Below are 72,089 nucleotides of genomic sequence, written 5' to 3'. Positions count from 1 at the left end.
GTATTCCAGCGAGTATTTCATGTAGTTTTCAAGTATCGCCATTAAAAACAAAATGTGATATTTGCAAGATGTGAGAAGTCGGAGTTATTGAATTCTCCACAGTCCACACTAATTACTGCCACAAAGCTGACACAGAGAAGATAATAAAAATATACTCTTTTTTATTGTTTACTTTTAAATACCCTGGCATATTTAAGTAAATAGGGATAATTGGTAATAAAAATAAACAATTAACCTAGCCCTTTAAAGTTTCACAAATATATGAATTGTATATGATAAATGAATTAAATATTCTAGTCTTTTAATCATACGAAAAGTCCCATAAGTATATAAATAAACGATAAACGAATTTTTAATGTAAGATTTCCACATATCCAACAAGTATTTCATGTAGTTTTCAAGTATCGTCATTAAAAACAAAATGTGATATTTGCAAGATGTGAGAAGTCGGAGTTATTGAATCCTCCACAGTCCACACTAATTACTGCCACAAAGCTGACACAGAGAAGATAATAAAAGTATACTCTTTTTTATTGTTTACATTTAAATACCCTGGCATATTTAAGTAAATAGGGATAATTGGTAATAAAAATAAACAATTAATCTAGCCCTTTAAAGTTTCACAAATATATTAATTGTATATGATAAATGAATTAAATATTCTAGTCTTTTAATCATACGAAAAGTCCCATAAGTATATAAATATACGATAAACGAATTTTTAATGTAAGATTTACTATGTGGAATTCAAAGATGAATTATATACTTTTAAAATTTGGTACACAATATTTGATTAAATGTCTTAAGCTTTATTAAACTGTGAATGATCGTCTTAAAGTGGTATTGTGAATTATTTAAATAGGATTCATAAACTATTTTATTAAACTATGAATTAAAGTCTTAAAATATAAGTTATAAGTTGAGAATATGATTATGAATGCATAATTTACGTATATTAAATTATAAATTTATTATATTAAGTTGTGAATTTTGTGTATTAAACTGTGAATTGACTATATTAAAATGTAAATTTACTGTATTAAGTTATGCATTTTTTTTTATGAATTTTATGTTTTCTTCTGAAATATAAGTTGAAACAAGCATTATGCGCATATAGGATTTTCTATAATTTTGAATAAAAAGTATATAAAGTTTAAGCTATAATTTTTCTATTTAAATTGTGACCTAACTATATTAAGTTGTGATTTTGTGTATTAAATTGTGAATTTACTATACTAAGAGGTACACTTTTAATAAATTGTATTAAACTGTGAATTTTTTTGTTTAAAATGTGAATTGACTATATTAAATTGTGCATCTTGTGTATTAAATTGTGATTTTTGTGTTATAAACTGTAAATTGACTGCATTAAGCTATAAATTATCTGGTTAAACTGTGAATTGACTATGTTAAACTGTTGTTTTTAATGAGCTTTGTGTTAAATTTTGAATGATTTATATATGAATGTTTGTATTAATTTCTTGTGAAAATGCTTATTTTTTTGTTGAATAAATATGTAAAAATGCATTAGTTTTTATAATTATTTTGCATTAAACAATGAATAAATGAATTAATTGGTTTGTTAAATTGTGATTATAATATTTAAGTTGCCAGTCAATGATTTTATATACAAACTTTATTTGGAAGGAATGATAAATGCGACGGTAGCACATGTGGTTGGTGGTGACGTGTGTAGATATGTTCATGGTGGTGGTCGGAGAGTTTGAGTTGAACTTCTTTAAATATGTTATTAATATATAAAAAATTGTATTATGTTATGTTGTGAATTTTATGTATTGAACTAAAAATGACTGTATTAAGCTGTGAATTTTTTAGTATTTTTTTGTTTGCTTCTAAAATATAAGAAAAGAGAACCATTACACACACACACACACATATATATATATATATATATATATATATATATATATATATATATATATATGATATTGTCTGATTTTGAATGAAGTATGTAAAATTTAAATTATGAATATTTGTGTAAATAAACTTTGAAAGAAACATTAGCCTATAGATATGAAAGTATAAGTATAAAATTTAAGTAGAAAATAAAGTTGTGAATATATAATTTTTATGTATTCAATAGTGAATTTATTATATTAAACTATGAATTTTATATATTAAATTATGAAGTGCATGTATCAAGCTGTGAATTTATAATGAATTTTGTATAATATGTGTTTTTATGCATTAAATTGTGAATGTGTTTTTTTTATGCAGTAAGTTGTGAATTAGTGTATGAAATATTGAATTAAGTTTTGAATTAGTGTCTGAAATATTAAATTAAGTTGTGTATTAGTGTCTGAAATAATGAATTAAATTATGAATTTTGGTTTTTTTTAATCTTTATTTAATTTTTTAGGGAATGATGTTGGTGGTGTTGAAATTGATGCTTTGTGGTGACGATGGTTGATGGCAACATATGGTAGTTGGCAATGTTAATAGTGGTAGAGTAATGATATGTTCTATTCCTCACTCATCTTCTTCGCTGATTTCAGATAAGTTATCATCTTTTATGATTCACGTATATATTTTTGTTTTGATGTTTGTTTATGAACTATGAGATAACTTATGTATTTATTAAAATATAAATGAGTTTTTTATACACTGAAAGTAAATAAGTTGTGAATGTATTGTATTTGTAACGCCCGTAGGGCTAATCAATTTATAGACAATAAGCATCAAAAATGACTTTTTTATGGAAGATTATTTAGAAGGATTAATCTTAACCAACTTCTAGTATATGTCTCAAGGTTTCTGAAAATATAAAGAACGCCGAAATCCAAGTTATAACGAAGAAGTTATGATCTGTCGAAGTTTCGCGACAGAAGCAACACGTCACAGCGCGATGTAAATAGTGAATTTACGTTAGAGTGATATTTATCCAAAACAATCTAAATGAGAATTGAATATCTCATCGATAGTAGTGCAACGACGGAAAGACGGACGAAAACGGACGTCAGACGAAGGAGTTATGAGTTTATAACGGAGTTTTCCTGTCCCGGCCTACTAAAAATAATATATGAGTAATATAATTATAATATATTAAAAATAAAGTCAAAATTAGCCAATGGAGTCTAAACGAGAGTTGTAGACCATAATCTCACCTTCACGTCGATATAAAGAACGTCGAAAACGGAGTTTGTATGCAAAAGTTATGAATTTCTGAAGTTCGGGGCGCGAACCCCAAAGCTGAGTCAGAGACCACGACGTGGCAAGTCTCCTGACGCCTCCGGGAGTCCCCCAGATGCAACTTGAGATGACGCATGCAATGACGACCAAGCCCACGACGTGGCAAAAGGTTCCAAGACGTGGAAAGGGCCAGTTTTGCCCTATAACTAGGTTTGAAGGGCCAACCGAGTTTGGTTGCTCATTCTCTCATCTCTCTCCCATATTACATTGTTTTACATGCAATTTTAACCCCCCCGAAGCCCCAGTATCAGCCCCGAGACCCGAAGCAAGTCCCGAAGCCCGAAGATCCCGAGAAGAAAAGAGTTTTCGAGTCGAAGCTCTGTTCGTGAGAAACCCGGTGTGTGAAGATATCCCGGTTTCACCGAAGAATACTACTCTTAGAGTTGTAGTGTTGTCCGAGCATCGTCTAACCAGGTGAGTGTGTGGTTACTTTCTTCTAACGCATAAATACGAAGTATTTTATACGAAATATGTGTTATATGTATATTTTGTTGTTATATGCGTGAATGTATATTCACTTTCTTCTACCGCATAGATATGAAGTATTTGCTATGAAGTATGTGCTAGGTGTTTATACATTGTTTGTTTACTTGAGATAAATGTTGAAATAATGTGTTATACATGTTTTAAAAGATTTAAACTGTATATGTGTTTGCATCTACAAATATGTTGGGTAGAACATGGGTAGATGAAATAGTTGATGTGAGACGAAATAATAAGTATTTTTAAACTCTATGTGTTCACTTGGTGTTTGGACTCAATGTGTTCATTGGGTATTTTAGAACTCTATGTGTTCACTTGGTGTTTGGACTCAATGTGTTCATTAGGTATTTTAGAACTCTATGTGTTCACTTGGTATTTTTGGACTCAATGCGTTCATTAGGTATTTTAGAACTCTATGTGTTCACTTGGTATTTTTGGACTCAATGCGTTCATTAGGTATTTTAGAACTCTATGTGTTCACTTGGTATTTTTGGACTCAATGTGTTCATTAGGTATTTTAGAACTCTATGTGTTCACTTCGTATTGTTGAACTGAGTGTGCTCACTAAGTGTTTTAGAACTAAGTACTCACCAGATGTTTTGAATTAATTGTTCACTAGGAGTATTAGAACTAGGTGTTTGTTTTGAACTAAGTGTTTGTCAGTCGTAATTTGTGGACCTTGGTAGTGGTGGACTTTGTGTCAATTCCTTAGGTCAATTCCTTAGGAATAAATTGATAGAGGATAGTTGATTCTTAGGGTAAATCCTTAAGAAATAAAGGAGATAATGGGAATGAGTATTTGGGTTGATTGTTTGATAATTGAATATAATAAATGTATTATTGTGAGATGAAAACCCTATATGCTTACCAAGCTCCCAAGCCTGACCCACTTAGTTTTCTTTGCATTACAGGTAATGGCACAAGAGTATAAATTGGTGGACTTGATGAGAGATTTTGGATTATAGATCAGTAGTTACAAATAATTGTTGTAAGGTCTATTTTATATTGTTTATGCTTTTGGTCTGTATCGAATATGACATCCCGAGGTTTTATTATTTTAATAAAAATACATTCTCTTTTTATAATCTTTTTATAAGTTGAACCGTATATATTGTAGAATTATACATTAATGTTTTACATTTTAATTCCAAACAAAAGTTCAAAGTGAAAAGCTTCCTATACATTTTATAATTATACATTTATGTGAATTTAGTCAAACTACAGGTACCATATGTGTAATTTACTCTAAAAAATTTATTTTAAGATGCAAACGAATAAAAAAATAACAAATCTTTTTATATCCAAAATTTTAAAATGCCCGTTCTCTCTATATCGTGTGTTTATGTTCCAAAATCCAAACTTTTGAAGAGCCAAAACTGTAAAGTGGGAAAAGGAAACCTTAAGGGTGCGTTTAGTTGTGGAAAAATGAGCCGTTTTCCGGAAAATTTTTCTAAGAAAAAATGAGAATTTTGAAAACGCGTTTAGTTCGTCTATTTTTCTAAATTTTTCACGGAAAATGAAAATTTTCCGTTTTCTAAAATTACAAAGAAATTGCAAAATTTTGGAAAACTGATAATAATTGTTTTCCACATTTTTCTAATTCCAAAATTTTTCTAAAATATAAACACACACCCACTTCACCCCATCCACCTCTACCTACCCCCCCCCCCCCACACACACACACACATACATACCCACCCCCACGCACACCCACAAACACACACACATACATACATACCCACTCTCACACACACACATTAACCTACACACACAAACATACATACCCACCCACACACACACACCCACCCACCCACAAACACACACACACATACATACATACCCACACACACATCGACCCGCACACACCCCACCCACAAACACACACATACATACATACCCCCCCCCACACACACACACCAACCCACACACATACACATACACATACATACCCACCCACCCACAAACACACACACATACATACCCACACACACACACACCCGCACACACACATACCCACCGGCACACACACATACACATACATACCCATCCACACACACACACATACATACCCACCCCCACACACATCCACCCACACACATACATACACACACACACCAACCCACACATACACACATACATACCCACCCACCCACACACAAACCCACACCTACCCCCAACCCCACCCTTATAGACACACACACACACAAAACTACACCTACCCCCACAAACACACACTCGCACCCCCACGCACCCAACACCACCACGACAATCACCGACCTACCATCATCACCACCACCACCACCACTAACCCGTCACTAGCACCACAACCACCGCTGCCGCCACCATCACCACCACTGACACAATTGCCGCCGCCACCACCATCGCCTGTCATCACCAGCACCGCCGTCGACCCGCTACCGTCACCGCCCCCACCCACACCCTACCACCGCTACCGTTTTTTAAAAATAAAAACCGATAGAAAAGTACACAATTAAACACGTTTTCTAATTTTCTAAAACTGAAAATGAAAAATGAATAAGTTTAACTAAACGCGTTTTCTAAACTTTTCAATGAAAAATGAAAACGGAAAACGAAAATTGAAAAAGGAAAACAAAAAACGGAAAATGAAAATTGTTTTTCCGTAACTAAACGCAACCTAACGCAACCTAAGGTTACGTTTAGTTACGGAAAAACAGTTTTCATTTTCCATTTTTTGTTTTCCCTTTTCGATTTTCGTTTTCCGTTTTCATTTTTCATTGAAAAATTTAGAAAACGTGTTTAGTTAAACTTATTCATTTTTCATTTTCAGTTTTAGAAAATTAGAAAACGTGTTTAAATGTGTATTTTTCTATCGATTTTCATTTTTAAAAAACGGTAGCAATGATAAGGTGTGGGCGGGGGCGGTGACGGTAGTAGGTCGGCGGCGGTGGTGGTGATGACAGGCGATGGTGGTGGCGGTGGCAATTGTGTCAGTGGTGGTGATGACAGGCGGCAACGATGGTGGTGGTGCTAGTGACGGGTTAGTGGTGGTGGTGGTGGTGATGGTAGGTCGGTGATTGTCGTGATGGTGTTGGGTGGTTGGGGGTGCGAGTGTGTGTTTGTGGGGGTATGTGTGTATGTGTGTGTGTTTGTGGGTGGGTGTGGGTGAGTATGTATGTGTGTGGGTGGGTTGGTGTGTATGTGTGTGTGTATGGGTGGGTATGTATGTGTGTGTGCTTGTAGGTTGGTATGTGTGTGTGCGGGTGTGTGTGTGTGTGTTTGTGGGTGTGTGTGTGAGGATGGGTATGTATGTGTATGTGTGTGTGTTTGTGGGTGGGTGGGTGTGGGGGGGGGAGGTTGGTGTGTGTGTGCGGGTGAATGTGTGTGTATGTGGGGGTGGGTATGTATGTGTGTATGTGTTTGTGGGTGTGTGTGTGTGGGTGGGTGGGTACGTATGTGTATGTGTGTGGGTTGGTGTGTGTGTGTGTGCGGGTGTGTGTGTGTGTGTGCGGGTTGGGGTGTATGTGGGGGGGGTATGTATGTGTGTGTGTGTTTGTGGGTGGGTGTCTGTGGTTGGGTATGTATGTGTATGTGTGTATGTGTGAGTGGGTATGTATGTGCGTGTGTTTGTGGGTTGGTGTGTGTGTGTGTGTGCGGATGGGTGTGTGTGTGTGTGCGGGTGGGTGTGTGTGGGGGGTAGGTAGAGGTGGATGGAGTGGAGTGGGTGTGTGTTTATAGAAAAATTTTGGAATTAGAAAAATGTGGAAAACAATGATTATCAGTTTTCCAAAATTTTCCAACTTCTTTGTAATTTTAGAAAACGGAAAATTTTCATTTTCCGTGAAAAATTTAGAAAAATAGACGAACTAAACGCGTTTTCAAAATTCTCATTTTTCTTGGAAAAATTTTCCGGAAAACGGCCCATTTTTCCGCAACTAAACGCACCCTAAGTATTTTTGATAATCACAAAATTCAATTCCCGCTCTTCTCCTTGGTTGCGGCTGCTGCTAAATCGTCCTCTACTCTTCGCTCTTCCGCCCTTCTCCTTTGTCTACTATATTGGTAGGATTCTATGTCCCTACATCGGCTCTAACAGGTATGTGAAATGTTTTCTAGTCTTCCCTCGGTCCTCTATTCTCCCTTTCCAATTATTGGGTTCATAATTTTCATAATGCTTAAGGAAATTCTTGTCTGATATGGGAAAGTGGTGGGTATTGAGAAAGAAAATAAGAGGATTGGGGATGTTACACCTTGAGTCGGAAATTGCAATTGTTAAAAGACATTGATCTTCCCATTTGTTTAGTTTCTTTTTTATTTTTTCTTGGTTGTTTTATAAGCACCCTAGATGTAAATTAATTAATACCTCCTCTCTGTGAATCCACTATTTGAAAACCTAGAAAGCGATTTAGGGTTCTATCTCCCATTTTAGATATATCTTATGAAATTAACAATTTAGATTCCCTCAATTTCGATTTGATGTAGGTGATTCTATGCGACTAGATATTTGAAGTTATTTGTCTTTTATTGCCTTTCAATCGCTTGAAAAATACATTCTTTGATCTTCTTGTTCGTTGAAAATCGAGTATCTCTCTCTTCCTGTATGTACAAACACATATATCTTTTTATGATTTTTGATTTATCCACCTAATACATAGACGAACACCAAGTGACACAGGTGAGAGACGTTCTACATGCGGGACTTCAAATTTTAGACTACTTCTGATGGAAGGTACGACAAGTAACAACCATAAACTAATTAACATTCATGTATTTACTTATTCTTTTACTTAAAACTGAAGATTTGAAGTAATTTGTACTAATCAGCCCTGTTTCTTCTTCAACACGTTAGGTTTCACTAAACCTATGAATCATCAACAATGTCAAATCCAAAATGCCTCACCTGTTTTCTTTTTTCTTTTTGGTTAAAATTGTAGACTCAATTGGAACAATGGTTCAGAACTGGAGGAACATGTTATATCAAGTAAGTATAAACAAAGATTATGCAATATAACATATTTGATCATAGTCTCTTATATACATGCAAATCACAATTTCTACTATACACAAATCCCATTTCTGATGATAGAAAGCGAACAACATGCGGAGTTACCAACATGTAAAGATGTCAGTATTGATATTCAAAACAAGGTAAATCTGGTAATTTAGGTTTTGGAATAGATAGTCTTAAGATAGGGAACAATACCACTTTGCTCTTGCTCATATTTTGAACTTTACTTATTGAATGTATGGTTATAGAGGTTAATTACTAAATTCCTTCATGAATTACTACAAAAGTTAAATAAGAAAGATTTTTTGTAGTTGATTTCCATGCCCAACAGGTGTAAAAATAATTTTCTATATTTCTTATGACCAAAAATGTTTCAGATTTGGAGGAGAAGGTATAGAGTTGTTGTTACAAGTTCTTATATTTTTTCCGATAAAATGGTGTAGGTAAATGAATAATATTATTTTTTAGAAACGGTCTTGGTCCAAGAAAGAAGCCATCCTCCATGTTTCCGCCATCTCAGTCTCCGTGCATCTTCCTTCATCACTAACAATTGATGCCTTTATCCATAGGTGTTGCCTCAGGTCTTTTGTATCATCATGAGGGTTGTCAAGATATTAAGGCATCTAATAATTTGCTTTCAAAGGATTTTAAACCTAAGGTAATCAAACAAAATTAAGTAGGTTTAGACTATGCTTTCGGGCACCTTCCCTCACAATTGACGATTTCTCAGGTGGTAGTTATAGAAAAGTGAACAACAATGCCAGGTGAACCACACATCTAGTTGAGCACATTACCAGAAGATGATTGATTGGGTTTCGTGTTTCAACTAGTTCATTTGTGTTAGGTAAATGGGTCTAAACATGTCTTAATTGGATATGGTGTTTTGTTAGGGGGATTGATATGATGTGATGAAAAAGTTAATGTATTACATTTGTTTAGCATTGGAATAATTTTTTATATTTAACATACTATATGTTGTGAAATGGATTGTCGTTTTTTTGTATGATATGTTATTTTGTATCATGAGACATTAATAGCCATTTAACTTGAAAATTAATAAATCTATGAAAAGTATATATATATATATATATATATATATATATATATATATATATATATATATATATATATATATATATATATAACACTTAACATTAAGACACGTAAATTATGTGTCATTTTCTGTTAATAAATACTAATATGATTTAAGTGGGCCTCGAAGAAATGACTTTGGAGACTGAATATGATAGTATTAAAGACTGATATTTTGTCTTTGAAAGATAGTATCAGGGATTGATACGACATAAAATAAAGATTTGAGTGAAAGTATTGGAGACTGAATGATATAGCATGAAAGACTGATATTCCACCCCTAATAGTTAGTATTAGGGACTGATATGAAATAATAGTTGGGATTTAAATAAAACACATTAAAGACTGAATAAGATTGTTTCAAAGACTAATCTTTTGTCTTTGATACTTTGATGTTTTAAGGACTAAATTTTAGTCCCGGATACGTAAAAAAATCAACTATCTAGGACTAGGTTTCAGGGACTAGCTAAATCAGTTCCTGATTCTCATTAGAGACTGATTATTGATCATCAAAGACTAATTATGTTAGTCTCTGATACCCATTTTTCTTGTAGTGAATGCTATATGTTTGCTATATATGAAATTGTTTGTTTGGATCTATGGTTTGTTGCCAACCGGATCTGGAAACTTTATGTGTTTAGGATTCTAGGCGTATGTATACGATATTAGAACTAACATGTAAACTTTTCGGAGTGATAAGGATGATTTAGTTATCTATCATGCATGAAGATCTAATTTCACCTTATTCGGTGTATAGATTAAAATGGTAAGAACCAGGAGTGGCATTGGAAACGCGGATGAAAACAGGAATCGACCGCATGTGATTGAACAAGTAGCTGTTGAAGCTGCTGCACCAGAACAGATCACCATGGCTGGAGTACAAGCCATGATTCGGGCTATGTTAGCCGAACAAAGGGAAGAAATGCGACTGGTGTTACATGAAAATAGGGACGAACCAATCATACCCATTGGGGAACCCGATCTGATTCCCGAACAATCGGAGGAAGAAAACAATAGTCGCGTTGTGAGTCAAGTTAGGACTCAAGGAGAACGAAGGAACGACCCAGAAAGGGGAACAACAAGGATGGGCAAATGTACAAGAATTTCTTGGGAGCCAAGACACCAAGTCTTTCTGGGAGCCCAAAGCCTGTTGAGATTATGGATTGGATCTCCGAAATGGAGATGGTATTTGAAAGTTGCGATAGTAGCAACAAATAGAAGAATGTCTTTGCAGTTAGACAACTGAAGATTGGAGTCTTGAGCTGGTGGAAGTTGTTGGTAGATACAATGCCAAGAGGAGAAGCCATGCAAATGTCTTGGGAAGCATTCGTGGAGCAAATGAAAATGCAGTACTGCTCAGAGATAGATCTGATAGACCTAAACAACGAATTTCAGAACCTGAAGAAAGGAAAGATGAGTGTGGATGAGTATGTCACCGCGTTCACCGAGAGGATGAAGCTATTCCCCTACTTGGTGCCTACTTAACTCTCTAAGATCGATAGGTTTGCTAACGGACTGCCCACAGACTTTGGCCCAATAGTCAAAATGGCAACTACCTTGAAAACGGTCGTTAGAGCAGCCAGGAATGTTGAGACCCAGATAAGAGAGAAGGGTCTGGAGAGAGCTGAAGTTGGCGAGAAAAGGAAGCATGAAGGTTCTTCAAGGTCCGACGATAAGAGAAAATTCTCAAAGTCTGGTTCGAAAAAGTTCGAAGGAGGAGGGGATGAAGCGAGATGGTGTGATAAGTGCAAGAAGAAACACTTAGGAAAATGTGGCGAGGAGGTTACATGTTTCAAGTGTGGAAAGACTGGGCACTACGCCAATGAATGTGCATCTAGTAAGAGAGTGTGTTATGAGTGTAACGAAAAAGGGCATATTTCAATCAATTGCCCGAAGAAGAAAGAACTAGCAAAGCCAAAGGCATTCCACATGACCCTCGACGAGGCAAACGATAATGCGAGAAATCAGGGATAGGGATTTTTATATCCAAAGCGCAGGCTATGAGGTAGCAGTGGGAATAATAACTTGTCGTGTAGCCTATTAGAGGCATAGTATAGGGTTAACTTGAACCTTTGTGTAATCGTTTCAAGAAATAATATAAACCCTACTTTTGATATCTATGTGATATGTATGGTTTTGATATCTAGGTGGTATCTATAGTTTTAATATCCGATGTATTGGATGATTGTGTGATTTTGTGTAGTGACTTGGTTGACTGAGAGACAATACTTGGGACGAGTATGAGTAGGTGTGAATAGTAGTAGAGATCTATACTACTGGAAGCACATGATTCACGCTTAGATCAGGGAAAGTCACAAGGTTACCAAGAAGCTTGTAATTGAGTTCGTTTTTATTCAAGTATGTCATTACCATTGTTTCGGTAATGACTAGTAAGATGGTTGTTATTCCGACCCTAGTGGTCATATCAAATTGAGTCTGACTATGATGAGAGGTCGTTAGAACATAACCCATCGGTCTGTTACAATAGATAAATAAAAGAATTTATCCTGAGAAGAAGAAGGAGTCCACAATAAGGACTTATTTGGTAACTTGAAGGTTACGATTGAAAGTACAACATAGTACGATAAGCAGATGCAAGATTGGGCATCTTTTGCGGTCAAGAAAGCCATAGAGTTAAATACTCTATCGAGGAAACATAGAAGTTACGATTATTACCTAGGATGAATAGATAACGTGTGGAATCATTATGCAAGTCCTATTTCATTGATGATTCCGGGACGTAATCATCCTAAGGGGAGATAATTGTAACGCCCGTAGATCCGGGCTAGTCAATTTAGAGACAATAAGCATCAAAAATTACTTTTTTATGGAAGATTATTTAAAAGGATTAATCTTAACCAACTTGTAGTATATGTCTCAAGGTTTCTGAAAATATAAAGAACGCCGAAATCCGAGTTATAACGAAGAAGTTATGACCTATCGAAGTTTCGCGACAGAAGCAACACGTCACAGCGCGATGTAAATAGTGAATTTACGTTAGAGTGATATTTATCCAAAACAATCTAAATGAGAATTGAATATCTCATCGATAGTAGTACAACGACGGAAAGACGGAAGAAAACGGACGTCAAACGAAGGAGTTATGAGTTTATAACGGAGTTTTCCTGTCCCGACCTACTAAAAATAATATATAAGTAATATAATTATAATATATTAAAAATAAAGGCAAAATTAGCCAATGGAGTCTAAACGAGAGTTGTAGAGAATAATCTCACGTTCACATCGATATAAAGAACGTCGAAAACGAAGTTTGTATGCAAAAGTTATGAATTTCTGAAGTTCGGGGCGCGAACCCCAAAGCTAAGTCAGAGACCACGACGTGGCAAGTCTCCTGACACCTCCGGGTGTCCCCCAGATGCAACTTGAGATGACGCATGCAGTGACGGCCAAGCCCACGACGTGGCAAAAGGTTCCACGACGTGGAAAGGGCCAGTTTTGCTCTATAAATAGGTTTGAAGGGCCAGCCGAGTTTGGTTGCTCATTCTCTCATCTCTCTCCCATATTACATTGTTTTACGTGCAATTTTAACCCCCCTGAAGCCCCGGTATCAGCCCCGAGACCCAAAGCAAGTCCCGAAGCCCGAAGATCCCGAGAAGAAAAGAGTTTTCGAGTCGAAGCTCTGTTCGTGAGAAACCCGGTGTGTGAAGATATCCCGGTTTCACCGAAGAATACTACTCTTAGAGCTGTAGTGTTGTCCGAGCATCGTCTAACCAGGTGAGTGTGTGGTTACTTTCTTCTAACGCATAAATACGAAGTATTTTATACGAAATACGTGTTATGTGTATATTTTGTTGTTATATGCGTGAATGTATATTCACTTTCTTCTACCGCATAGATAAGAAGGATTTGCTATGAAGTATGTGCTAGGTGTTTATACATTGTTTGTTTACTTGAGATAAATGTTGAAATAATGTGTTATACATGTTTTAAAAGATTTAAACTGTATATGTGTTTGCATCTACAAATATGTTGGGTAGAACATGGGTAGATGAAATAGTTGATGTGAGACGAAATAATAAGTATTTTTAAACTCTATGTGTTCACTTGGTGTTTGGACTCAATGTGTTCATTGGGTATTTTAGAACTCTATGTGTTCACTTGGTGTTTGGACTCAATGTGTTCATTAGGTATTTTAGAACTCTATGTGTTTACTTGGTATTTTTGGACTCAATGCGTTCATTAGGTATTTTAGAACTCTATGTGTTCACTTGGTATTTTTGGACTCAATGTGTTCATTAGGTATTTTAGAACTCTATGTGTTCACTTCGTATTGTTGAACTGAGTGTGCTCACTAAGTGTTTTAGAACTAAGTACTCACCAGATGTTTTGAATTAATTGTTCACTAGGAGTATTAGAACTAGGTGTTTGTTTTGAACTAAGTGTTTTCCAGTCGTAATTTGTGGACCTTGGCAGTGGTGGACTTTGTGTCAATTCCTTAGGTCAATTCCTTAGGAATAAATTGATAGAGGATAGTTGATTCTTAAGGTAAATCTGTAAGAAATAAAGGAGATAATGGGAATGAGTATTTGGGTTGATTGTTTGATAATTGAATATAATAAATGTATTATTGTGGGATGAAAACCCTATATGCTCACCAGACTCTCAAGCCTGACCCACTCAGTTTTCTTTGCATTACAGGTAATGGCACAAGAGTATAAATTGGTGGACTTGATGAGAGATTTTGGATTATAGATCAGTAGTTACAAATAATTGTTGTAAGGTCTATTTTATATTGTTTATGCTTTTGGTCTGTATCGAACATGACATCCCGAGGTTTTATTATTTAATAAAAATACATTCTCTTTGAGAAACGTTTTGATAAATTCTATCATATTTTGTTTTGGGAACAAATTCCGCAACTCTTTTAATCAAAAGGATTTACTCTGATTTTATAAAACAAAGCATAAACAAATATGTCTTTTCTGACCGTGAAATTGGGGATGTCACAGTATTAAACTGTGAATTTGTTATGTTAAGCTGTAAATATGTTCATAACTTAGTATAATAAATTCACAATTTAATAGATAAAAATGCCTCTTCATAAAACATATAACTGTTAGTATTAAGTTAAAAAAAATAGAGTCGTGCATATATATTTTTTGTCTATTAAACTATGAATTACTGTATTAAGCTGTGAATTTTATGTATTAAACTGTGAAATGATTGTATTAAGCTGTGAATTGGCTGTATAAAGATTTGAAATTTTTATGAATTTTGTATTTGCTTATGAAATATGAGAATAAAGAATCATTATACATATATATATATGATTTTCTCTAATTTTAACAAAATTATATATAATTTAAATTGTGAATATTATGTAAATTATATTTTGAAAAAACACCAACTTTTAGATCTAAATGTATAAATTTATGTTTTAAGTAAAGAATATGATATTTTTATGTATTAAAGTTTTATTTTTTTATATATATTTAAATTTTATATATTAAACATTAATTGAGTAAATTAAATTATGAATTGACTACGTGTTGCTGTGATTTTTTTAATAATTTTTTTTAATCAAATATGAATGATTTATGTAAAAAAATTTGTATTAATTACTTATAAATATAGTTATTTTTAATGTTGTATAAGTATGTAAGAATGCCTTAGTTTTTATAATTATGTTTCATTAAATTCAAAATGGATGAATAAACCAGTTTATTAAACTATGGATATAGTATTTAACATGTTATTGTCTGATTTTATATACAGATCTCATTTTGAAGAAAGAATTGTTGCAATGTTGGCACAAATGGTTGGTGGAGCATTTGGTGGTGGTAAAGTTTGGGTTTGATTTCTTTGAATTTGAGAATTAATGTAAAATAAGTTTTGTTAAATTGTGAATTTTATGTATTGAACTGTAAATGGACTGTATAAAGTTGTATTTTATAAAAGTTTTGTGTTAAAATGTAAATCAATGCATGCACGAAAATATTAGACTAAAAAAATTACGATTTTTCAATTTTCTTACCAAAAAGACAAAAATTAGGATTTTAACATACTTGATAATATTCACAATGTATATTTAGTTATTAAATGAGTTTCTTAGGTTCTTAATCTTTTGTGGTTCTCATTTGAACCACTCTATATATATATATATATATATATATATATATATATATATATATATATATATATATATATGAAAAAAAACACCCAACCTAGCAAGGCCTTAGGTGGGACCAATAAATATATTAGATAACATATGATTTTGATGATTGAAATTTATTAGTCTCTCTATGTCATTGTATTCTATGGTCGTCCGGTATACACTACATGAACCCTCTTGTGGTCTACATTGCCATGGAATACGTCCGTGCACACTACCCCGACAACGCGTTGTTGGGCTTGTTCGTGGTGATTTGTGGTGGGCAGCACGAAGGACCACGACCTTCGTCTTTCTCAGAGCAGCCTTCTTCTTTCTCTCTTTTTTTCGTGGTCGTCAAGGGTTCACCAGGAATGGTTCGTGGTTGGTGATGGTCTCGTGGTTCCATTGTTCATGATATGTATAGCGAAAGGTCCAAAATTTGGTTTAAACAAATACACAAGTTTTTGCCAACTGTTTATTGGTTTTTTCAAAAATAGCTCGTAGCCTCGCACTACCTCAACTCCTCTTCTAATTTTTATCGATCTTTTTCTGTAAGGCTGCGTCTCACACAAAAAGAAAACCTATTTTTGTTGTGGTAAAGTCTTAGTAAGTTGCAACTTGAGAAATATATCATGAATTTGTAGATGATTCGATCAATATGTGCAACACAACATTATTTACATTTTACTAAGTCATCAATAAAGAGTATGATAGTTAAATTATACGAATTTTATGTACTTAATACATCATTGGTATTATGTAGTATATCATTATATATTATCAAGCAATTGTTAGTACGTCAGGATTCAGTCATTATTGCCAAAATTAAGACAACAAAAATTTGTTAGTACGTTAGATTCAGTAATTAAGAATTTTTTTCAAAAGGTTTTTCACCTCAAAAAACTTACGAAAATTGAAAAAGTTATTGAAGATCTTTAACCAATTTCAATTGTAAATAGAAAGCTTTTAAATGGATCCCAAAAAAATGAAAGGGCTATCCTATTACGAAGATAAAATAACCTTTTATCATATTAAGGTGCAGTTTGTTTTTTTGAAGTCAAAATATCTGCAGTCTGCGGACCACATCTGCAAGCCTCTGCGGCAGAAGAGGTGGACCAAATGTCTGCAGTCTGTAATAAGAAGACTGTTTGTTTTTAACGTCTGCAGCTGTTGAAATAAATTAATTTTTCAAACTTAATTTCATGTCATAAAGATTAAAAATGCATTTTCAACAAAAAGAGAAAGAAAAAAAAAACGGGTGGTCTTTTTTTTTTTGGTTAAAATGAGATCTGAAGATCTTTGAATACAGTGACTCATGTTTGCGCCAGGAAGAGCTCGCGCATACATTTTTTGGTCTGCGTACTTCCAAAAAACAAACACTCTTCGAGGGGATATGTCTGCTCGTTGTCTGCACGGTGCAGACAAAAGTGGTTGCGCAACTCTTCACAAAAAAAAAAAAACAAACAACCCCTAAGTTTTTTTTATGAAAAAAAAAAAAAAAAAAAACTCCAACAAAAAGCTCCTCTATTTAGAGAGAGTAAAGTTAAGAGAAAATTTGAAGTTGGAGTTTATCCAACATCATAGTATTTTGACTTTTTTATTTTTAAATTCCAATCATTTTATAACGTAATGTAATTATCAACCTATTTAATGTTTTATTAACAATTATCATGGTTAACCGAAGCCATGTATATGCACATTTTCAAATAATTTTGAAAAATATTCTTTGTGAATTCTTTAGTTATTTTGACATTTCAATTTAATCTAATAAAATAAATTTTTATAATTAATTAGGCGTGTTCGATATGGAGTGTTTGTAAACGTTTGAGAGCTTCTACCTTCTAACGTTTGACAAAATACTTCATTTTAAACATAAATTTTCGTTTGATACTAACAGCTTCTAAAATTTAATTTAAACAAAATGTTCCAAATTCAAATGCTACTTCACGTAGCGTTTACCAAAACACTATTGACTACAAGCTACCCGCTATCAGCTAGTTTTGTTGAATACACCCTTAATATAGAAATGTAATATTAGTTATTTAAGAGTAAGCATCAAAACTTGATATACGTGTCTAGAAAACTAGAACCAGTTCAAATTCAAAAACAAAAAATTCAATGCGAAAGTTTGACACACTATATTGGTTAAAATCAAGAGAACTTTTGATTCTCATTTTCCAATAACTCTTAGAGTTGATTGTATATTAAACATTTAAAATTTTCAAGAGAAGTTGTGTTAAAACGTTGCAATAATCTCTCAGAACTTGCAAGAGAAGTTTTTGGAACACACACTACAACAAAAAAGGGAATCAACGGCGACAAAAGTCGTCGCTAAAGTGTAACACTCCAAAAATCAAAGAAATTTAAAATTTTCAAAATCAACCGTTAACCAATATTGTTTACAAACAAGTCATTATTTCAAAACCATTATTACAAAATCAAAGTTTTCCCATGACTCTGTGACATAAAACAGGCAGTTGTGCACAATCACGCATTTGCTTTCCCACGATCCGTCGAAGTACCTGAAACCATAAACCAAAACTGTAAGTCAAATCTTAGTGAGTTTCCCCAAATACCAATCACACACATACATATAACAACATATATTGGGCCCACAGTTTAAAAAGATTATATTACCCTTGAGCCCATAGTATGAGTCTGGCATGCCAATCGGGCCCTCATCTCATATCTAGATTGCTCTCAAGCCCATAGCATAAGTCTGGCATGCACTCGAGGCTCACATCTTATGTCTGAATTGTAACATCCTGACTTCTAGGTATGATATTTATTTCTTAAAAGGTAATTTCCCGTTGGAACTCGTCGAGTATATGGCATTAACACGACGTGTTGAAGACTTTTGGGCCGCGCATATTTTTGGACCAACTCGATGAGTTGGTGAGGGAAAACTCGACGAATTGGTGGCTGATTAAGAAACCCTAATTTTTAGGGTGTTTCACCCTATTTAAATGCCTTATACCCTTTGGGTGGCCTCCTTATCCGTTTCATCTGTCTAGAAAACCCTAGTTTGTGTATCCTCTCCCATATTTATGTGTGTGACCTTGAAGAGTGATTTCTTGGTGTTCTTTTGAAGGAGCTTGAAATTTGAAGTGGCTTGATTGAAAGGAAGGCTTTAGATCCAGAATCTACTTTGTTGTTGCAGTCATTTAAGGTATAAAGTCGACACATTGCTCATTTATTGCTTAGATATCTTTTGTGGAAGTTTATTGTCATATTTAGCTCATTTTTTGGATTGTTCTGTAACGCCACGATTCCCAAGTATTAAATTATGGTTATAAATTCTCATGATTTCAAGGTCTACTTGACGAGTTGGTTGCCTGACTCGCCGAGTAGTAGCGGGTTGGCCCACGTGTTTAAGTGACCTACTCGCCGAGTCCAAGAAGGGACTCGACGAGTAGGAGTTGGAAGATGAAACCCTAATTTCGGGGTTTTGTACCCTATTTAAAGGTCCTTAACTTTCCTCCCCAACCTCCCTTATCACCTTCACATCTAGAGAAACCCTAATAGCTAGCTAGTCTCTATTCTTGAGTGTGTAAGACCAAAAGAGAGTGTAGTGGAGCATTTCTTGAGGAGTTAAGAGCTTGGAGCAAGGAAGAGCCTGTAGATCCAGACTTTCTAGTACTGCTCATGTTTTATTTTGATTTCAGATAGTTTGAGTGGAGCAGTGATTTGGGAGCAGTTGGATGCGTGTTTGGAGCTTAAAGTGGATCTTGGGACTTCTGGAGTATGTTGAGGAATGTTTGGTAGATGATTTGGTCAAGAAACATTCGATTGAAGCAGTGATTTGGGAGCAGTTGAATGCGTGTTTGGAGCTTAAAGTGGAGCTTAGGACTTCTGGAGTATGTTGAGGAATGTTTGGTAGATGATTTGGTCAAGAAACATTCGATTGAATTGATCATACGAAGATAGAATATACAATATCAAAGTTAAAGGATGTTGTTGACAGCTTTGACCCCCTGTCAGTATTTTGACCATATCTCGAGAACCGTAACTCCGATTGAGACGATTCAAAATGATCTGAAAAGTAGACAAAATTTCAGACGTCATAGGCATAACCTGCGATCGCAGGTTGTCTCCTTGCTATATCATGTGACCTTTTTGCGATCACAAGTTTGATCGCAGGTTGCCTTCGAGGTTCTTTTGTGCCCAAAATTCATCCATAAGTGAAAACTCAAAAACCTGCGATCGCAGGTTGTCTCCTTGCGATCACAGGCTGGCCAAAAAGTGTCAAAATAGCATCCTACTTCATTAAAATGACATCAGATGCATTTATTTCAAAACCTGCGATCGCAGGTTGTCCCTTTGCGATCGCAGGTGCGTCGTTTTTGCTGCTAGACATATAAAAAGACCCTGATAGCCTTCCAGTAACCTGAGTGGATGATTCCAGAGGTATCAGACGATGGAAATATGATTTTGGAGGCGTTTCTTCTCTGATTTCATCAATTTCTGAAGATTTGAAGACTATGGATCATCTCCTTCAAGTAGATTAGTAAGATGAGTTGTTTGATGTCTCTTTTATCTGTTTTGATCATATTTTAGCCATGTTTGGCTAAACCCTAGTTCAGTTCTGCAAAGACAAGTACTTTTCATGTGATTGATTATTAGATCTGGTTTTTGATTTGTGTTTCTATCTAGATTCTTCAGTTTTGTTCTTAATGAATGTTTGATTTTGATTCTTGTTAGTTTGATCTCGTAGTTAGGGTTTTATCATTCCAGTTAATCAGTTAATAGAATCCGTAATTGTTCTTGTGAACTGGTAAAAGTAACAAGTATCAGATTGGTTCCATTTTGGGATTTAACTCTGGTATAAACTGTAGAAATCATTTCTTTACGCTTCCGAGCCTGTGAGAAGTATTGGATATTGCTGGGAATTTTACATAGATTATAATGCAACTTTTCTGATTTAATTAAGAGCTTATTTAACCGAACAGTAAAAAGTTAGGGTTAATTAAAGAGTTTGTTTTGGTTAACTAAATATGGTAAAAGTGGAATTACTAGAGCTTGTTAGTTTTTCTCAGTACCAACTTAGATATAACGCATCTCAAATAACCAAGTGAATGTTGATTGCATGATTAGAAAAGTCGCAGCATAAATCGTTTTTATTATTGATTTTAGTTTAATTTAATATCACTACAATTCTAGTTTTTAGTTTAATTCAAAACCCCCTTTCTATATTATATGTTTCTTGACTAGATTGTGCCTGATGCAAAAAGGCATTGACCATTAGGTTGTGTCCCTGAGGATTCGACCCTGCTTCCCTGTGCTATATTTTTAGTGCAACCAGCAGTGATAATTTGTTTGCTTAATACGTGTGCGACAACGTGTTAACAGTTATCCTTTAAATTAAACAATTAATTTAACCTAATTCCTTAAATCCCCTAAAATTCGAAAATATGGGATTTAATAATTCAAAATCTTTAATTGTCATGTTTAAACAATTAAAAGATAAGGAATTATCCAAATCCTTAAAATTTAGGATCTAATATTGGGGAGGAGGCCAAAATTCGAAAACCTTAGGGTTGGCAAACACTAGAATTCGAAATCTTGGGGCAAAGGAAAGGGTTTCAGAAACCCTTATCAAATTTCGAAATTCAGGGTTCAAGAACCCTTAATTCGAAAACCATGCCTCCTAGGGTTAATTGGCCATAAACCCTAAAGTGTCAAATTCATACAATTATATAATGCTAATTGAAAACAAAACCAAAAGCTCTGATACCACTGATGAGTTTTATACAAACAATCCTATATGTGCATGCAACCCTAGATACAGATCTATGTTTTCACTATTAGATACACAACACTATGAACACATGAAGAACCCTAACATGCTCCTATATATTTCGAAATTCATGAAGTAGAAGGGATTACATACCTCTTGTTGTTATGTTGTAATAACAACCTAAGTCTTCAATCTTGTCTTTGAAAGCAAGTACCACAAGTATAGTACCTCTAATGGCTCACAAACACCAAGAGCAAATGGAGAGGCAAGAGAGAGAGAGGGGAGAGATAGAAAATCGGCTCTAGGAACTTCTAGGATCAAGTGGTAGATTTTCCCAAGCCAAGGGGTCCTTATATAGGTGTAGGGATTAGGGTTTCAGTCCTTATCATTTTCTGATTACTTGCCCACCAAGAAACCCATAAGATAAGTCCAAAAGCCTTATCATGGACGAATTCTAGGGCCTTGTCCCCTTGAATTCGTCCACCTTATCCCATAGGGCATCTGTCACACCCCCAAACCAAGGATGGCGGAAACGTCCGGGGGTGGATGACTTCATGTAGAGTATCACAACAATGAGTATAATAGTGCTCAAAGTAAATACAACCAACACAAATATAATTGAAAACGTTACATCAAAGCACATGTTTACATGATTCACCTCAATTACATTATAATACAAAATGAACTGTTTGACGATTTATCGTCCCATCCTCAAAACGTTGTTGATTTCCTGTTTTCACTAAATTCCTGAGAATACAAGTAGTTTTGAAAAGTGTCAACACAAAGGTTGGTGAGTTCATAAGAGATTTCGTTGGAAAAGTAAATCGTTTTCCTTGTAAAAGCGTTAGAATATGTATCCAGAAAATCCGATATTTTCTTTAAAATCTGCGTAATGTAGTCTTATGACTGAAGACCAAAATGTATAAGTAACCTTTCTTATTAATAGAAAATGTTATGTACTTAAATGGACATGGACGCGTTTGAATTAAATGAAATTTCTGTATGTCCTCATGTTCGTTAATACTTTATATATATGTAGTCCTAAATTAGAGGACCGAGAAATAACAAGTATTGACCATACTTAAAAGTATAAATGTGGTTTCAAATGATGTGTAGTCGTAACTACCAAAACCAAAAGTGTACAGTAATATCTGTACTCATAGAGATAAAAAGTGATTTTAAATCGACATAAAACTCATTTAGGTTTTAAAAATAAAATCCCGTAAACTTGTGGATTGTTATATCCCTATGTGAGTCGCTATAATCATACTATGACTATGTGAACCCGCCACGACGTTCTCAGGTGTCGCGAAAAAGTAAAATGACATTTGTCACCCGTAGACCTGCAGGTCCAACTGTAGCTAGCAGCAAGGTGTGGGGTATCAAACCCAATATAGATCTATATACAAGTATCATGTTCTCCCTCAAGGAGATTCTGATTATAACTACCAGGAATTATATCCCGCACTCGGACGTACGGGGAGAGAGAGAGAGAGAGAGAGTCTCACAATATACGTTAACAAGTTTACGTGAAATGTGTGTGAATATAAATATTTCTTGTATGAATGTACCCTTCTTGTACGAGTGTGTTGAGTGATGTATCATAAACTATACATATTATAGTTTATCTAAAATGTATGTAATATGCATGAACTCTTTTATGGAAATGTATTAGTATTATGAATTTATCAAACTATAGGTTAACAAATTTACGTGAAATGTGTGTGAATATAAATCTTTCTTGTATGAATGTACCCTTTTTGTACGAGTGTGTTGAGTGATGTATCATAAACTATACCTATTATAATTTATCTAAAATGTATGTAATATGTATGAACTCTTTTATGGAAATATATTAGTGTTATGAATTTATTAAACTATCATTTTTATAGTTTAATATACGTGTTCTAAAATGAATGAATAATATTTATTATGAATGACTTAGTTTCAGTTCATGATGATAAACTAACAAAGAAACACGTTCAATAATTAGAACTTATGATTATACACTTTGCTCAACATATTACAAAGTGTTATGATATTTACATGCTGTTGGCTAAATTTAGCCATTCTTCCCTGTTTTGGAAAAATCATAGAAAAATTATACGAAGTCGAAAACTAGATCCGTAAATTCTGAGAGTTCACAAAATGTGTCTAGTTTACTCATAATTTTTATCATGATTTTTAATGACCTCCATCTTGGGTGAATAAGTCCAAAATCACATACTTGTCCGGATTGTTGTTTGAAATGATAGGCAGTTTTGTAAAAATCACCATAAATTGTAGAAAAATCGTATGGAGATGTGCAAGTAGTCATTTTAAAGCTAAAAACTTGAACTATTTGCACCTTGTACAGTTTTGAAAATAAAAATGTTTAAGATGCCCAAAACAGTCCGTGAATGGAGTTGAACTTTTCTGATGAAGGCTGTTAGAAAATTTTAGTTAAGTTCTTAGTGTTTTAACTTGTATTCCCCCCCTGAAAACTTGAGAAAACATAAAAATGTAGGGGTATGAACTCACCTTGAGTGATTTCAGTAGATAAGTGTTGAAGAAGAGAAATGTTCAACCCAAGAACACTTGAAGAATCACTTGAAGATTCGAAGCTCTAACGCTAATATGATGGAGTTTGTGTAAGATATTCATGATTTGAGTAGAATGAAGTGAAATAATCATAAGGAGAATGGATTATGCTTACCAAATGTGGAAGAACACTTGATAATCAGCCTTGAATCTCGAAATTGGAGTGGGAAAAGTTTGAGAGAAAAGTGGTGTTTGATACTTAGTGAAATGAGGGCAAATGAAAGAAATAAGGAGAGAGGATGTTTGTTCCAGCTCTAAAAATGTAGGAATGAGTGTAAATTGAGTGTAAGGGACATTGAAGTGACCTAGGTAAGGTGGGGAGGTGTGGTTAGTCAAAGAGTGGGTGTGGGGTGGTTGCTTGTGACATTGGATAAGACAAAGTCAACACTCCACCTTTAATAATTCACCAACTTGATTTTTTTATTATTTAGATAATGATTTTCATAAAAATATGTTTAAATTATGAATATTTAGAGTTTATTATGTTAAAATATAATTTCTGGAGAAAATCCCGCTTTAAAATCACGAAAAACGGGCTTAAAATGTTAAAAATATCAAAAATGGGCTAAAAGTGACAAATTTCCGAATTCTGGCCGAGGTTCGGTCTTCTGATGCTGAACCGAGAGAGAGGGAGGCAGAAACTGAGAGGGAAGAAGAGGGAGAGTAGGAACCGAGAGTGGAGAAGAGAGAGGAGAGGAACTGAGAGGGAAGAAGAGACAGAGAGGCGGAGTAGGGACCGAGAGTAGGGAAGAGACAGAGAGGCGGGTAGAGACAGAGCGAGAGAAGGGAACAGAGAAGGCGAGAAGGAGCAGAGAGTGCAAGAAACGAACAGAGGTAGAGGCTCGGTCCTCGCGTGCCACAGCCAACAGAGGCTCGGTCCTCGCGTGCCACAACCAACAGAGGCTCGGTCCTCGCGCGTCTTAGCCAACAGAGGCTCGGTCCTCGTGCGTCTTAGCCAACAGAGGCTCGGTCCTCGCGCGTCTTAGCCAATAGAGGCTCGGTCCTCGTCTGGGGTACTTTCGGCCTTAAGGAGCTTCGGCTCCTTAAGAGGGGTTTCGGTTCCTAAGGCCTATTTTTCTCGTTTTCGCCCCGTTTTAAGCCGTTTTTGACCCGGTTAAGAGCCGGAATGACCCGAATGATTCCAAAAAGTTACGAGAAACTTTTGAGAGAGATTTGGGAGAGATTTCTCATACTTGGAGAGATTTGGGAGAGATTTGACATTCTTGGAGAGATTTCTCATACAAAGAGATATTTGAGAGAGGTTTCACATACTTGGAGAGATTTGGGAGGAGATTTGACATTCTTGGAGAGATTTCTCATACAAAGAGATATTTGAGAGAGGTTTCACATACTTGGAGAGATTTGGGAGAGATTTGACATTCTTGGAGAGATTTCTCATACAGAGAGATATTTGAGAGAGATTTGGGAGAGATTTCTCATACTTGGAGAGATTTGGGAGAGATTTGACATTCTTGGAGAGATTTCTCATACAGAGAGATATTTGAGAGAGGTTTCACATACTTGGAGAGATTTGGGAGAGATTTGACATTCTTGGAGAGATTTCTCATACAAAGAGATATTTGAGAGAGGTTTCACATACTTGGCGAGATTTCTCATACAGAGAGATATTTGAGAGAGATTTGGGAGAGATTTGACATAGAGAGAGATAGAGTGAAAACGGTTGAGAGAGGTTCCATGTGAGACAATTGTGAGTGTCCGGCATCGCAATGCATGGTTTGTAAACCCTGTTAAGCCTTGTTTAAGGATCTTACACACTCCCGATGAGTATGCAACATTGTTTTATCGGTTTGGGTCGCCACGTACTACAGCTTTTAGGTTAAAGAGATCTAGTTGCACGTACTTTTTGATTTATGTTTTCTTATCAAAATAGAAGTTATGTAGAAGTTTCATAGTGTGAATTTTAGTACTCATGGGCAAATTGAGTCAAACGGTTTGACTTGTTGACTTTAGTTGACTTTGACTTGATCGAAATTTGACGGTTGTCACAGCATCCACTGCCCTACTATGCAACTATCACATAATTACAATTCAGCCCCTAGGTTAGTTAACTTCTTTTAATCACAAAATTAATTCTTAATTAATTATTGACCTATGTTAACTAAATAAATATGATTTCTCTTTTAATATATTATTCTTATAATATATTAATAAACCATGATAACCTCTTTCTCTATCATTTCTCCAATCAAGTTGCTTTGGTAAAGGCAACCCAAAAGGACCATGCATAACCAGGTCAAGTACTTACCAAATATGGTTATGGGCTTAGACACTAATCCAACATATGATTACCTGTTATATACATGCTAGCGTAAGATATTTATGTGCACATGATTGTTTGATTGGTATGGGGGTTGGGTTGAGTCGGGTCCTGCTTCGTGTTGTAGGCCAACATACCTAGGGCGGACCGGATAGATTGCAGGCCGAGGAGGGCACATAGTCAGGCCGAAGGCCTAGCGAGTGGTCCGGATAGGCTGAAGGCCCTGAGAGGGAGGTCTAGAAGTGTCGAGGCTCGGAGAGTGGGCCATATAGACTGAAGGCCCGGTGCGGGCGGTCTAGTCATACTGTAGACTCAGAGGGTGGACCAGGTGAACTGAACGCCCGGTGAGAAAACCCCTTTCTTATTATTTAAATTTAGATAAAATTAGTTTTTAGTTTTAATTTACCGTTCCCTGTGTTCGATACCCCACTTATTTAGCTTTACCATAATTGATAGGTCTACTGCCTTTGTGTGTTTATTTTATAATTAAAAGTAGGTTTAAAACTAGTTCGTTTCACACACATCAAGTTTTTAAAAGTTTGGTTGGTATGGGGAATTATTGGTGATTTTATTAAATTAAGTTTGTTAAAGAACCTTATGCATTAACTACAACTATTTTCAGTTAATTGGAAGACAATTAAGCTGCATGAACATCTCTTAGTTGTTAACCTCATATGCTTATGTGACCACTCTATCATATGACTAGGAATAATGAACATGAAACTAGAATTAATAAGAGAATGGGTAAATTAATGTGTGAGCTTGTTTGAGAAACCAACAAACAAGAGGTTAGTTGAATCACCCACTTGATTAACCAATTACAAATCTTATTTAATCCAAATAATTGAACTATGGAATTAATTAGTTTAAACAATTGTCACTGCTTGAATTTATTAATTATCTAAAGGTTAGTATTAGTGAATATGAACCTAACCACTATAGTTGGTAACCAATAACAATTAATATATCACATTACTATAAAAATAACCACAGGAGTGAATTGGTTGGACCTAAACAGAAACTCTTTATCAAAATTTGGTGTTAACGAACCTTATGTGTGAATGATAACTACTTTTCTGTTAATAGGAAGATAATTAAGTTGCATGAACATCTCTTAAGTGCTACCTCATATAATTTATGTGACCACTTTATTATATGACTAGGATTAGCGACTGTGAAACTAGAATTAATAGAAAAATAGGTAAATTCATGTGTGAGCTTGTGTGATGACCATCAACAAGAGGTTAACTAAAAGACCAAATTAGTTAGATATTACAAGTCTAAATTACCCCGAATAAATAACCTAGTGAATCAAATTAAATTAGACAACTGGCTACTGTTTGAGTTAGTTTGTTCTCTAAGAATTAATGCAGCGAATGTGAATCTAATTACTTAAATCAACTCGTCGAGTAGCTCACACATGAATTTACCTATTTTCTATTAATTCTAGTTTCACATTCGCTAATCCTAGTCATATAATAAAGTGGTCACATAAATTATATTAGGTAGCAATTAAGAGATGTTCATGCAACTTAATTATCTTCCTATTAACATAAAAGTAGTTATCATTCACACATAAGGTTCGTTAACAAGCTAGAATCAACAAAATCACTAATATTAAATCAATCCTACCATATATAATCAATCCATAATATCAATTTTGTCTCCCCGAACAGAAGTTTAAAGGTTTTAGCTCATGATTGAGGTGATTAACATCATAAAAACGAAATCTAAAAGTCTAAACATAATGAAGAACAATAGATTAAAGTAAGAATAATGTAGATTTGCCTCAAATCTTCTTCAAGATTGGTTTTAGGGTTGTATCTTCGTTCTCCAGATCTCTCCTGACTTCAATTTGCAACTTGCTTCTCCCCAAGGGTTCCAAAATTCTTTATGTCGATCTGGAAAGTTGTATTTATAGATTCGAACTGACTCGTCGAGTCCATGACCGACTCGTCATGTCTATCGCTTAATTCCCGTGCACGGTAAGTCTTAGAGTCCTTATCTTCTCGATCCTTCGATGCGACTCGCCAACCGACCCGTCGAGTCCATCGCTTAATTCCACTGCCTTTGTGTGTTTATTTTATAATTAAAAGTAGGTTTAAAACTAGTTCGCCGAGTAACTCTTTATCAAAATTTGGTGAATTTTTACTTGTTAGCTTTTAGTTAAATCCTGTGTTAAGTGGTTTGTTTTAGTTTCTAGTCTTGTAAAACTCGAGATGCATGGTTGTTCTGTTGTTTATATGTTTATATGATATGGTTATCTGTATGGCGTTGGTATTTTGGGGGTAACTCACTAAGATTTCGAGCTTACAGTTTCAGTTTATTGTTTCAGGTTCAACGGATGGTCACGGGAAGGCGAAGGTGTGACCGTACACTTCCTTGATCGATGATTATGATTTCTGGGAACTATGATGTTTAAACTATTTTAAAAACTAGTTGTAATAATTGAATGGTTTTAAATGATTTTAAAAGTTTTAAATTGGCTCGATTTTTATGGGTGTTACAAGTTCATTGCTTAGATATCTGAGTCCCTTCTAACTCCTTCGGTATCTTTCAACCGATACAGGTATGTTTCACCCCTACAACTAAGCATACAGTCATACTAGCAAGAGTTACAAAGACAACAAACACATACAAACATGTCGGTAAAGATTAGTGTTATTCTACAACATAATCCAATGGGCCGAAATTGGTGCCTTCGACCCACAAGTATAGTAAGGAAACTCACCTTAATCTGAAGATAGACAAATCACACTCTCGGGCTGTTGCTACCACGACTCCTCACACTGAACATATCCATATTAACCCTAATAAATAATCAGGGTAATAACCCATAAAAAATAGCCCAGATTATCATCTTCATGCTAAGGGTAAAAGACCATTTTACCCTTTCCTTAATGGGCCCTCAAACCATGGCCCAATCCCAAAAGACGTAAAGCCCAACAATGACCCAAAAGACTCGAGGCCCAAGAAATGGCCTAAAACCTAATGCCCAATAAATGGCCCAAAAGTCTTCTGGATGGTACGCTAAGCGTACCATCTTATTACACCCAACGTAGAAGCTTATACAACGAGGAAAACGGGGACTGAATATATTACTTTGAGCGTACGTATACGTACTCCCATTGTACTCTCCTGATGGACAAACTCACGTTAAGCACTTAGTAGCTTAAGTCCAAATGTCCAAATCACAGATCTTACTTAAAGGAAAATGTCTTAAATGATAAAGTCATTAACTTGATGCCTTTGCATGGCTCAACAAGGCCCAACATCATTTCTAACACTCTAACCTCATAGAGTGACCATCAACTCTTACATGGTTGAGTTAAATCAATCAATATGCCATTTTTATGAACAAGGGATCTCAAAAACATCAAAATCTACTATCTAAAGCTTCTAGAGTAACTGATACTCACATTGATCAACTCATGGGACCAAAATATGCCAAAAACCCTAACTAGCTTAGATATAAACAAAAAATACCAGGATTAAGACTTTATACCTTCTGGAAGATGACGAAGGTGAATATAATCTGGATCCACAAGCTTCAAATCAGCAAGAGCTTCTCCAAAGGGGTTATTTTTCCTTCAAAATGCACTAAACACACACCAAAACACGTATAAGGCTCAATCTTCTTTAAAAAAGGATCAAGGTTTCGTGGGAACTATTTTGGGACGAAGGAGGCTGATGATAAAAGATGTCTTGAGGTTATAAAGTGCTTAAATAGGGTTAAAACCCTAAATTTTAAGGTTTTCCCATGACTCGAGTATGCCCAACGTACGCTAGGTACACCCAGCGTACCAGGGGAAAACCCAATGTCCATGATTCGCTAAGGTACACCCAATGTACCTTGATTACACCCAACATACTAGACTAATTTGCAAAATAAATAAACACTTTAGAATTTAAGAATTTTACTTGAAAACCGGGCGTTACACACTATCATCATCTTGACCATCTTCTAAATTTAACTTATTCTGATTAACCATTAAATAAGCTCCCATCATATTGATCACGGTACATTGTTGTGTTTTTTTCAATATCATACAAGCCATAAAATGAATCATAGTCTTCAGATACTGGTACTTGGAGACTAATCTCATCTCCATGTTTATTCAAGAATTTAGGAACATCTATTGCTACATACCCTGTCTCTGCATCAATCTCATGTTCTTCTAGTATTTCCTTCTCCTAATTATCCCATGTTTCACTTGTTGGTACTTTCTTCTCTTCATTATCCCCTGTTTCACTTGTTGGTACTTCTTCCTCTTTTATTATCCCATGTTTTAATGTCCATGTTTAACCTTGTAAAACATGACCCAATACCCTAGCTTGGTTTCCAATTTCTTGTTCTTCTTATTCATGGTGAAAGTGATTTTGATGCACCTTCATTAACCACAACTGGTAATGATGAACTACCAAGTGACAATGATGAACTGCTATTTTCATGTTAAGGTTCATCAAGTAATTTTTGTTTTCCTTGTTTTGGTTCAATTCCAACTTTATTTTCTTCATTAGCTCCTGAATAATGACATCATTCCTTTGATTCGGTGACATGAAGTATGTAACCAAGTTGGTTGTGCCATGCTTAATATACACATGGATCACCTTATTAGATCCAGTGTATTTAGCCAAGTTACATACATATTGATCATTACTAAGAGCCCTAAGCCCAAAAGCAAGTCTTGGCTGGTAATTATGAAATGATAGTATATTACCCCCGAGCGCGCGCGGGGTGGGGTGGGGGCATATATCCTAGTTTTAGCATCATAACATTGAGCTCATGCACTGGAAACTCATCTATATCAACTAAATCAATATATCTAACCTCCGAGTGCACATATCTTATATTTGGAAAATGTGTGAACTTCTCACCATGGTGAAGTTCAATCGTGAACAAAGTGGGATGATCTATCTTTCCCAAACAAAATAATACAAAATATAGTTAGCATATTGTTGAAAATTCAAAAAAACTTAAGTTTCAAAAGCTATAGTAATACTCACCATACAAAAGCTAGTACATTAAACTCCATGGTTGTAGGTCGTATCGTCCATAGTGAAAGCACCATTTTTTCTTCTTCAAGCCATCTAACAACTCAAATCAGGAAAGGATTTGGGTCGAAATCATTGATTTAGGGTTAGCATTGTAATGACAGTTGAATGAGGAAGAAGGTGAAAAGTGTCTGATTATTTAGACATCGTTATATACACAATAATAGATAAGCATTGGCCCCATAAATGAAAAGATTGAAAATATCCTCGTATGCAGGACACGTGGGGAAGAACACGACATGCCTCTAGCTACAGTTAGAAACTGGGACCAAATCCACAGCTTAAACGTTTTTGGACCTAACCCAAAAAAATCGATAAACCAAGGGGTATTTATGTAGTTTTGTCTAAAAGAAAATCATACTATGTCAATTGAAGTTTTATAAAAAAAATTAGTATCTTTATGCAATTTGCCATCAACATAGATAAATCAATAACTTCATTTCCACCTTTTTGTTAACTGGTGCCTTCGTTTTTAGTAAAACTTGATCCACCATCGACAACAAGATCTCAGAGCGCGAGAGTTTGATCTCTCTCACTCGTGAACTCAATCAACTAAAATTCAACTCATTTACTCTTCTGTTCCAACTCAACACCGAGATCTCTGGCTTAACCTCGATCAAACAAGAAGATCGATTGAGAATTGGAATCAAAAGAAATTTAAATCGAAGATGGCCGGAGGTGCTGCTGGAGGTTTTGTTACTCGAGCATTGGAATCCATGCTCAAAGAGTGTTCTGGGAAGAAGTATACCTCTCTGCAGACTGCAATCCAATCTTATCTAGGTTTGATATTTGATCTCTCTGGTTTCCTTCAAATCCCAGATCTTCAGTTTGAATTTCAATGTGTGTTTACATATCTATATGTTGAAGTACTTAATAATTTTTGCCTGTTGTTGAGTCAATTGATTTCCTCTTTCAATCACCAATTTCTGTATCGGTTCCGCAAGAAAAGGATCTGCCCAAGATTTTTGACATGGACCCTAGTATTTCTCTGATGCAAAGGGGTGTGTGTGTTTTGGGGATAGGCAACACAGTACATCCTTTAATGCATAAAGTACAAGCGAACCTGAATTGCTATATTTATCGGAGTGAGAAAAGTATACCAATCCTAATACCCGAGGGAATGGAAGTGTGGCAAAAACGCAATTTCCCGGAAGCAGTGGCCGGATTGTTCATTTAACATCAACATTTTTCTAATTTCGTGTGTACTAATTTGGCATCAACATTGTTCTATTTGTTAGTTTCAGTTATTGTGTTATACGTGAAGTTCAATTCATTTTTTGGGAATGAAGGGATAGTTTTGGTTGTCTTGCCATTACATATGTAGTTAGTTGAGTATATGTTATTTTAGTTCATCTTGGGCCATTCAGAATTTGAGGCTTTACATAACTGTTCTTTCTGTAATCCTTGTAACTATAGGATTTTGATACTCTTCCATGCTTTGTTTCTTTATATGGTTGATGATTTCAGCATTCACTAATTCCCAGTTCGTCTTGCATTTCCAGAAAATTCCAAAGATATCAATAAAGAGGTGAAATCAAGTGATGCCAGCAAAGTGACATCTTCAGAGGGAGGAGATACAAGGTGCTTACAATATATATTGTTATAAGAGGATGCATGTGCCATTATCATTTGCAACTTTTTAGTTGCCAAAATTCTGCTACAATTGCTTTCTTCAGTTCTTCTGATCATTTTCTCTCTTTACTTCATTTCTTTCTTGCTAACCATGTTTTCACTTCATTGTCTGTGCGTGTATATAAGATTCAAACTTTAGATGTAATTCGAATATGCGTCTGGAAAGAGTAACACAGAATCAAACCAGTGGATGTATCAGTAAAAGAGAAAGAGAAATGTAGATAAATGCATCATATGATTTCAGATAAAGAAACAATAGAGAAATGCCTCTACACAAAACTCGATGCTAGCAATATAAATCGAGTGTATTGGAAATTGGAAAAAGATGTATACATGAGTTAGGATTTATGATATACTCCTTCCTTTCCCAAATAGACAGATCTCTTGAACATAAAACTCGAGGGCATTAGTATTGTTATGAATATTGTGAATCCAGTGTTTGCATGTTCTCTGAAGGTTTACAACATATCTCATATCTAGTTTTTAACTGCCTAAGCTGCGAGAGAGTAGAAATATGCAATAGTTCATTTTGTAACATGATATAATGACTATTTTAAGATAATGTAATTTAAGTGGATCAGGATGCAAACTCAACCAGTGATTTGTGATTATTCAATTAGGGACACAGTTTTTCCATACGGTTATACCAATACTTACACTCTGGATCATTTTTAACATTGTTGTTGCAGTGTGCCTGAAACCGATAATGGAACCACAAGAACTGAAGCGGAGGGTGATGTGGCACCTTCAGCGTCAAATGATGCTGAGGTGGCAGAAAACGTGGCATCAGGTGGAAGTGTGAAGACAACCTTGGCTAGTGCTGGGCATAGTTTGGAAGGAGCTGAGTCGGAACTTGTTCTTAATCCATTGCGCCTTGCATTTGAGACCAAGAGTCCCAAAATCATTGAGCTTGCATTGGATTGTCTTCATGTATGTCAATTAGAATTATACTTTGTTTGTAGTGGCTTTATGTTTATAACATTATTCATGTTTAAAACTTTGTAAGTGCAGAAACTCATTGCATATGATCATTTAGAGGGTGACCCTGGTCTAGAAAATGGCAAAAATGGTCCTCTGTTTACAGACATTCTGAATATGGTCTGCAGCTGTGTGGATAATTCCTCACCAGATAGGTACATATATGTTTCATATTATTATTATTATTATTTTTTTTTTCTCTCCAAAAATGTCATTTTTATGATAATGGAAATTCATGCAGTACTACTCTTCAAGTCTTGAAAGTTCTACTCACTGCTGTTGCATCCGCCAAGTTTAGAGGTAATCTTAATGCTTTTAAGGGATATTTGATATTTCTTCTTGTTATGTAAAATGCTGACATTGTGCTTTCTTATATGCAGTTCATGGGGAAGCATTACTAGGGGTAATCAGAGTGTGTTACAACATTGCTCTTAATAGGTAACTCTTAGTTTTTATTCTTTAGTTTATTTTTGCTTTTCGTGAAGTGAATTCATCAACCAAAATCTCTTTTGAATGCTCAGTAAGAGTCCTATCAACCAAGCTACATCCAAGGCTATGTTAACCCAAATGATCAGCATAGTCTTCAGGCGAATGGAAACAGATCTGGTTTGTAATCTACAACTATTCATTCATATTATTGTTCTTATACTCTTCTAAATTTTGATTTTGGCTCTCTTGCATTGCAATTCAGGCGTCTTCACATAAAAAAAGTGGTTCATCCACAAAGGTTGAAGAAAGTTTTTCAGGTGATGAAAATGGTCAAAAGTCAACTCCTAGTGAATCTCTTGATGAGCTTCATAATCTTGCTGGTGGGACTGACATTAAGGTATAATCAATTTCATTTTCCTATATGCTTCTGTCATTTGTAATGGTAATATATCAGTCAAGATTAAGATGTTTGACCTTTTATTATACAGGGTCTGGAGGCAGTTCTTGACAAGGCTGTGAAACTTGAAGATGGTGGGAAGACCCCTCGGTATATAACTATATATAGTCTTCCATAAAAAAAGCTGGCTTGAAATTTATTGTATAATTTATGCTGATAATTTGTCTTTTATATTGTTTTTAAGTGGGATTGATCAGGAGAACATGAGCATTGGACAACGTGATGCTTTGCTTCTTTTCCGCACCCTTTGCAAGGTTCACATTTTTTTTTTCAGTTTTGACTTTTGACTACAAAAAGTTTGGAACTTTTGGTTTAATTTTAGGTAATTGCAGATGGGTATGAAGGAAGATAATGATGAAGTTACTACAAAGACTCGTATTCTGTCTCTTGAACTTCTTCAGGGGTTGTTGGAAGGGGTTAGTCACTCCTTCACTAAGAACTTCACTATCATTGACTCAGTCAAAGCTTACCTATCATACGTGTTATTACGGGCATCAGTTTCACAATCCCCAGCTATTTTTCAAGTAAGTTGGATGCTTTCATTAATGTTTTTTTGTTCCTTTTTGTAATTGATTTATAATATTATTTTGCTTTATTTTGCAGTATGCAACTGGAATTTTTTCTGTGCTATTGTTGCGGTTTAGGGAAAGCCTTAAGGTACCCACAAGTTTGTATAGTGCCTTTCTATTTGTTTGTGTAAATGTGATATACTTAAAATTCATTTTTTTTTTTTATCAGGTTGAAATTGGTATCTTTTTCCCCCTGATTGTTTTGAGATCTTTGGAAGGGTCAGAGTACCCACTCAACCTGAAATTAAGTGTTCTCCGGATGCTGGAGAAAGTTTGCAAGGATCCACAAATGCTTGTTGATCTATACGTGAACTATGATTGTGATCTTGATGCTCCAAATTCGTTTGAAAGAATGGTAATTTGTCATTTATGCCCATGGACTTTACCATATATTTTCTTAGTTCTTAAACAGGTACATGATTGATGATTCTGGTAATTTTCTTGACATATAGGTGACAACCCTATCAAGAATTGCTCAAGGGACTCAAAGTGTGGATCCTAACTCAGTCAATGCCACTCAGATTGGATCAATCAAAGGGTCTTCACTTCAGGTTTTTTTTTTTTTTTTTTTTTTTAATTTCCTTGTAGAAAGATTCTTTTTTTTTAGGGCAGTGATAATATTTTGTCTTTCATGTTTCAGTGTCTTGTGAGTGTGTTGAAATCCCTAGTTGACTGGGAGAAGTTGCGAAGAGAGTCAAAGCAAAGTGAAGACCAAAAATCTATTGAAGAAGATTCTTCAGCTGCAGATGCTCAGGTCAATAGTGACGTGGCAAATAACTTTGAGAAAGTCAAAGCTCATAAATCCACCATGGAAGCTGCAATATCTGAGGTAAATATGGTTTGACCGTTTGACTTCCAAGGTCAAAGGACTTGTTTTTTACTTCAAAAGTGATTTCAATTATCAATGAATTGCAGTTCAACCGTCATCCTGTAAAGGGCATTGAGTTTCTGAAATCAAATAGTTTGGTGGAGAATACACCAGTTTCAATTGCTCAGTTTCTCAGAAACACCCCTAGCTTAGACAAGGTACAATATTTGATCTACAATAGTTTAAAGCCTTTCCAAAATTACCCTTTATTCACCATCTTGTGTCTGGACTTTCAGGCAATGATCGGTGACTACTTAGGTCAACATGAGGAGTTTCCTCTTGCTGTAATGCATGCTTATGTTGACTCTATGAGCTTCTCTGAAATGAAATTTCATACTGCAATCCGTGAATTTCTTAGAGGTTTTCGTCTTCCTGGTGAAGCACAAAAGATAGATCGTATAATGGAAAAATTTGCAGAACGGTATGCATTCATTTAGCCCCAAAAAGAAACTACCAACAGTCACTTTTATGCTTAAACCTGACTCTTATTTCTTTGTATGTTTTATTGTCTTTGCAGTTACTGTGCAGATAATCCAGGTCTTTTCAAGAATGCAGACACTGCTTACATTCTTGCATATGCAGTTATAATGTTAAACACTGATGCTCATAATCCAATGGTGTTTCCTAAAATGACAAAAGCCGAGTTTGTGCGAATGAATGCCACAAATGACCCTGAAGAATCTGCACCAACAGATGTTCTGGAAGAAATTTATGATTCCATTGTTCAAGAAGAAATAAAAATGAAAGCTGATAACATCGGGAAAAGCAGCAGAAAGCCAGAAGCTGAGGAAAGAGGGGGCATAATCGGTATTCTGAATTTGGCTCTCCCAAAACAGAAAAATCAAAGCGACACACAGTCTGAAAGTGAAGCCATAATCAGACAAACACAAGCAATTTTTAGGAACCAAGGGGCAAAAAGGGGAACATTTTATACATCATATAAAATCAAGCTTGTGAGACCAATGGTTGAAACTGTTGGATGGCCACTTCTTGCTACATTTGCAGTAAGTATGGAAGAGAAAGAAAACAAAGGCAGAGTGTTTTTATGTATGGAAGGGTTCAAAGCAGGAATTCACATTACTCATGTGCTTGGTATGGATACCATGCGTTATGCTTTTCTGACATCACTCATCAGATATACTTTCTTACATGCACCAAAAGACATGAGAAGTAAGAACGTTGAAGCATTAAGGACATTGTTGGATATAAGTGGCACAGAGCCTGATGCACTTCAGGACACTTGGAATGCAGTTTTGGAGTGTACTTCTCGTCTGGAATATACCGTTTCTACCCCTGCCATGGCTGCTACAGTCATGTTTGGATCCAACCAGATTTCAAAAGATGCAGTTCTTCAATCTCTTAGGGAATTAGCAGGAAAACCATCTGAGCAAGTTTTTGTGAACAGTGTTAAACTCCCAAGTGAGTCAGTGGTGGAGTTTTTTACTGCTTTATGTAATGTCTCAGCTGAAGAATTGAAGCAGAATCCAGCTCGTGTTTATAGCTTGCAGAAGCTTGTTGAGATCAGTTACTACAACATGGCCCGTATTCGTATGGTAAATAGTAAAAATACTTCATCTATTCAAATTTTGGATTTTATTTTCAGTTTTTAATGATTGGAAAATATTACTGTATGTTTTTTCAGGTATGGGCAAGAATATGGTCTGTTTTGGCTAATCATTTTATTGCTGCTGGAAGTCATCATGATGAGAAGATAGCAATGTATGCTATAGATTCTCTAAGGCAACTTGGGATGAAGTATCTGGAACGTGCAGAGCTTGCTAATTTCACATTCCAGAATGACATCTTGAAACCGTTTGTTGTTTTGATGCGAAATAGCCGCAGTGAAATAATCCGAAGATTAATCGTGGATTGCATCGTTCAGATGATTAAATCAAAAGTTGGAAGCATTAAATCTGGTTGGAGAAGTGTTTTCATGATTTTCACAGCTGCTGCAGATGATGACCTGGAACCAATTGTCGAAAGTGCTTTCGAGAATGTAGAACAAGGTATATGAAAACATATTGTTTTTAAAAAAAAAAAAAAAAAAAAAGGTCAGTTTTCACATATCTAACAGAAAAAATAAACAAATTTGCAGTTATACTGGAACACTTTGATCAAGTTGTTGGTGACTGTTTTATGGATTGTGTCAATTGTCTAATTGGTTTTGCCAATAATAAAACTTCTCATCGCATCAGTTTGAAAGCCATTGCACTTCTCCGCATATGTGAAGATCGACTTGCAGAGGTTTGTTTTTTTGTTATTTGCTTTTGAATTATTTTAATCATCCACTAACTGAAATTATTGTTTAGGGTCTGGTGCCAGGTGGCAGCTTGAAACCGATTGATGATAATGCAGATGCAACAAGTGATATAACTGAGCATTATTGGTTCCCAATGTTGGCTGGTTTGTCTGATTTGACATCTGATCCGAGAGCTGAAGTTAGTAACTGTGCACTAGAGGTGTTGTTTGACTTGTTGAATGAAAGAGGAAGTAAATTTTCAGCTAATTTTTGGGAAAGTATTTTCCATCGCGTTTTATTTCCTATTTTTGATCACGTGCGCCATGCTGGAAAAGAGACTACATTGTATGGAGATGAGTGGGTCCGTGAAACTAGCGTTCATTCATTGCAGTTGTTATGCAACCTTTTCAATACTTTTTACAAGGTATGTCATGTTTTTTTTTATTTAATTTCATAAAACTTTATACTTTATTTATTTATTTATAAAATATGTGTGTTGCTGTTTCAGGAGGTATGTTTTATGCTGCCCCCACTGTTAAATCTGCTGTTAGATTGTGCGAAGAAGACAGATCAGTCAGTGGCCTCAATCTCCCTTGCTGCATTGGTCCATCTTATAGAAGTTGGAGGGCATCAGTTTAGTGATAGTGATTGGGATACCTTGTTGAAAAGCATAAGGTGGGTGTGTGTGTGTGGATCCCACCTCTGTTACTTTATACTTTTATTGTATATTCATGTATGTCTTAGTTTATCTTTGTGGGTTTGCAGAGATGCTTCATACACCACTCAACCCCTTGAGCTACTGAATGCTTTGGGTATTGAAAGTGGTAAGACTAAGAGTCGGTCAGTTGTGGCTAGAGATTTAGAGGTTCACATAAATGATAATGGTAAGAAGCCACTTTATTGTCATAATTTATGTATTTGATTTGCTCCATAGAAAGATGTATTAATTTTTGTGTGATAGGTCAAGTGCAAGAGAATCAAGAAGGAAGACCATCAATGGATCTGCATGAATCTGAAGGTTATGGCCTACCCTACAAGTTATTTCTATATTGAGTAGAAACATTCTTGATATCGTATATTATATATATATATATATATATATATATATATATATATATATATATATATATATATATATATATATATATATATATATATATATATATTGTATAAGGTTCTGACACTTTAAAAAAATAGTTTCACCAGGCAAGGTCCAGAATGGTTCTGAAGGTGCAGCAGATTTGCAAAGAAGTCAAACGATTGGTCAACGGCTGATGGACAACATCTTCATGAGAAGTTTCACTTCAAAGCCCAAGAATCCAGCTTTAGATATCGTGGTACAAGCTACTCCATCCCAGGTATAGTGTTGTTGATTCTGATCTTTTTAATTATTAAACAGATTAAAATCTGTAAAAAAAAAAATTTGATCTTTTGATTTTTGATGATGTAAAAAAAGACTCTGGATGTTGTGGGGGGGCATGAGAGTGAAGATTTGAGTGAGAGTCCATTCATGGGAACTGTAAGGGGCAAATGCATAACACAGTTGCTACTATTGGGAGCCCTTGATAGCATCCAGGTATGTTGCTGCTTTTCTTTAAAAATATGGGAAATTTTCCTTTTTTAAAAGAATTGGTGAAAAACAATAGCATACGGATGCAGAAAAAATACTGGAGCAAGCTGAAGGCGTATCAAAAGATGACAATATTGGAGATCTTATTCTCCATGTTAGAGTTTGCTGCATCATATAACTCTTACACAAACCTCAGACTACGCATGCAACACATTCCTTCCGAAAGGTGAGTTTAGTTTCACACTTGTTTTTTTTTTTTTTTCCTGACACGTGGCAAACTGTGATTGGTCGGTCAGGCCGCCATTGAACCTTCTACGGCAGGAGTTAGCGGGCACATGTATTTATTTGGATGCGTTACAGAAGACGACTTGTGGGGTTGAGAAGGGAGAGGTTGATGATGATGTGGCAGTGAAGAGTGATGCTGAAGAGAAGCTTGTGTCATTTTGTGGACAGGTGCTGAAGGAAGCATCTGATTTCCAATCAAGTATCGGAGAAGGTACAAACAACACCATGGAGGTTCATCAGGTTCTTGGATTACGTTCCCCCATCATCGTTAAGGTAAGGGCGTTTTAGACATTTGATAAAAAAGAATACTTGAAAACATATTTTCCTAAATGTTGTTGTCTTGTTGATTCATGTTTACAGGTTCTCAAGGGGATGTGTGTGATGGACAACCAGATATTCAAAAAACACTTGAGAAGCTTCTACCCTTTAATCACCAAGCTTGTATGCTGTGAGCAGGTAAATCTTATTATTATTATTTTTTAATTTTAATTTTGTGTCTATTTTTAAATCTGAATATGAAATTTTGTGGCTGTGGCTCAGATGGACATTCGTGGTGCACTTGCGGAGCTTTTCAGTATGCAACTAAATGGACTTTTGCAATAGGAATGTTTGAATGAATTATGAGCGCTTTAGAAGCAAGAACACGGCCTGTGAAACATCATTTTTGTGTCCGTATTTTGTCTAGTAGTAAACTATTCTTTTCAATGCTGACAAGTTGTTGTTTCGTTGTATATTTTTGCATAGATAGATACACCAAATTGCATCAACTTTATTTTTCTTTTAATTGCTTCTTGTACAACATGTTTGTCTAACCATTAGCCGATTCAATGCCTTAAAAGATTCAGATACTATCTTGCATTGCAAATCACAATTCTCTATAAAAACATAAACTACATTACATGTTTTTATTTATTTACGTTTTATAGCAATGTGTGACACGAATGATAGGCACCTACTAAACTAGGTGTGTGATTCTGGATGGGATGGACATATTAAATTAAGCATGTCGTGTCGTGGCAATGGTATCTAATGAAGTAATGATGTAGTTAGGTTCAAACAAAATAGTTGATTAAACTAAAGTTATGCCGAGTTGATTATTATTATTATTTTTTTGTATTTCTAATTTGGCTGTTTTTATCTTCAAAAGATTTTTCCATAAGCAAGGTCCATGGCCATGGTTTACCCTCCACACACAATTCAACTCATAATTTTCATAGTGTTGGAACAAAGAATAGTTTGAAAGTTATGTGTAAGAATTAAAATCTCAAATAAACATTTTGGATAATTGTTTGTTATGAAATCTTATTATATTGATGACAAGTTAATAGTGTCTACGCCGATGTATATAATGATATCCGATATATTTGGACGATTCTTGGTTAATGGTTGATTTTGTGATCTCTAGCAAAGTTCAATTCGTTGATTTCTTAATATTACTTAAAAAAATAAAATTGGTCAACCATCAATTACTCGATTTTAATTTATAGAACTTTTCCAACCATTTTTTTCAAACCATTAGAGCAACCAAACATGATTCTAAATGTATTTTAATCATATTACATAATATCAATTTTGACCATCAACTAAGTTATCCGGATAGTCCATTTTACTATTTATACTTCCAACCATCAATACTTTCCAATTATGATATGAATATTAAAAAAAAACTTTTATTATTATAGTACGGAATATACATTTGAGTTGCAGTTGCAAACTTAATGTATTATTGGTTTTAGTTTCAATTCGAACAACTATTTAAATTTACTAAGAGATATTTTAGATATATGATAAACAAAATATTTTTATTAAACTATGTATTTAGCTTAAACTACGGATCAAATATGTAAACATATTTGATTTGGAGGCGTTTTTGAAAATTTTAAGTTCAGAGTGATGTAAACTATGCAAAGCAAAAGACAAAGGGCTTCACGTTAATATTTTTCAAACTTCATTTGAAGTGTAGGGATGTAATGTTCTTTCTCTGAGAAACTCCACAGCAGGCAAAAGCCGAAGCACGCCGCTTATAGAAACACCGCCACCACTTTCATCTGCCGATATTCATCTCCGGTGACGCATATTTCTTTGTAGGTGGGCATTCTATGTATTTTTCCTGATCCCATTAACTCCTATTTTTGTGTATCAATCTGATTGTTAGATTTATGTTTAGAGACATTATATGATATAATCACTGAATCAGAATAGCAGTAGCTTTCCTTGTACGTGCTTAGCGAAACTTAAGTAGAAGTATGTCTGACAGAAAATGTGGTGGGGCTGAGAGTTTTAGGTAAATTTTGTGACGACGCAAGTGCATATGAAGTGTTTGATGAAATGCCTGACCTAGATATTTGCGGTTTACCATTCTGAGTGTAGTGATTTCTGACATTTTTGTAAATAGGTCACTGAAAACTTCGAAATACTATGAAGACCGCGGTTAGTGATTGTTGAGTTGTTTCTGAAACTTCCAATTTCATTTTCCTCACACCAATCAAGTATATGTGTCTACATGAACGGATGACTTGTTTTTGGCATAGGGTGTAGTAGATTAGTAGTTGCAATCTTCTAACCCATTTGTGTATGAGTTCCATACAAGGTGAGGAGGTGGAGTTTTGCTATGCTTATGTATCAAGAAGCTATCTTTGCTATGGAAAGAAGATTATAAAAGTAGGATACACAGTTTGTTCTTTTAAGATAAACACAGATGGATATCAACTTGTCAATTATCATGCATATGTTTTTTTAGCTATCTCCCTTGCTTATATACACCTTTATATACTAACATATGAAAAATGATATCTGATCTTTTATTCTATGGTACATAAGTCCAAAGCTTCTTTTCACATTCCAACTTTTGTATAGGTTGTACTGTGATATTATGACAAGGTTTCATATTTCTGGATATTTGTGCTGTTTATCATTTATCTAAGATCTAAGATGTTGTCCCTATTCCACATTAGCATATGTTCTTTTTGTTTCTTTTACAAATAGCTCATATAAAATCATATTTTTCTGGGAACTTTCAGTGAAGACTGCCTTTAAGAATAAGTCATGGTGGGCTGGCATCGACATGTTCATTCTTTGTTCCAAAAGGTTGGGAAAAGAGTGGAAAGCAGCTATCACACCTATGCAAACTTTTCTGTTTCTCCATTGAAGTTATCTCAAATTCAAGGTTAAAACATTATACAATATCTTTTAGATGGGAAGCTTGGTAATACGAACCTGTGAAGAAAAACATGATTTCCTCATCTTAACATTATTGTTTTTTTCAGGTGTGCCACCTCATATGCAGCTCCTTCGAGTTCCACCTTCAATAAACATGTCAAGACCTCTATATCACTATTTGCACCAGTTGGTAATGCTTTGGAGTTCATTTGAATCAGTTTATTTCTCATCTTTGTTTAAATTGCAAGTTATTATTTATAGGTTTTGTTTTTGCGTTTTTTTTTTTTTTTTTTTTTTTTTTCCATGTATTGTAGGGATTTACTAGTACAAGAAGATTACTTTCATCTGAAGCAACCCCTGGTCCTTCTCCTCTAATACCAACACTGGCTATAGGCAGTGGGAAAGCTGAACCTGAGAAAGCTGTCTCCAAACCTTCAAAAGTCCAAGCAGTTCTCAAAGACATAAAACAGGTTCATCTTTTTCATTCATTATTAAGCACAACCTTATTCTAAAACATAAAGATGCTAGTTTCCTATTATTTAATTTTAATATTTGTTAATGGTTTCAGAGCCCAAAGAAGGTGAACTTGGTTGCTGCATTGGTTCGTGGGATGCGTGTTGAGGATGCTCTATTACAGTTACAGTTGACAGTAAAACGTGCTTCAAAAACTGTCTACCAGGTCACAACACTCTCTAATACATGCAAATAAAGAAAAATGTTAACTTTGTAAATTGCAATAAAAAAGAAACACAACCACTAAATATATATGTGTTCAGGTGATCCACTCAGCCAGAGCTAATGCCACACACAATCATGCATTCGATGCAGATCGCCTTATCGTTGGTAATAATAATAATAATGATAATGATAATAATAGTTTATTCAATTCAATGATAATTTTATAAATGTTGTATAAACAGCGGAAGCATTTGTTGGGAAGGGATTTTTCAAGAAAAGGGTGTCGTATCATGCGAAAGGTAGAAGTGGAGTAAGAGTGAGACCCGAGTGTAGACTAACAGTTGTTCTAAGGGAAATAACCCCTGAAGAAGAAGCCGAAATCGCAAGGCTAAAAGTCCACAATTTCACAAAACTCACAAAGCGGGAGAGGCGACTCGTGCCACATAAGCTTATTGAGACAACCCCAATTTGGAATCGAAAAGGTAACCCTAGAAATCACCAAGAACAACCTCCTGCCATGGCTGCATGAAATTCTTGCACTTCTTTACTTCTGTTTTCATGGACATTGTAAAAACATAATGTTGTTTGTGGTCAAACCGAGACACTTTCACAACTATGGGGTTGATTTTGAATAATTAGGAATCTTGAGACTGCTTTTTTTTTTTTTTTTTTAAGTAGTTGAAATATTATATTATTTATTCAGTAATCTTGCTTTATACATTGAGTGTGTTTTACACCAACTTCGATACATGATCACCAATCACCATACTCAAATTTCACATGACATCCAAATAACTTTTTTGCATTACCAAAAAGAAAAAAGAAAAAGAACAAGACCCTACCTTAAAAGTCAAAAGGAAAAGAATGAATAAAACATAAAAGATACTTTAGTTTCGGGGAATCATCATTATATTTATGAACAAACAAGCATTCCCAATTGGATAATCATAAAGCTAGGAAAGATGAGTTGTGATGATTTTCAGAATTTGTAACTTGTTTTATAAAAATCTTTTCATAGTACAAGACATCCTAGACGTCGTTTCTTTTGTTTGCTTGGTTTTGAAGGTTGAAGGACTGCCTTGATTGCCACGTCAAATACTGTCTTCACACTCTGCATGCATCACGCATCACACATGACATCAGCACTACTACTTGTAAATGCATATTTTCATAATATAAAAAACATTAAATAGCTAGTAACATGTATTAGATATTAATATGAATATGATGGTTGGAACAAAGTCACAACCTGTTGTGTCTTGGAGCTGCATTCCACATAGCCCACTGCCCCTATTTGCTTCTTTAGTTCTTCACCCTGGATTCGAATTAAGTATTAAAAAAGGAAATCTTCAAATTATGATTCTTGAGGGACTAAAACTTATATTACCAACAGTTTGTGATTCTCAGAATCCCTTTACTTTTCCAGTTTTACATTTATAGTCCCTGATGTCATGCAAACTCCTTAAAAACCACAAATAAGTTGTACCTGTGATGTGGATATAGTAGAAGCCCCTGGATAGTCCATTAGAAACTTCTTGTCTTCTCTCAAATCTGTTTATCCAACAATGATTTACTTACACAAGTATGAAACAAACTAAAGGAGGAGATGTAAATATGTAATCATGTAAAGTTTAAGAAAGTGGCTTCCATAATGCTTATGCTTATAACTAAGGGTGCAAATTGTAAGTATTTAGTCTATAAAGTCGTTTTCTCATCTTTATGCGTAAATATTAATAACGAGAAAAAGAAAAAAAAAAAAAAAACCAACCTAGCTTTGTCCCCACAAGAACAATAGGCACCGAGGGTGCGTAATGCCGCAGCTCTGGGATCCACTTTTTTATTTCAACCAAAACAAAAGAAATCACTATTGTTAATGCTGCACATCATCTCAATCAATCGCATACACAAATAAAGTAGCATATTTTCATAATACATATATGGCAAAAAACTAGGACAAAATTTCATGTATCATATATGAGAATTGAGAAGAAAAGATTGATGTGATAATACACATACAAGTCTATTCTATTAAATATGATAAGAGAAAGAATATGATATAATTGAACATACATACCTTTTTGGAAATGTTCTCGAAGCTAGGTCTACTTATCAAAGAAAAAGCAAGGATGAAAACATCAGCTCCTCTGTAGCTCAGTGGCCTTAACCTATTGTAGTCTTCTTGACCTGTTTACAATTTTTACATTTTTTTTTTGTTTTCAATATAATATATTCAACGTAATTAATTGTATGTAACAATCGTCAATCAAGGATCGTTGTTCTACTTGTACGAACACATTATTAAACTCCAACTAATTTATCACCCGACAATATCAAATACTATATGATATTGGAATTACATATCACATTGGAGGCAATGTCACATGATTACTTATTTGTTATAATTATAACACCAAGGCAAGGCAAGCCTCCAAAAAGTACTTTTTATCCCTACGCAAAATTTGAGCCAATTTCATATTGGGGTTTTCATCCCAATCATTATCGTTTGGTCCACTATTTAACATAATGCTCTTTGTACTATATGATTTTATATAACAAATTATAATAGATTCCAATTAATAACTAAGGGAGGGTGTTTTTCTTTTTATCATTCACTAAATAAGAAAGCATAGATATAGTACAATAGTGGATTTACTAAATGAATGTTGTCTATTTGCACATCGTTTTTTTTTTTTTTTTTTTTTTTTTTTTTTTTTTTTCCTTATTGTAGCATAAAGTAAGGATTTTACTATGTTAATTTATATATATATAAATAGTAAAAAGCATAAAGAAATAAAACAGTATTTTGGTTTATTATGTTAATTTGGAGAGGACAAAGAACGGCATTTTCACAATAATTTATACCTACTTGATAATAACTATATAACATGACATAGAGAATACCACCCTTCGTATGCAATGTACGTTGTCCAATGCTTTAACTTCATTATCTATATATTGATTTTGTTTTTGCTGTTTATTCAGCATTGAAAATAATCTAAATTTGTATTCTTAGATATTTAAGATTATTAGTAATTATTGTACGTATGTGAGTAATACTAATACACCATGCAAATATCAAGGATATAGATCCACAGCAGCCTAATGCATCAGATCCACAGCAGCCCAATGCATATGCATCATTATACTGTTTGCAAAGTATGCTTTACAACAAGTAAATTAATTTGGTGAATATAACTAAAATTCATATACTTCTGTTTTAATTAAACTATATTTTATAGAAGTGATGAACATTTTGTAAGTAACAAAGGTGAAAACTTTTGAAAATATTAATCATACTACACGCACACATACATTTAAAAATACATATCTTATTGATTTTAATTATAATACACACACATTCAAACAAAAAAGTTTCTAATTTTCATGATGATATGAATCAAAAAGACGAAAAATGCATATAAAATGTAAAAAAGGGGTGTACCAGCAGTATCCCACAGACCCAAATTCACAACTTGGCCATCAACAGTAACACTTGCACTAAAATTATCAAAAACCGTTGGAACATAATCCTGAAAAAACAAAAATATATATGTTTGACGAAGAACATTAATTTCCAAGAAAAGTCAAAAGTCAAACCTTCAACAAAATCACACACACACATAGTGAGTAGAAGAACAGAAGAAGAGACTTACAGTGGGGAAAGTGTTGCTGGTGTAGGAAATAAGAAGACAAGTCTTTCCAACTGCTCCATCTCCAACTGTAACACATTTTATAAACTTTGTGGTTGTACTCATTTTGACTTTGACTTTCTTGATTTTGACCTTGAAGAATTTGTAGGAATTTAAACCCTGGTTGATTGAGGAAAGACTTTGGTTATGAAGAAGATGGAGGAGAATTTATCAAGAGAAAATGATGGGTTTTCTTGGGGGAAAAGTGAGGTGCCTAAAAAGAGGAAAGATGAGAGAAAAGGAAAAGTGAAAAGTCAAATTTGTAATCTTGACTTTTTGTAATGTGGGAAGTCAAAGTCCAGTACCATAGGGCCTGGCCCAAAATGGAAACTAAAGTTTAGTTAATGGAAATACTACAATATGGGCTTGGAGTTGTTGACTCTTGAGCCTAGGAAAGTCACTAGTATACATGGGTTTTAGCTCATTAGTAACGAGGGAATTTGGTTGACTTGACTCCATGAATGTACTATTATTATAGTATTATTTATAACTTACAACTTGCAACATACCAAGGATAAGATAAGAAGTAATGTAGAGGTGGGTATTATGTCAATATATTGTACAATATTAACCTAATATCTTAAATAACCTCCACATAAGTAAACAAAATATATAAAAATGGTTTTGCGAATAGTTATATCTGTAAACACATAGAAAAATAGCTGAGTGGCTATTTAGATATATTGTCTAATTGACCCAACACGTTAAATAATCCATGTATCATTTCAAAAAACATGAAGATAAAATATCACGAAATGTATTTAAGGTTTCAAGAATAAATATACGAATAAAAAGAAAAAAGTGAAAAAAGCTAACATAGTTAGATATACTAACACATTGATCCGAGGTCTTGATAGCGCTGATTTGGGGAAAAATCGTCAAAAATTATAAATTGTTGCATTTATATCATTTTTTTCGAAGTGTTTCTACGATGACTCGCGATTAATAAAGAATCACCGATTACGTTTGATTAAATATATCATGTTGATCATTAGTTTTTTTTTTTTTTTTTTTTTTTTTTTTTTTATTAAAGTTATATAATAATTGTTATTGAATTATCGCATAATGGACAGATTATGTCGATAAAATTCTTTCAAGTATTTAAGAAAAATATGTTTAAGCAAATACATTTATGGGAATAAAAAATTTATTTTCCCACTAAAAAATCAAGAATAGGAAACGAAGAAAGAGGAGAGAGAGAAAATAAGAGCTTTAGCTCTCTCTTCCGATGTTCACGAACCCTAATTTTTCCCATCTCCCTTTGTTCAATCTTCGTGGATGCACCCCTTTTCGTCCCTCAGAACCTTGATCTTCTTTTCTTTATTTTTCTTTCTTTTATTCAATTAGGTTAAACGAAATCTCGAATCAGATCTATAGTTTCTTCGGAAACTTAGAGAGATATCTACATATACGTACGAATATACCAATATTTATGTACAGGGATCGAGGTGGATCTTCGGCGAAGTCGGAAATGGTTGGAGGAGGAGGTGGTGGACCGTTGGATCGGAAACGAATCAATGATGCCTTGGACAAGCACTTAGAAAAGACGTCATCTTCGACCTCCAGGGTTTTGAATAATAATAGCAAGGAGAAAGAAAAATTGTCTATGCCGTCAACTTCTGCAGCAGGTGGCGGTGGAAAATCCCATCACATGGACCACCATCGTGACAACCGTTCCTCCTCTACTCTTGCCAACCCCAAAAACAAGGGCTCCGATGGTTTGTTTTCTTCTGAAAAATTTGTACTTTCCGAACGCCATGGTAGGCTGATAGAAGAATAATTGTGGATGAGCTCTTTGCATTACTTAAATCTGTTAGATTCAATCGTCTATTGCATATATTCGTGTGAAAAAGATATCGCTTGGGATTATGCATATCTACACCGTATCATTACCTGACTTTTTTTATTGCTATGAATATGTTCGTAAGAGTCTTTGTTATGAGGCAAATTTAATCATACACACACTACATTCATATTTTCAAGAATATTGGAAATGATATTCTATTAGATTTAATCTCCCTTTCTGGTATTAGACATTCTCAATAACTTGAAACGAATGCTTATCTTGCATGAATGGATGCTGGTTACAGTTTTGTTGAATTCTCTCTCTATGGTTTAAATAGATGAATTACCCATTCAATTGCATGTTTCAATGCATAACAAGAAGGGATGCACATTGTGCTACAACCTAACATTGGGGTATTAACTCTTACAATACAGAATAACAATTTATTTTCAATTGTAAACTTGTAATTGCAGATGAATCTGAAACAGACAGCGAGGAGTCTGATGTTAGTGGTTCAGATGAGGATGATACATCCTGGATTTCATGGTTTTGCAATTTGCGAGGAAATGAATTCTTCTGTGAAGTTGATGATGAGTACATTCAAGATGATTTCAACCTCTGTGGGTTAAGCAGTCAAGTTCCTTATTTTGATTATGCACTCGATCTAATCTTAGATGCAGAATCTTCTCATGGTAACCTCTACACCCTCCCTATGTGGGATTGAAGTTTCATCCATGTGGCATCATTTTGTTATTTGTTATGTAAATAAGCAGGGGATATGTTCACTGAAGAACAGAATGAACTGGTTGAGTCAGCAGCTGAGATGCTGTATGGCCTGATTCACGTGCGCTACATATTAACCACCCGTGGAATGTCTGCAATGGTACAGCTCTATTCTCTTTTTCATGTTTGTTCATATATAATTTTATAAAACATACATATTGAGATTTCTAGTGTTTTAAAACATTATAGTTGGAAAAGTACAAAAATTACGACTTTGGAAGGTGCCCAAGAGTTTACTGCTGTGGACAACCCTGTCTTCCTGTTGGCCAATCCGACATACCCCGATCCAGCACTGTGAAAATTTACTGTCCTAAATGTGAAGATATCTACTACCCTCGATCCAAATACCAAGGCAGTATCCTTTATTAAAATCTAAAAAAAAAATCTTTTTTTTTAAAAATTTTTTTTTTGTATGTTTGTGTTCCTTGACTTTGGTTGCGTAATAGATATTGATGGTGCTTATTTTGGAACGACATTCCCTCACTTGTTCTTGATGAGTTATGGTCATCTGAAGCCACAAAAGGCCATACAAAGCTACACCCCAAGAGTATTCGGCTTCAAGCTCCACAAACCATGACTTATTTTCACATACAATGCTTAACCTTATCTGAAAAAAATTATCATGGTCTTAAGATTATTAATATCAAACGAAAGAAAAAAAAAAAAAATTAAATTAGTAGATGTTTCAATGTGGCTGTTGCAAGTCTGTTCTGTGTTTTTTTTATTTTATGAGGTCTAAGAAGTTATATGGAGACTGTGTTGGTAGAATTAATGTAATGTGATGTTCTGGTCTGGTCTGTACAAGCCAAGGTAGTTTCTCACTGTTTTGTTTTGAATTTTGATTGTTGTATACTTGTTTTTGTTTCCTGCACATGTACTAAGAATATAAGAGTAAACAAAATGGTACAAAAAATATTCTTAGGCGAACACCGAAGATTTAATGACCAAAATGGAACGTAAGAATATAAGAGTAAACATAATTAGATGTGTTGGAATGTGTAGCTTTAATATGACAATGCGTGGGAGTTGAGGCATTCGATTCAACTGCAATTAGATTTCTGAATTAAATCATGTATAAAAATCATGAATAGAAACTATGTTATTGAGTTTACAAACGAATTGATATCCTCATATAGAAGATACAATCTATTTATAGAAAGTAGATGTGAAGTGGAGGTTACTCCACTTTACCGATTTACAATCTAGAGTCACTGTCATGTGGTAGAACTTAAACCTTAGATGCAATAATCCCTCAAGAATCTCTCTATCTAGTTAGAAAAGGAGACGGTGGAGTGTGGACTGCACTTAGAAAAGTAGTCTTTTAACTAGAATCACAAGGTGCACTTTCTCAATTTTTGGTTCCACAAAAGGCATAACGATGCTAACCAAAAACCATAAAAAAACAAATAATAATAAATAAATAAATAACAAAAGGCAATACTTTATAAAATGACCAAAATTTGTTTTTCCTGATTCCTTCTTTGTAGCAAGGATTTTCTATTGATATATTACAGTCAATATTTGGACACTGGAAAATCCTTCAAAAGCTCCAAATTAGGCCTCTCGGGCTGTTCAGAAATTTCCAAGACTGAGAATTTTTTCTTATTTTTTCACAGTTTATGGAAAAAAAATTTCTAACTTCAAACTCCTACAACTTTTTCCTATAAACTCACATTTAGTAGAATCTTTTAACTATAGATTTCTTATCACGTCGACTACAGTTTTCATTTATAACACTATTAGTCCTATCACATATAGGCTTTAGACCTCAAGTTATAAAGCTCCAAATTAGGCTACTTAATGATTTTTGAACTTTTCCAAAATTCATTCTTTTTCATATAAGCTTCAAGGAAACCTTTTCATTCGTTCCAACAACACTCCTATTAATAACTTATGGAACTTAATCCATTCATTGCTTTTTGAATTTAAGCTCTTAAACTCATGAATGAGTTTAAAAGCTTAAATTCAAAAAGAAATGCATTGATTAAAATTCAAATATGAGTAAAATATTTCTTGCAAAATACAAGTGAAACCGTAGTAAAATAAATATGTCGTGCTTTCCATGGTTTGGTCATACCAAATATGTGGGAGTGCAACCGATTTAAAATAGTTCAACCACGCCACCATCACATATAATCATGCGTTGAATCTTGTTTTATTATCAATAATTTTTTTTATCTAGTCAAAACGATACTACTTCTAGATTACACATATATTCATTGAATCATTGCTTAGAAATATATGACTCTAAACTTTTGTTAAAGATAAATATTCCTTGCAAACATCACACACTATATCTTCATCTACATGGAACTATCATGTGATAGCACCTTTATAAGTTCAAGGGCTTGGGTTATCTTGTAAACTAGTTAGTTAGAAACAATAAATACAATAGGTTATTATCATCAACTAATTGGTTATGATTTTAGGCGATTCTTAAGTCGTTTAATTAATAATTTTGCATTGGAAGTTTGGTAAGTTGCTCAACCAAGGTCGTCATGACAAAAAGAACGAACATAGAAAAACAAAGAACATTTACCTAAGCCACTTCGTTAGAGTTCACATCATGAAACAAAGTTGTATACAAAGGGGCAATTGCATCGATAAAAAAATAAAATAAAATAATGGTCTTTTTGGATAAACCAAGAAAAAACACTATTTTTGATTTTATAGCGATACAATCATTTTTTTGTCGGTTAACAGTAGTACAATAGTAGTAATAATCTTACGTGTTTGTTTTTTCAAAAAGAGCTTCTTGACTACTTTTGTGTACATCATGTAAACGATGAGCAAACCTTTTACCTTAAATATCATTTGTTTTTTAGAAAACCACATACCTAAAAAAAGGTATGCTCGTCCTCTACTAGGGGCAATGCGGGTTTATGTCTACCCGTGTATGTGCGTCATTTGCACATGTGATTTAAAAAACATCTTTTTTTTACACTTTTCCATCGACAACACCAACCAACGACAACCCATTAATCATCTTTGTGCATTGCGATTATTGTAAAATTTTGATGTTCTTGTTTTCTGTGTGAAAGATTAATAAATTTATGGCGAGATTTGTTGGTTTTCTGCATTGTTTTGTTTGATCCATCATACTTTTTGGTAAAGTTTGTTGGTTTTGTGTATTTTTTTCTTATGCGTTAAGTACCAAATGTTACATTTCAAGTGCTTGATAAAATTGCTAAGGATAAGGTGGTGACTCTTGATGCTTTTTTGATATCGTTCTTGTAATCTAAAAGTGTTGCTATAATAATTGATGGTTTCTTGTGCCTTGTATTGCGTTGATATCCATGGTGACAATGATTTAAAAAAATAATATATTTTTCGATTTGTATATATTTGGTAACCGAGTTTTTTCGTTCACATTTACCCATTCAACTTGTTAAACCGTACAAATTCAGTCATTATGATTGATTACTCTAAGTTAGCCGGGAAAAATTACTTAATAGAGTAATATATTTCTAATTTTGTACACATTTAGTTCTTAATATTTTTGTACACATATAGTCCTTAATATATATATATATATATATATATATATATATATATATATATATATATATTGTTTTTGTAATCATTCAGTACTTATGAATGATTTCTTTAAGTTTTTCTCACGACATCTTACGTGGGACAATCCTTGATGAAGTGTGTGGGGTTGTTGATGTTTATGTGTAACGTCTCATTTTCATAAACAAAATTTTCATTTTTAAATAAGGCAAAAATCCCTAATTATAAATCTATTATTAAGAAAAAACGTTTATTTTAAAATACATTTATCGAAAATCAGAGTAACATAAGAAACACAGAATTCTCAATACTATTAATGAGTGTGTATAATCATGTCTTCACCTTCCCACGATCAACGCTAGAACCTAAAAACACAAACAATTGGGTAAGCATAAAGTTTAGTGAGTTTCCTCCAAAATACCTGATGCAACAAACGTATTATCGTGCATAACAGGCCCACACTCATCGTATTAGAATACCCTGGCCCAATCAATCATCAGACTGGAATGCCAACATGCAACAGGTCTAATCAGTCATTTGACTGGAATACCCAGGGTTTGTCGGCATGTCGTCTTAACCCAACCGCTCTTCTCGAGCCTCCATGCCTACGGCTTACAGCCGGCCCGCACCAAGTATCTTGCCTTACAACATATAGCAGAACCACCACAACCTATCCCACCACCATATGACTATCCCACGTAAGATGGTGTGAGAAAAACCTAAAGAAATCATTTATAAGTACAAAAACAAAAATGACTTATTTGCAACAAAAAAAATTAATAACTAAATGTGTACAAAGTGAGAAATATATATTACCCTATTAAGTCATTTTTACCGGTAAAACTGGAGTAGTTGGTTATAATGGCTAAATGTGTACAGTTTAACAAGTTGAAAGGATAAATGTAGACAAAAAAATCAATGACTAAATGTGTAAAAATCAAAAATTATATTACCCTTTTAAGTCATTATCCCTTTATTAAAATTTTTTTTATCATCATAGGTATTAAAAGTATGGGATAAGATTCTAGTGTACATAAAAAAATAATTGCAAGATTTATTGAAAAAAAAAGAATGAGAAACTTATCACCAAAGTATGTTGTTTAAATGGTTGATTGAGTGGTTAAATGTTTAAACGATTAAGTTAAGCAAAATTCTTATTTTGTTAAATTTTATTTAAAACTAAATTAAAATAAGTAATTAGCACAACTTTAGTTATATTTTTTGTGTTTAATATTGATTTAATTTTGCAATTAAGTTGTTGGTTTTGTTCACCATAAATTATAATTATGTGATAGTTACAAATTTACACTATCGTTATGTTTGGCGCGTCACAGTTAGCTGATAAGCTAGCTTATTTTTTGAGCTTTTTTATGTTGTTGTGTCTGGTAAGTCAAAAAGTAGCTTATAACCTAGCTTTTTGAAAAGCTATTTAGACTAGCTTTTTAGGAGCTTTTTTTTTAATTTCAAAATACACCCCTTGATTAATTATAGAAACACATATTCTTACATGTCCTTTTATGTAATTTTATATATTTCAGCTAGTTTTACCAAATGTTATTTTTATCAGTTAGTTTTTCAGCTACCAACTAGCTTTTTATTTAACAGTTAGCTTTTCAGCTACCAACCAATTTTTCAGCTAACAACCAACTTTTCAGCTAGTACCAAACATAGCCTATAAATGAATGTATTCTTGTATATGGTAAAAAAGATCCCAAAAAACTCCACACTCTTCTCAATTCTAAGGTTGAGTTTTCTAGCACGTAACAAGGTAATATCCGAATCTTGTTGAGTTCGCCGGTCTTGAAGAACCTTTTTTTCTATTGTATCATGGGAAATAAAGCTCTGGTACGAAATCAAAACTATCAAAGTATATAAACTCTATCTGAATCTATCCAGATCTCATATGATGACTCTTCAAAAGAGCTTGAAGAACATATTTTCAAATTTATTATTTCCATGGTATGAAAGATCTTGATCCTCTAAATCTAAAGTTTTACAATTTAACCTTGAAAAAATCTATTTTTTTTTGTTCTAAGGATCTTTTAGATCTCGCATTCTTGGAGAGGCAATTGTGCATGCTATTATAGAAGTTCAAAATCATTTGCCTCATTTTCACCCCCTTCAAAGAAATGCAACCATGACAACAATTTTACAAGTCATTATTTATGTAATTTGATGGTATGGTATGTAATTTGTAATTTGAATCTATTATTAATGTAATTTGAAGTTCTTATGGTATGTAATTTGTTTGATGTAATTTGGAATTGTTATAAATCAAGTTATTTTAGTAGTTTGTATATTTAAAAAAATAAATAATAATTTTTTTTGCAAAATTGTTAACTTTTGGCACAGCTCTTCTACTAGAGATGGTCTGCAAACTGTAAACCTTTTTTCCTTGTAAAAAACAAATACCACGATTGATTGAGTTGTTCAAAACATAACTACCATCACATTCTATGTATTTTTTTCCAACGTCTTCTTAGACTTTATATATATATATATATATATATATATATATATATATATATATATATATATATATATATATATATATATATATATATATATATATATATATATATATATATATATATATATATATATATATATGATGTTCAAATAGATCAATAAATAAATAGACGGGCAATTTAGTTACTACATTTTTAATGTTTCTTTATTTTTTTGTTGGTATAAAAGCAAAACTTAGAATTTCATTTATTGAAATTATTACGATAATTCTTAGTATTATATCCATATTTTTTACTGTGAACGACGGTGAATAGAAAACTATCGAACAAATCACAGTCGGTTAAACTTCACTAGATGGATATAACACTAGTTAGTAAAAAGTTGAGCCATGTCAAAAGATATAGAACTTAAACATTATTCAGTTAACATTGTTTTTAATCACCCTCCTTGACAACACATTCAAGGGAACAAGTCATTGTTGACAGATTATTGTTTTAGGGCACAGTGCACCCCAATGAGGCAAAAGGCTTCGTAATGATTGAACATTTCGTTCGATCAGTTTCATTATTTCACCATTTAATACATACCACAATTTTATATTGTACGAAGTTCTCATTAACATTTGACCAAATATATGGTCAAACAAAATTTAATGTTGAAATAAATGAGTTGCTCTTTTGGGAATCGAGTTGGTGGGAAAAATGATCTACTGTTTTTATTTAAATAGATTCTCTTTAAATCACACCTTAGGATTGTTTTCTTGTCTTAAGTAATGGTACAAAGGAATGTATAATTTATTTGCTTTTAAAAAAATTAAATATAAAAATTACATTGATAATACCAAAGGCTTCTAGCCATCAAATTGTATAAGGTGCTGTGTTTTCTCCGAGGGTTTAAATCTTGTCTGAAACATAAACGAATGCAAAAGTAGTTTAGGATTATATTTGATTTTCCATTAAAAAAAACAAAATAATATCCATCAAACTGTATTGAAAATGTAAACATTTAAATGATTTAGACTATGTTTGTGACGTGTTTATTTTTTGAATTTTTTTTGATTACTATATTCCATGTTTGACAAATCAAAAAATAACTTATAAATTCTTTTTTTATTTTTAAGTTACTTAGACTAACAGTCGTATTAAATTTATTGTGGTTTTTATAATTTTTCCAAATATATCATTTATTAATTATAAAAACTCAAACTTATACATGCATTTTTTTTCTCATTTTGCATATTTCATCTAGTTTATTCATATTTTTACCAAACATTATTATTTTTATATACTAGCTTATCAACTAGTGACTAACTTTTAATCTATAAGCTAACTTTACAGCTGGAAAATAACTATCCAACTAGTCCGTCAAACATAATCAATTATTTTACCATCCAACGGGATAAAAGGAAAGGAATTTCAAAAATCATAATAAATATTTAAGGCTATATTGACGTAGTACCTGAAAAACTAGTTGCTAGTCAAAAAGTTTGATGTTAGCTAAAAAATTATCTGCTAAGTAAAAAATTATTAAATAAAAAGCTACATGCTAATTATTGGATTGAAAAATATAACAATTAAAAAAAACTCAAAAAATAAGTTAACTTATCAACTACCTTTTATACACTAAACACAATCTAAATATTTTGTTATATATATATATATATATATATATATATATATATATATATATATATATATATATATATATATATATATATAGGCTTACGTTATTATATTCAAAGTAATTATTGTGTTATTGTATACATAAATGTGGGCCAATCATTTTACTTATTTATAAAAGTGATTAATACATATTATTGAATTAAATATAATTGAAAAATACCATCTAATTTAACTAGAATGGTATTTTAGTCAATTAATATAGATTTAATAAAGGAAATTTTCATATTTTAAGGAATCATAGATTCTATTACTTTTAAAAATCCGATTTTACGACTTATAAGGTTTTTAATTCGGATATTCTGACAGAATATGTTTGAGTATGTTCAAAAATAAAAATATTCTTGAACCATAAAATAATAAAAATATTGTTGAACATATTTCTTAATCACGACTTTAAAAATTTCTTGTAAAATAACAAAATTCTCGAATTATCAATTAAAGAATTAAAACAAACATTACATTAATTTTTATAGAATACATGTAACAATTGCTAAGAATTACATTTATTGTTAAAGATTAAAACTAAAAACTTTCAAACCTGAAAAAAAAACATCAAACTATTACAAAGACACTAATACATTCTAAAAGAATAATGTTGCTAAGAGGCGTCGTTCGAATTTCGTGGTCCGTTCTTCAAGTATCAACTTCTCTGGAAACAAATCCAACGAATAAATTAGTGAAAAAATATCCGTATTCCATTCCAACATAATTGGAATTCGTGATTCCATTATGATAGAATTAGAATTCATTTACCAATAATTATATTAATTTGGGGCATTCTAACATAATATGTTCATGATTATCATAGAAAACATTCTTTTCTGATAGAATACTATAAACGAAGAAATACCATTCAATTGAAGCATTTTAGCGAGCGCTTGGTGAGCATCAAAACAACTTTCAATTTCCTGTAAAAATTAGACAATCATAACAAATTCCCAATGAGTTGTAATATTGCACTTAAAATAAAATTTTGAATAAGATTTGCATGAACATTTAAAAAAGAAATTATAGATTTGAATGTATGAAAATGAGATGAACATAAAACCTAAGCATAAAAAATTGGAAAACAATGCCTTTTTATCCTTCACGTAGCTGGAAGACCAAGTGTAAGAACATGTAGTGATAATCAATATCCTATTTTTCACACTATTTGGTCTAAATACGCATGAAATTGCAAATGGGTCTAGGTTAAAAAGGCTTAAGGATTGAAATCCAAATGGAAGATTTATAAAACTAGCCACTTAAAATCCAGGTGCGAGATCTGTATTTTTTAGTTATTAAAAAGGAAAAAATAAAGATTTTGAGGAATCGAACAAACCTGATTAGCAAAACCAACACCACAACCAAGCAAAATCCTGCCAATAATGAGAATGGCAAGGTTTTGAGCAACTGCATTGAAAATAACTCCGAAGATGAAGAAAACTCCGGCAATCAACATAGTCAGCCTTCTTCCAAGTTTCCTCGTTGTGTAAGACGCGAAGAAAGTTGATTTCAATCCAACGAGATACTAGGAGGAAGTGAATATTTGTAAGCCTTGATTGTCATACTTATAGTAATTACTATCAAGGTCGTCTTCGCTCGTCTTCCTATACAACACCAGAAAAAACTTCTTCAAAAAATCCGGCATCGACGTCACTTCGCATGTGTAGATCACATTCAAATTTTGTGTTATTAAAAATTAACGATGTTGATGATATCATTATCAATGAAAAGGTAATGTCTTTTATTAATTTCTGCAATTAAATAAGCAAATAATGATGTCATGTTGCAACCGGAAACTTAAAGGACTGTATTGCCAAAATGGAACCATCTGGTATGCTTTTTCATATTGTTCTTCCAAAAGAGTTGCCCTGAAGAATGCCCATATTGATATAATTATTTCATTTTGTTCTTTAATCATTTGTTCTATTTTCTTTTTAAATACCATTTATTTTTGTTCTGTTGATTCCCAAGTTGAAATTTTTATGTTTCCAAGGTTAAGATCACAATTCATGCTTTCAAATTATTAGGTTTTGGGAAGAAATGCTTTCTTAAATTTGAATTTTAAGAGAAGGTTGATTATTTGATCTTATGTAGCATCTTCATATCCAGATCTTGGCTCCCTTCCCCTTTATCTCCTCTCCCCTTCTCTGTGGTTGTGAACACGAAAGGTAAGTATGAAATTCCCCTATCTCTTTCTCTCAATCAAACGATGTCATCTGGTTTCATTATAAAGACCATATCATATATATGGGGATGGATGACAGATTTGATCATATTGGTTTACTTATTTGCAACATTAAAATACCTCTATTAAACTTTAGCATAAGACCATCTCCTCCTTCAAAGCCCTAACTTCTATGAAAATGGTGTAAAGAAAAAGACAAACTGCGAAACAAGGAAATTGCATATAAACTATTTGTAGAAATGCTTGAGAGAGAATATAACAAGAGGCTATGAGCTCTACAAAATCTTTCTTTATGTTTTTTTTTAAAAGAAATTTGTTCCTGATTGCTTCTATGTTCTTATTATATGGAATTATCAATTCTAAGACACTACATGTGTCTCTAGAAACATTCATCCTTAAGAACGTTTTTCAAGCATGTGATTTGAAATAGGAACATATAATGAGCTGTAAATTTTTTATTTATGGTTGTTTTAAGGTTGTATCTTACTATAGAAGCATTCTTTGGTGTAATAGGAACACTTTACAAACTGCAAAAAACAAGAATTATTTAGCATTTAATTCAGTTTTTTAATAGAGATTGAAAAACTGCTTGAAAGGGCTGCTCTTGATGAAACTGAGGTAAATTTTGGTTTATATTTTTTGATGAACTTTATTTTATATAGTTTATAATTTTGGTCCGTTAAAGTTCCAATTCCCTAGGACAATTGACCAAATGGAACCCTTATGGAGAGAACTAGAAAAGAGTTTACCTGTTCAGGTCTGAGTCATAAAGATTTATGTTGCATGCATCCCAGATACTGTACATGATGCAAATCTTTAAACATGTTCTTTTTTAGCTGTTTTAGCAGCATATTTTGTCACCGGGGTAGGAGATCATATATTGATCCTTCTTCCTTTAGAGTCAAGTTCCTTCTACCCGAGCTTCTTTTTGCTGATATTCTTAGTTTACCTACCTTGCTACTAGGTAACAACATCGAGGAGGCTAGACCATATTGTATTTGTCAGAAGATATGAGTACATGTATTAGTTATACTAGGTAAATTTAGAACATGAAACATGTTTCCTATAGAAAGTAAATAGGTTCTGAAAAGAAGGTCGTGTTTACCACATTACTACCTTAATTTATTATTCTAGCTTTAACTAATGTTTTGTATATATCGAAGTCGGAACGGAACAATTCGTTTCACAGTTATAGGAATGGAGAAACCGCATGAATGACCAGAAAGTAAAACATATCAGCTCTTGGAAGTTTGCTGTGATTTTTCTAAAATTGAGAATTAATTTGTAGTTATTTTGTAAGTTTTTAATTTGTAAAGGGTAGTTTGGTCATTACTGAAAAATACATGAATTTGGGTCTGTATGAATTCAAGATTATGCGGAACTGTTGGAGTTTACTTAGTGATGCTAAAGATCATTTTTTTGAAAGTTCAAATAAGTTTGAAAATGTTGTAAAATTAGATTGATCAGTGTATTTTGGTCGAAATTAAGGAAAAGAAATAAAAGGAATAAAAGTCAGAAAGGTTTATTTGTTAAATGTGAGTTTACCTTTTTTAGAGTTAATAAAATTAACTCTGCTCTTACTAATGTTAAAAAGGTAAATCAATTATTTTTGAAGGTTTTGTTAATTTTATGATTGTTGGCTTTTTGCTTAGTGACTAATTACGAAATGTATTTGAGTTGGTTACTACTTTGAATTTTGAAACATTAAATGTAGTATTTATATACTAAAAGAACTACCAAATAACAAACACAAAATGGTTCATGAATTACTCAACCAATTACTCATTTTCCACGTTAATTTGATTACACTAATCAAACAATTTTTTTTGAATGGAAATATTGATCAAATTGACTTTTTTTTTTCCATGAAAATTGAATTACATCGATCAAATAATTTCGTTGTGTGAGCATTTTTTTCAAAAACATTATTTATTTGTAGTATTTTATCTTTATAAAGAATGAAGAAAATATTTATGACTCGAACGGCTACAAAATCGGTGCTCCTTATGATTGAGTTCATTGTCATTAAAACCTGAAGATCAGTAGATTTCAAGCCTTTAAGACATTGACTCTAATTTCTGAAAAACTTATTCGCATCCGTGGCTTGGTGCGGGTAAACGGATAGTGTGTGTGTCTATATATATATATATATATATATATATATATATATATATATATATATATATATATATATATATATATATATATATATATAGGCTTAAGTTATTTTGTTTTTACTAACTATTATGTGCGAGAATGCACAAATCTGGACCAATAGATGGAATTAATCAATGGACATGTTTTGAGGGTGTATGATATTACAATGGGATAACATGTATTATATAATCACACAAATTTTAGCAAAAGGGTATTTTGGACCATTAACTACATTTATAAAAGGAAATTTTTGGATTTTTAGGGATGATTAAATCTCCTAATTTTAAAAATCTGATTTTTTTTATAATTAATTCAATTTTACTTCTAACGTGATTTGTATGCATAATCGATTTTATTCTGTTAGAATATATTTTTGTTAGAATGGTGTTCTTTCAGAGTTTTATTCTATTAGAATATTATTGAAGAATAACAACATTCTTGAATCCGAGGTTGAAAAATAACAACATTCTAATATATATATATTCTTATACATCCGAACTTAAATACAAATTCATACATATTCTTATAGATTAAAAGCCTTATACATTTTATATAATTATACATATTCTAAAAGAATATCAACAAAAATGAATAAAAATCTTAAAAATTATCAACATTCTAAAATTGTGAATATGATCAAACATTATTCATTCTTCAAGTTATTCCTATTAGGTCTTCAACGCAATGATAACAAGTAATGCAACCCCATTCATTTTGTCAAACGGTTATTGAACAAATGCACTTAATCTTCTTCAATGGTCCAAAGAATCGACTTGATTCCATTTATTCTTACGAAAATGTGATGTATTATCGTAAGAATGTAATTATTCAACCCATTCTTCCAACCATTCCTATCACAAATAAAACAAAAACTAAGAATGGTTAAAAGCATGTTAGTTGCAATCCCCATCACTTAATATATTCTGGAAGAATACATAAAATATGATAGAATACATAGAATACATTCTGGCAGAATACATAGAATAAATTTTGACAGAATACATAGAGTACATACAACTATTTTCTTATTCCGGTAACATACTAAGCAACACACATATTCAAAATCCACTTTGCCAAAACCCAATCAAATAATATTGAATCGTGCAGGAACAACAAATGCAAAATCTATCTAATCTAATTTAATACCAACAATAAAAGAGCAGTGAAACGGGATTGAAGAATCGAATGTAATTCCAAACTTAATCTAAATCAACTAGCATCAACCTATTGTTATGAAAAAGGCATCCAGTGCAATCTAAATTAAGTTATATATTTCTGAAAAGAATAAGGAACAAAACGAAGTTAAAAAATTAAAGATTATTAACTATTTTTTCATTGAGGCATTTTATCGAACACATGGAGGCCATAGCAGAATCATATTAAGCAAATCAGACTAGTACTAGATATGAAATATCTAATCAATACCACTACTCTGTTACAGAAAACCGAAGACAAAAAGAATTTCAAGTCGTACAAGATTATGTATATAACCTAATGAACATCATGATAACAGTTTCATGTTTCTGTCATGTCATTGTCACAGCCATGGAAACAAATCAAAGTTGACGAAAACTATCTAATTAAATTGTTATTTCTCATGTCCGTCATTGATTCATTACAATCAGATTTGTTCTGAGATTCAAGCTGTAATTTTTGAAGGAAGAAACAAATGTTTTGACATTCTTTTTGGATTAAAAAAACCCTAACATTAAAATAATTTGGAGATTACTAGATTAGTGACAAACCTCATTGTTAGACTCGTCCTTGACTCGTTCAGCAGTTGATTCACTATAGCGAGATTCATAAATTGTAGCAGGAAAAAGACCTAATCCAGCCAAGGCTTCTGCCGCCTCCAAATGGAGAGGAATATGGTTTTGAGAAAGGATACGTGATTGCAAGTTTTGTAGTGTTTATTCCCTTATTTTAGGATATATTAATTGAATTATTCATTTACCATAATTAAATATGCTAAGATTACCATTATACCCTTATTTATTTATTTAATTATTTTATTATTTCGTGAATTCTCATTGGTGCATACATGCACACAATAGTTGTAACGAACATTTGAACCTATCTCTCTCTCTCTCTCTCTCTCTTTATATATATATATATATATATATATATATATATATATATATATATATATATATATTTACTATCTTATAAAAGAAATCTCACTATTTCTAAAAATAGATTGAATATAATAATATTATTTTTTAAGACGTTCAAATCATTAAGCTAATAATACAAGTAGTCATCAATAAAATAATATTAAATTTTAACTTGTGTTTTGAATCATTATATTTCTTAGCAAATTTTATCTCCTTCCCTGAATTTCGGATAATTCAAAATTTGAAACCATCATAAAATACATGTTGATTCAAATATCCCTCCTGCAGATCGCTCTTTCTTGATTGGTTTTTATTTTAATCCTTACTTGTAATTGATTTCATCATTTTTAACTTTTTGTATTTTTATCTTATAAATATATTGGGTAAAGGCTTTATTATATCAGGTTTGTTCCTAAAAAGGTTTTTATTATGTTTCTTTAATGTGTTGGCTTAGCAGGTTCAAAGATCTCAACCAAGAGGGTCAGTTAGAGCATTGTATTATCATTAGTTTGTATATTTTGGCATCTTGCTTTTGCAATAAAAACGGTTAAACACAAGATTTGACATGATTAAGGTAGTTTGTATATTTTTCATCTTGTTTAGTCTAAAAATGAAACCTTTTTCATCATTGGTCCTTATAATATCAAGTTTCATCACATGGACTTCCTGATTACGGTGATTATTGTCCTTATTATAAGGTTCTATATAGATTTTGTTCAATATTTTAAGGTTTTGAGAACCTAAATCAATATGAATCGTTGAATTACATACCATCGTTGAAAATGTTTTAATTTGTGACCAAACTTGGTTTAAAATCACAATGAACAAGTTGACACCTGAGTATTTTGGCCTTGTTAAAGGCCTATTTATCGACTTTTGAATCATAACACCTGATATTCTAAAGGTTTATTTTTATAAACTATTATTTATATATTTTAGCATTTTACTTAGTAGGATATTAATTTAATAAAGGAATTAAGGAAAACGGAAAAAAAAAAAAGAGGACGATAAACAGTACAAGTGGTTTGGGTATGTATAAATGGAAGTAATAACCATTTAGGGGGTGTTTAGCAAAAAAAAACTTATTGCTTATTAGTTTATTAGCTTATAAGTTAATAAGTAAGTGTAGGGTAACTTATGAAAAAATGACGTATTAGAGGTTCCCCACCGGAATAAGTTATTTTAATCCAAACACTTTTTTAACTTATAGTGATGTGGAACCTAATAAGTTGTTTTAAAAAAAGCTTAGCCAAACACCCCATTAATATGGTATGGTAATGCTCTTGAAAAATAGATGTTATTTAATATTCATTTCTCGAAGTGAACGCAAAATGGTTTTAACTGTAAAGAGATCAAATTATTCGTCGTCCGCCGCTTTGCGCGAGTAGACGGCTAGTATATTATAAAGGAAATCATATGATTTCTAGAAATAGCTTCCATATAATAATATTATTTTTTTAATACATCTAAATGATTTAGCTAATAGTATAGGTAACAATCAATAAAATAATATTAAATTTATAACTTAATCCTATTCAGATGGAAAAGATAGACAAAGATTCAAATTATAAATATATTATACGTAAAATAAAATTAATAAATCCTTATCTAAAATACCAAATAAAAAATGTGTCTCATATATTGTGGAAAATTAGAAATACCTGGTGATGATTCAAAATTTCAATTAAAGGCTCCACTTTTATTATTAAGGTTAATACTTGAATAATAAATTAAATTATGTCTATAAATATTATTATAATATTTATCTTTATTATACAAAATACAAAAAAATAAAAATTAGTTATTAATATAGATTATTAATATAAAGTGAAAATGACCGGGATAAAGTTATTCATTTTTTTTAATTTTAAAACGTTTACCTTCTAAATAAAGTGGTAATAATAATTATTATACATATATACACATTATTTATATCAATTTTGAAAATTAGAATTATCAAAAATAATTTCAATATGAAGAAAATAAAACTATGCATTTTACATGAAATTTATTATTATTTTTATATTTATAAATATTTGACAAAACAAAAAGAAAGTTTTAACTAAAAACAATCCGAATGATTAATAATTCTTGAAAATAAAAATCAAACATGTCTAATTTAAATTGACTGAAAACCAACTATTTTAATATAATGATTAATATCCAATAAATTATTAAATACAAAGGTTCCATATTATAACTTAATGTTAAATGTGACTCGAGCTTTTGGATCATGTTTATGAAGCATTTGAAAAACTTGGACCTCAATGGAACACTTGGGGTTCATGGAGCATGTGACAAAGGAACGAATCTTCTGAGAGAGGAATGAATCATCAGACAAAGGAACTGATCAAGTGCAAAATGAATGGAACGGATTGTCCCGGTCATGCTCGTGGCCCAACACTCATTCCAGCCTGGAACGAATTGTCTCACGATATTCGGAATCTAGCCTGGAGCATACGCATGATAGTTGACAAACGAAAAACCGACACCTGCTAACTCCAGTGATGGTGCACACACCATAACCATGGTTAAGCCAATCACGGCTTAGGCAATGGACAAATGTACGATCCACCAATCAGCAAACCTGTCCCGATTGAGGTCGGACACTCCCGTCTCCAGGAGAGGGATTCGCACCCAAATCTCTACGATAAAAGGCCATTAGCCTCCAACGATAAAGATGTTGAACTCTCACTCTCTAAGCCTTACATTATACACTACTCTCCATGAAAGACCGACTTGCCCATCGGAGCGTTCCCCCAGGATCACCTCCTGGAGACCGCTGACGGCTTGTTTCCCTTTGTGATTGTAGATCTCCATCGGAATCCATATAACTGAAGAATCGTCACCATCGCAGAGGTCTAATATCACATCAGGAACAAAATCATTACATCTAATAAAAACTCCATTAGTTGTCAAAGTACCACCATCCAAGAGAAGACATATTGACGACATGGAAAAAAAAACACCTCAAATGTCCAAATCTCAAACCAACTGGTCCCGCCCAATGAAGCACTGCCAACACTTTCCACTTAGCTACCTCGGTAGTCTGTCTCGACTATCTCTCCTCAACGACCATAAAAAAATGAGTCGTATTGAACTGATCCACAAATATGAAGCCTTTATCTTGATCAAGGGCATAAATTCTTGAAAACTTTTCTTTAGACCATTTCCAAGCCAATGATCCGTCAAGAACTTAGTAATCTTCCCGTTGCCAGTTTTGATGATACATAATTCTTGCAGGTCTATTCCTTTTATTTTATTATAAATATAAAAAAAAACCATTAAACTATTAATCCTAACAACGTATTTTCTAAAATGAAATTGGTTAAAAATATGTTTATTTATCTTTCAATAATTGAATTTACCTTCCACTAACTAATTTGGTTGCTTGAAAAGTGTTCCAAAATGATTCTTTACTTTTGGTGTTTTAGATTTTCCTCGAAACACTTTGAAAGCGACTTTTGACGAAATTTCATGTGAATGTTTGCTTTTCCTCTTTTATGGGTTCAAGTATGATCAAAGTGTTGACATCATTGGCCCCTTTTGGTTTCAAGAGGTAACTTTCTCAAAATTATAATAACCTACTCACATTTAAAAAATATATATATATATAATGTAATATGCAATTTAATTACTACTTAAAAGCAAACGTTTTGTAATCATAGCAGACTGCTTACAAACAAACAAAATTGATTTTTTTTTTTTTTTGCAAATTAATTGAGTTTATTTTAGATATGAAATAAACCATGTTTTATATTAAAAGCGACATTAATAGGAAAAAATATTATTATATAAAAATGATATGATAAGCACAACTAACCGTTATATACAAGTTTGATATGTAGAATTAGGATGATGGCAATGGGTAGAAAATTTGAAAATATACGTAGAATTAGAATGATGACAATGGATAGAAAATTTGAAAATATACCACTTTTTGAATAGGAAAAGTAATTAGGTGAAATCTTCATTGTACTTTTATAAATGCTTTATTTTTTTTTTTAACCGGCAAAAGAAATATTATTATATCATAACCGTACTAGCAAGAAGCTAGAATAGGTGCTATCACATTTTCAGTTAAAGAAAGGGTGAATTAACCCAATGATTCCAATCTAATTTATCATATCCACCTCTATGTTTAACTCATACATAGGTATGAGTTTTTATATCAGAGATAATTTTCGCCGATTCATAACAATGTTTTTTAAAGATTCTTTCATTCCTGGCTTTCCATAAGCACCATAGGGTTGTGACCACAATTGTCGTGAAAACTTTTCTCCTTTTAGGGCAATTCCCCCGTTTATATGCAAAACCATGGATACTTGAGACCATGGATACTTGAGACTGATTGAAAATCACATGCCCAAATCTTGCACCATTGGAAAATCGACTGGAATACCTCCTTCGCTATGGAGCATGACACCAAAATATGGTCCCCCGATTCATCCACCTCACTGCAAGCACTACATAAAGTCGAAGGCAGTGCAACTCTGTTCTTAAGAGCTTCAGCCGAAGGAATACGATTTTGTTTTGCCCGCCACACAAAACCCAATACCTTTAATGGGATTGTCTTGAGCCATGGGAATACACCGTCGCATACCGGGAAGGAAGCCCTTTCAATTCTATCCCGAAGGGTTGCCACGCAGAATTCACCATCCACAACAAATGGTGATGTCCAGCTAGTCCCCGACTCTCCCAGTTGCATTACCTCCTCAGGAGGAATATTTAACCTAGCAAGAGCAGCTTTGCTTTTCACAATATTTTTCCACACTCCCGTCCATCGAAACTTTAGCTGGAACTAAGCATGGCCGCCATGTAGGTTATGTAGTCCCCTGATGACCTGTGCCAAAAATGAGTTTGGTTCACTTTTCAATTTCCATAACCATTTGGTGAGAAGTGCAAGGTTTAAAGATCGGATTGATCCCAAACCTATACCTCCCACAACTTTCGGGGCTGTAATCTTTTCCCACGCCACCCAGTTAATACTTTTTTTACAAGTAGCACTACCCCATATAAATTGTCTTCTAATTTTTTCAAGTGATTTTATGACTCCAATCGAGGCATAAAAAATGGACAGGTAGTAAGTTGGTATACTCCCGAGGACAGCTTTAGCGAGTGTAACTGTAACACCGTAAATTTCAAGACAAAATTTTCATTTAAAATAATCATTTTATTCTTAGAAACACTTGTTTAAAATCTCATTCATAGTCGATTTACAAAACATGACTCCATTTTCACTTGCATAGAAAACCAGGATCCTCCAAAATATGACTCTTTCTCTGGTGTGTACAATCAAGCCGGTGTCGTCCCGTGATACTGAAAGAAACCTGAAAAACATCACACAAAACACTGTAAGCACGAAGCTTAGTGAGTTCCCCAAAATACCACACAAAACACATATTAGCCACTCGAGGCTATAATTCTATGGGTCCGTGCACCCGAACTCTGTGAACCCTCAGGTTCTAACTCTGGGAACCTTCCGGTTCCAACTCTATAAACATGCACAACATAAATCACATAGAAATAATGCAGTACAACACATCACGTACATATAGCATACAAATACTCTGATCACATAACTCTGGTTACCTACTCAAGGTAAAGTATAGTGAGAAAACTCACCTGGCAAGCAGAAAGCAGATATCCCCACACTTGAATCTCGAACTCGCCACCGCCTAACACGTAAGGCAACTACTCTCATGAATATAACTCTCGAGACTAGAATAAATCCTCTCATAACACCCTCTTATGGGTAAAAGACTATTTTACCTTTCTCTTGGCCCAAAGGCCACATCGCTGACCAAACCCTAAAAGTCAACGGCCAACCCTTGGTCGAAATCAAAGTCCTCAGTCTAAGTCAACCCCTGACTGACCCTACTCGCCGAGTCAACCCTGTGACTCGTCGAGTTCCCATAATCAGAACTTCACTCAATCTGCGACCTAACTCGCCGAGTCACCCCGAGACTCGCCGAGTCCAACAACTCTGAGTCCACTCGCACACGACTCACCGAGTCATCCCTCGACTCACCGATTCTCGACTCAACCAGAGAATATTTGGGACTCTTCGACAAGACTCGCCGAGTCCAAATGGACTCGTCGAGTCCAAGGCTATCTTCAACCTACTCGCCGAGTTGTTCTTCCAACTCGTCGAGTTCCAGGCCATCTTCAAGCAACTCGTCGAGTCGCCCCATGTGACTCGTCGAGTACCACCGGTTTGAATCCATACAGAAGCGTCTCAGGCCATGCAATTGATCCAAAACATAGATCTAGTCTCCTACCACTCATCCATCACGTAAAGTGGCAAACTTTACGTGAATCCAAAGAGATCTAAGCTGTTTGCACATTGGGGCTAGGGTTTGGGACATGTAAGCTTCACTAAACACTCCAACACAGGGACTTTCATGCTCTCTGATTCTTCTCCCTTCCAGATTTGAGGTAGCAACCTCAGATCTAACCTCTAGACTTCCCATTTCATCCATAGACAATTTCTCACAAACCCCAAAATGAAGAAACAACATAACAACAGGTCAATAACGAGATATTACCTCTAAGTGATGCCCCAACTGCAATGAAATTCGAATCCAAGCAAAGCCCCTTGCTCCAAGCCTTCAATCTTCCCAAAATTTCTTCAACCATTACTTCTCCAAGCTCCAATCCACTCAACAATGGTGCTTCTCCGTGATTTAGGGTTTTCTGGGGCTCAAGGGGTGATAAAGAGGCTGGGAGGAAAACATAGTGATCTTTATATAAGGCTCAACCCCGAGAATTAGGGTTTTCTCCACTCAGCGCCTACTCGCCGAGTCCATTACACTGACTCGCCGAGTCGGCCACTTAACACGCAACCAAGTCGCGACTCTACTCGCCGAGTTCGCACATGGACTCGCCGAGTCACTCTTTCCCAATTTACTCTTTTAGCCCTTCAACTCTACTCTTGATATTTCGGGATGTTACAATTCTCCCCCACTTAGATTAGGCTTCGCCCTTGAAGCCTACAACAACTCAACTCCAGAAATACTCCCACAACGTGCCACTTAGCCTTAATCGGACCAGATCTCACAAGGCATACCCATCAAAACTCGAACACACTTTTCCTTTCCTTACGGTGTCCTGACCACTGTCTCGAACCGGGCACCGGATGTACCCTCTGATAACCACACTCAACGATCCGAGAATTACCCATGAAACATCACTGACCCAAATCTCAACAATCACTCGACCCATAAGGGTTAGAAGCCATGAACCATCGGATCCCCGATCCGAATCCCATTCTATCCAATCCGTGACGACAGAAAGGCCCACTCTTCAATCCCAGAGCAACTCTCATG

The 72,089-nt window shown here is 33.7% G+C and overlaps 4 protein-coding genes across 7 annotated transcripts; 3 read left to right on the top strand and 1 right to left on the bottom strand.

Moving 5' to 3' along the window:
* Nucleotides 1-31,967: 31,967 nt before the first annotated feature.
* On the top strand, nt 31,968-41,477 carry ATMIN7 (HOPM interactor 7). 2 transcript variants are annotated; one of them, XM_078989996.1, is made up of 30 exons: nt 31,968-32,314; nt 33,037-33,115; nt 33,856-34,096; nt 34,178-34,299; nt 34,386-34,444; nt 34,525-34,582; nt 34,666-34,750; nt 34,836-34,970; nt 35,062-35,120; nt 35,215-35,284; nt 35,363-35,554; nt 35,634-35,687; nt 35,769-35,954; nt 36,052-36,150; nt 36,240-36,428; nt 36,515-36,625; nt 36,704-36,888; nt 36,985-38,020; nt 38,110-38,473; nt 38,563-38,711; nt 38,777-39,130; nt 39,215-39,381; nt 39,472-39,590; nt 39,668-39,724; nt 39,904-40,064; nt 40,163-40,282; nt 40,366-40,502; nt 40,573-40,834; nt 40,922-41,017; nt 41,102-41,477. In XM_078989996.1, the coding sequence occupies exons 1-30, from the start codon at nt 32,203-32,205 to the stop codon at nt 41,162-41,164; spliced, it is 5,121 nt and encodes a 1,706-aa protein (XP_078846122.1). In that variant the 5' UTR covers nt 31,968-32,202; the 3' UTR covers nt 41,165-41,477. The 2 variants fall into 2 exon arrangements, with proteins under 2 accessions (XP_078846122.1, XP_078846121.1); XM_078989995.1 differs by having other exon boundaries at nt 35,634-35,954.
* Nucleotides 41,478-42,503: 1,026 nt separating this feature from the next.
* Nucleotides 42,504-45,064, top strand: LOC145041806 (uncharacterized). 2 transcript variants are annotated; one of them, XM_078989992.1, is made up of 7 exons: nt 42,504-42,649; nt 43,582-43,727; nt 43,828-43,910; nt 44,035-44,190; nt 44,289-44,399; nt 44,497-44,563; nt 44,641-45,064. In XM_078989992.1, exons 2-7 carry the CDS (start codon nt 43,607-43,609, stop codon nt 44,925-44,927), a joined length of 825 nt encoding a protein of 274 aa, XP_078846118.1. In that variant the 5' UTR covers nt 42,504-42,649; nt 43,582-43,606; the 3' UTR covers nt 44,928-45,064. The 2 variants fall into 2 exon arrangements, with proteins under 2 accessions (XP_078846118.1, XP_078846119.1); XM_078989993.1 differs by having other exon boundaries at nt 42,511-42,645.
* A 120-nt stretch (nt 45,065-45,184) lies between these two features.
* Nucleotides 45,185-48,313, bottom strand: LOC145041808 (rac-like GTP-binding protein RAC2). Its single transcript, XM_078989994.1, has 7 exons — nt 48,052-48,313; nt 47,841-47,928; nt 46,473-46,582; nt 46,167-46,230; nt 45,885-45,949; nt 45,648-45,713; nt 45,185-45,509 (listed from the first exon to the last, which is right to left on the bottom strand). Exons 1-7 carry the CDS (start codon nt 48,151-48,153, stop codon nt 45,411-45,413), a joined length of 594 nt encoding a protein of 197 aa, XP_078846120.1. The 5' UTR covers nt 48,154-48,313; the 3' UTR covers nt 45,185-45,410.
* Nucleotides 48,314-49,317: 1,004 nt separating this feature from the next.
* LOC145041805 (putative casein kinase II subunit beta-4) lies at nt 49,318-51,345 on the top strand. 2 transcript variants are annotated; one of them, XM_078989991.1, is made up of 5 exons: nt 49,318-49,805; nt 50,347-50,565; nt 50,647-50,756; nt 50,846-51,011; nt 51,103-51,345. In XM_078989991.1, the coding sequence occupies exons 1-5, from the start codon at nt 49,520-49,522 to the stop codon at nt 51,231-51,233; spliced, it is 912 nt and encodes a 303-aa protein (XP_078846117.1). In that variant the 5' UTR covers nt 49,318-49,519; the 3' UTR covers nt 51,234-51,345. The 2 variants fall into 2 exon arrangements, with proteins under 2 accessions (XP_078846117.1, XP_078846116.1); XM_078989990.1 differs by having other exon boundaries at nt 49,377-49,805; nt 50,644-50,756.
* The last annotated feature ends 20,744 nt before the right edge of the window (nt 51,346-72,089 follow it).

This window comes from Lactuca saligna, chromosome 4, assembly GCF_052625555.1.
Source record: "Lactuca saligna cultivar CGN05327 chromosome 4, ASM5262555v1, whole genome shotgun sequence".
Classification (NCBI taxonomy): domain Eukaryota; kingdom Viridiplantae; phylum Streptophyta; class Magnoliopsida; order Asterales; family Asteraceae; genus Lactuca; species Lactuca saligna.
The sequence above is the reverse complement of the archived record's forward strand: the minus strand, read 5'-3'. Positions and strand labels throughout refer to the sequence as shown.

Coding starts and splice junctions, on each gene's coding strand:
- LOC145041805 (XM_078989990.1), top strand. CDS start 49,520: ATGTACAGGGATCGAGGTGGATCTTCGGCGAAGTCGGAAATGGTTGGA. Junction 49,806..50,346: donor CAAAAACAAGGGCTCCGATG/GTTTGTTTTCTT, acceptor TTGTAATTGCAG/ATGAATCTGAAACAGACAGC. Junction 51,012..51,102: donor TCGATCCAAATACCAAGGCA/GTATCCTTTATT, acceptor GTTGCGTAATAG/ATATTGATGGTGCTTATTTT.
- LOC145041806 (XM_078989992.1), top strand. CDS start 43,607: ATGGTGGGCTGGCATCGACATGTTCATTCTTTGTTCCAAAAGGTTGGG. Junction 43,911..44,034: donor ATCACTATTTGCACCAGTTG/GTAATGCTTTGG, acceptor CATGTATTGTAG/GGATTTACTAGTACAAGAAG. Junction 44,564..44,640: donor TGCAGATCGCCTTATCGTTG/GTAATAATAATA, acceptor TTGTATAAACAG/CGGAAGCATTTGTTGGGAAG.
- LOC145041808 (XM_078989994.1), bottom strand. CDS start 48,153: ATGAGTACAACCACAAAGTTTATAAAATGTGTTACAGTTGGAGATGGA. Junction 46,583..47,840: donor GGGTCTGTGGGATACTGCTG/GTACACCCCTTT, acceptor AATTGTAAACAG/GTCAAGAAGACTACAATAGG. Junction 46,231..46,472: donor TCGAGAACATTTCCAAAAAG/GTATGTATGTTC, acceptor GAAATAAAAAAG/TGGATCCCAGAGCTGCGGCA.
- ATMIN7 (XM_078989995.1), top strand. CDS start 32,203: ATGGCCGGAGGTGCTGCTGGAGGTTTTGTTACTCGAGCATTGGAATCC. Junction 39,591..39,667: donor GGTTCACATAAATGATAATG/GTAAGAAGCCAC, acceptor TTTGTGTGATAG/GTCAAGTGCAAGAGAATCAA. Junction 40,065..40,162: donor TACAAGCTACTCCATCCCAG/GTATAGTGTTGT, acceptor ATGTAAAAAAAG/ACTCTGGATGTTGTGGGGGG.